Below are 72,089 nucleotides of genomic sequence, written 5' to 3' on the forward strand. Positions count from 1 at the left end.
AGGACAATACATTATGTATCTGCTTATGTGCAATTACTAGCATACACTACATCATGTATGTGACATGTGGACAAGTGCGTAAAACTTGAATCAATAGCGTATGGAAGATATTGATGATTTATAGAGAACCGTAAGGAAATAAAGCATTATAAACACAATTTCCATTGTATGATTGATATAGCACATTGTATTTGGAATGAAGGGTTGCTTAGTTAACCAGAGGTAGTACACTAATCATTAATGACATCAACAAGTGTGCAGGTATGAAAGTCACACGTGTGAAAATTTGTGTATAACTATGAGCTGACAACATTAATTAAATGCATATTTCATTTAATTAACTTATAATAAAGTATGGAGCTCACTCAAGGAATTAATTTTGAGTGTGGTATAAAGGAAAGATGCTTTTTGAGTTTTAGATATCATCATTAGAAATTAAGAAGTAGAGAAGACTTGCAAATTGTGAAGTAGAGGAGCAGAGTAATTTGCTAATGCATGACCTGAAGGGTTACTGTTGATGGGTTTAGAGTTCAAATTTGATTGCATAATCTGAAGGTGAAGAAGTCTGACGTACTGGATAGAGGAAGAAGCAAAAGATTATCTCACATCTATTATTTTGAAAGGAATAGTACTGAGATCAATTGGACAGTGGGTCTGTTGATTTGATCCTGAAGCTATTTGGACAGTGGGTTCAACTGCCTCCTACAACTCCTAATAGGGTTGGAATCTCCTAACAGGGATTCAAAGTCTCCTAACATGGACTCTTTGTACTAAGTGTTGTAACAGACTCCTAACAGGGTCCATCCTCTAACAAGGAATATTTATATTAGTACATTATTTTGTGAGCATCATTCCCACTGGGGTTTTCCCTAGTCAACATATATGGTGTAATTGTGTACGCACATTTCTTTATGATTGCTATTTACTTTGGCTGAATAATTAAGAATTGTTTAAGATAAATATATAACTGATTCACACCCCCCCCCCCTCTCAGTTATATTGATGGTCTACTATTTCTAACAATACTTGCAAACCCACAAATAATTTGATCTCTCCAAACATAAACATTTTAAATTCTTGCTTTATTTGATTTGCAAAAGCCTTACATAAAACATCTTGACCTCCAAATATGATATCATCAACAAAAATTTTAGATAACAAAATACCTTTGCCTTTCTCTATCTTCATGTACAAATTTTTGTTATCATCATTCCTTTCAAATCCAATCTTCACAAGATAATTATGAAGTCTCTCATACCATGCTCTTGGTGTTTGTTTCAAACCATATAGAGCTTTGTGTAATCTACATACCATGTTCTTATTATTAACATCAACAAATCCTTCTGTCTGTTCTATGTAAACTTCTTCCTCTAATATGCCATTTAGAAATGTAGATATAACATCCATTTTATAAAATTTGAAACCTTTGTATGTAAAATAAGCAAGTAGAGTTCTTACTCCTTCCTATCTAGCAACATGAGAAAATGTCTCTCCATAGTCAATTTCTTCCTCTTGTGCATATCCCTTGTAAACCAATCTTGCCTTGTTTCTTGTGACTTCACCATTTTTATCGAGCTTGTTTATGAATACCCACTTGGTGCCAATCACATTTTTGTCTTCTGGTCTAGGAACTGGAGTCCATGTTTTATTTTTCTCAATTTATTCAATCTCTTCTTCCATGGCTTTAATCCAGTCCACATCTTTTAAGGCATCTCTCACTGATTTGGGTTCCTTCATTCTCAACAAACATGTATCATTTCTCAATCTATTTCTTGTCATTGGTATATCATCTTTATCTCTAATAATTTGTGTAGCAGGATGATGTGTTTTGATATATTTGGACAATCTTTGTTCAACTCTAGTTTTCTCATTTTGTCTTTTAGATTTAGAGTCACTGTGTACATTTTTGTCAAGTAGTTTAGCATCTCTTTCATGTACACTAATCTCAAAATGAGAATGTGGTTCAACTTCATTCTGTAACTTGACATCTAAATATAGCTTGGTTCCTGAATGCAACTCGACATTCATAGTATGTGACTTGGTAGTTACTGAAACTTGCTATTGGTTTGTAGCTTGATTGGTAGCATCTTCTTCAACAGGCATACCTTCATAAAATAATACAAATAACTTGTATTCTTATAGTTCTTTCATAGATTCAGTCTCATGTACTTCCATATATGCATCAAAATTTACATTTGCACTTTCCACAACTTTGTTAGTGTTAGTATTTAAACACTTATAAGCTTTACTTCTTGTGGAGTATCCTAGGAATATACCTTCTTCACTTTTTGTATCTAGTTTTCCATTCCTAAAGTCTTTAAGAATGTAACACTTGCTTCCAAATACCTTAAAATATTTCACATTAGGTGAGTATCCATACCATAGTTCAAAAGGTGTTGAATGAGTACCTTTCTTAACTTGCACATGGTTCAAGGTATAGACAATTGTACTTACAACTTCTCTCTAGTATCTCAAAGCAACTTTTTTCTCTATCATGAGTGTTCTAGCACAATCCATTATAGACTTGTTTCTTCTTTTATCTATTCCATTTTGTGGAGGATTTCTAGGTACATATGTCTATCTTTTGATTCCTCCATCATTACAAAACATCTCAAACTCATTTGATGTGAATTCTCCTCTTCTGTCAGATCTCAAACACTTCAAACTTTTACTTGTTTCCTTCTCAACTCTTGCTAAGTACCACTTAAACATATGGAAAGCATCAAATTTCTTTTTCAAAAACATAACTGTCATCATTCTAGAATAGTCATCAACAAGCAACATAATGTACTTATCTCCTTTGTAGCTTTGCACATCAATTGGACCATAAAAGTCAGCAATAACAATCTCTAGTATTCCTTTAGGTATAGGCGTTACTCTTAGAACTTGACTTTGTCATTTTGCCTAACTGAAATTGTTTGCACATTATATTATCAGGCTTCTTCAACTTAGGCAAACCTCTAACTTTTCTCATATTACTAATACTGACCAGGTTATCAAAATTGACATGACATAACCTTTTGTGCCATAGCCACACATCATCAAATTTTACAACTAGACAAGTAGCATCCTCTATGTAAAGATAGAATAGATTACTCCTAGTTTGATCACCCTTTCCAATAAGTTTTGATTTGTGTCATATATCTTAGCAACCTTGTTTTCAAAAGTTCAACCTTACATCCCAAATTATTCAATTGTGACACACTCAATAAATTATAGTTAAGTCCTTCAACATAGTAAGTATTGTCACATAAAATCTTATCTGTGAGTTTGATAGATCCTTTTCCCTTTTTCAAACATGGTGCATCATTACCAAATCTTACACTATTTCCATCATAAAAATTCAAGGTAATGAACTTACTTTTTTCTCTAGTCATGTGATGTGAACATCCATTGTCAATGATCCATCTGTCATTCTTGTTCACACAAGTCACAAGTGTAGTTGCCTCATCTTCATTAGATTCATACTTCATTGCAACATACACCACTTCATCATCATGTTCATTAGATTCATCTCTTTTTTCATCTTCAAAAATGTAGCATGAATTCTTGCCTTTGTCTTTGTAGTCCTTGTTGTCTTCATCTCTTCTACTCTTGTATTTGTCACCACCTTTGTAGTTTTTCTTCTTTGGACATCTAGTAGCAATATGACCAACCTCATTGTAGTTCAAACAAATTATGGGTAATTTACCTTTGAAATTTCCTTTATCTTTGTGGAATCTTCTTTCTAGTAGTGCTTCAAGCTGTTCTACATCCTCCTCATCTGTATCACAGTCACTAGACACATCTTCTTTTTCTTCTCATCAGGTTCTTTCAATGATACCTTAGCTTTGAAAGTAGATTCAATATTCTTAGGTTTGTAATTATCAAAGTTAAATAGCTCAAAAGTAGTGAATCTACCTACCAAACCTTCAAGTGATAGTTTATTCCTTGATATGCATCTCAATTCTTGAATTATAGAAACTCTAATAACATATATAGGTAACAATGCCCTTAAAAGTTTTCTTAAACATTATCATCATCTATGTTACTAGTAGCTCCTCTTATTGCATTAAAAACTTCTTTTATCCTTTCAACATATTGAGCAATATTTTCACTTTCCATTCTCATATCATCAAACTTGCCTTTGAGACTTTTAGCTTTGGCTCTTAGAAAATTTGGATCTCCTCCATAGATAGTGGTTAGGGCATCCCACATTTTCTTTGCACTATCAAGACCTTTGATATCATCAAAATTGGCATAGCTTAGGGTAGAGGCAATCTCCAACATTGCCTGGTTATGTTCTTTCTTCCTTTTCATATCCTCAATAGTTGAAACTCTAGCAGGATCAACATGCTTAGTGGAAATGGTAGATTGTGCATGATCTCCAAGTCCTCCAAGGTGTAGCTTCATCAAAATTTTCCATGCAAGAAAGTTATCTCTGTTGAGCTTGGGTACTTCTCTTTTTGACATCTTAATCTTTGTGCTTCTAGTACCTTCAAACTAGTCCTCTTAAGCAAATGGCTCTGACACCAATTGTTGGAATACTTTATTATAACTGGAAGGGGAATCAATTATCCAAGGTCTAGATGTATAAATAAAAATTTTCATAGCTTAGTGAGCCCATAATACATTTAACTTCATCATGCATGTATCAATAAGACTATTCAATCACTTAAAACTTGTAAGTTACTGCTAAATCAACTTGCATAAATGTAAACATGAAACATAATAGATTCATTAAAACACTTGACATAATGATTTACATGGAAATCCAATTTGGGAAAAACCACCAATAACATGCTACTCTTTTTCACTCTTCTGAAGTGATGCCATATGAAAGGCCAACCCTATTAAAGGTTACAATACACACTATTAAATGTGACCCTGTTAAAGGATTTCAATCACCTTGTTAGGAGTGAGTCTTGTTAGAGGACTTTAGACCATTCACTTGGAATGTCACTTGGTTAAAGGATTTACAAATGACTATTAGGTTAACCTTAATCCAAAGGATTTACCCTAGACTAATACAATTAATAGAGAGTAACAGTAAGGCTTGATCTGATAACAACTTACAACTTCATTTGTAGATTACAGATCACTGTTTCGATCCTCCATTCTACTTGGTCTTCACTCATTTCATCTCTAATACCTTGTTCACCCTTCAAGCATTCATATACTGAAGCCTTCTTTCTTCACATGCCATTGCAAACTCTTTTCTTAGGTCAGTTGTTGAAACAAAACCCTTGACTCCTTGTCTTTCTTAGGTTCTCATACATGACAACCTTTTCTTCTTACCAATCCTTCTTATAAATAGGAAATTAAGATCTTTTGCCACTCATTCTCCATCATCCAATTTAGGGTTAGGATAGATTAGGTAGGATACAATGAATCTATCTCACATTCCATATCTTTTCTAGAAACTTCTCCTTGAATCCTCTTTGAATTCACCTAAAAATGGTTTACCTTGAATTTTGTGCCTTCAACTCATCAATCTTATCTTCTTTCTAGTTCACATAATCTAAGAAAACAAACTTGTGGGCTCAGATACATCAAATTCACTATCTTTTAAATAATGCAACAACTTGACATTATCTAGCTTTCGATGCTTGGCACATACTGCATTGCTCAACATCCTCTATAAAATCACTTGGCACAAACTAAAGTTTACTGGTGCTCAACATCAATTAAATTTTACTTGGCATCCATTGTTCTGCTTGGCATACACTAGAATAAGCATTTACTTAGCTCCAACTAATTTTCTGCTCAACTTGCACTGACTTTGCTCAACACCTACTATCCAATTGGTCAAGCTTGGTAGATAGACTTTGTGTAACTTGTTCTTCTAATTTTTTTTTTAGTGTAACCAACCTTTGTAACCTCAAGTAGATTATCAATGCATCATGTTATCACTTTCTTACCTGATTCTTGTACTCCTTTACATAATCATAACTCAACCTTTCCTTTAGGTGCTAATGTTACATCTTTTGATCGAATCCTCTTCATTAATCAAATAAGTGATAGTACTTAAATCATATAAGCAGTTGTCTTATCAGCAAATAGCAGGTTTGAAATCAATGACAAAATAATGATTGAAACATATTGATCATACTTGTATGTTCTCAACAATCTTCCTCAAAAAATCTCCCTCTTTTATTGTTTTCAATCTATTCTCAATAATGTATCACTGTAAAGGATGTAGATGCTGCAATAGATGTTACGTCAAGTATGCCACATGTCATCTTCCTAGGGAATATGTGAATACAAGTCGATTGTTGCTGAAATTGACCCAAAATTGATTTGGAGTCATTGATCTAAGTTGATCGAATGATGGTCAACTTGATTCCCTATCTCACATCTAAGTATGATAGCTACTGTCCATGTCAAAATGATTATCAAATAGTCACTGGTATTACATGTATGCCATGTGTCTTCTCTCTAGAGTGATTTCAGAAAATGAGTTGAGTGCTACCCAAATTGGCCCGAAATACATCTCAAGCCATTGATCCTTGCTCATCCAATTGTAGTGGTGGCATCCCCTTTATTATATTAACACTTGCATCATCATATTAAATTATAATTATAATATTAATTATTATTATATTATAATTAAAACAAGATTCTATTAACACTTGTGCATTTTTGCAATGTGCATTGAATTTCAAACTAAACCATTTACATTAAAAAATTATTTATCTTTATTTATGCTTTTGAAGATGCTTAAAATATAATTAACTTTAAGGACCTAATACGGTATAGTTGAATTATTCTAATTCATATAGCAACTTAAAGTTTTAATTAAAATTAAAGTTATAAATAGTTGAGCATTCTTATATAGCATACTTATTAGTTATTAGAGATGAGAGATGACATGTGTCTTTTTTTTTGGTTGCATTTTATAAAACTGATTGAGCATGCCCCATATTAGCCCGAAAAGAATCTCTAATCATTGATCTAACTTGATCAAACGATGCTACTATGTGCATAGTGATTTCACAATTGATCATGTTTTCCACATGTCTTTTTTCTATGGCTTTTGGAAAAGCTAGTTGGCTTTTGCCGAATTTGGCCTGAAAATCATTTGAAGTCATTGATCTTTGTTCATTCAATGGTCATTGGGGCATGACCCTTTTATATTTATAATATTACTAACATAGTTCTTAAATATATTAGAATATTTATAATTTAAAAAATGAAATAGTTTTTCAATGATACTTTAAATTTGATTGTAAAATAAGCCTATCCAATGGAGAGTTAAATTTGATTGTAAAAGTAACTATCAATTTAATTGATTGTTAAATGTGAAACCTTAATAAGTTAATTTTAATTCAATGTTAAAAGTTATATTTTGTTTCTTAAAAATTTAATAGAAATATTGGATAATGACAAAATATTGCATAAGTAAGCATAAAAATGAAATACAATTTTATATGGAACTCTAGATATTTCATTGATATTCATTGTCACTTGAAAATTACAATATGAGGTAGAGTCTAGAGACTCTAGAGGCATGTACAGTGATTGTAATTTGATTAAAAAAAATGGAAAGTGAAATTGGACTTAAGGGGAAAACCCTAGTACTACTGTACTAGTCATTGTACAAAGCACAAGATTGGACTAAGGTTGTGAATTTTTCTAGCCATGGGTTTTCCTATGCCACTTTGTCTAGGGTATACCATTTTCAGAGAAAATTCAAGCCAATTCATGCCCATTTCTTATGGTGCTTCAACTGCTCAGTAGTCAAGCCCAATAGAAATGGTTGCAGGGCCACATTCTAGCTAGGTTCCAAAAGCTTGTGGATTTCACCTGACCAAGAGATCTCAACTCCTAATTCTACATGAGCAACAATATTAATGTCATTGCCCAAGTATTCTACTTTAATTTTTTCCTCAAGAGCAACAAAATGTTGACCCTTGCTTCTCTGAGGTTAAGCAGAGATGCTAGAAAATGGGACGTAATGTAAATGCTGAAACAATACCTATTCTCATTCTCCAAAAAGTGATGCCCCAGAACCATTTTCATAGAATGAATAATAAAGTTCACAGTAGTAGCTATAGCAAGCACAACCTCATTGCAGATTGACAAAGAGATTTTCATCAGGGACTTCACCTAAAAAGGCCTTCTATTCCTCTTCTAATTTACATGTCAAGTAAATTGGAGTGGCCAACTTGACCACATAGCAAGGCCTACCACTCTACCAGACTACCACCAAGTAAACCAGACCATAATTGAACAAGCACTAAAAGTATATACCTATTACCAGATTATTGACTACCAAAAATGAGATGAGTAATGATTAAAGAAGCAACTCAATTGCCTATAAATAAGCTGAGTGGATGAGAAATGGTCCTGATGCCCTACATATTTGTCCATCTAGCTTCTAGTTCATTTATTTTAAATTATTAAATCTTCATAAATCTTCAACATAAATGTAAGTTGATGCCAAAAAAGTTGTTATGCATGTGAAGCCGATGGAAGAGGGAATGCCCCTAATAGTGACAAAAACATGTATGTACTATCCACTAAAAGTGGTATAGGCTGGAAGGAAATGTGTCACCATTCCAGAGACTTGAACAAGGTTGAGGCTTCATTCTAGATGTTTGGCCTGAAATAAATCTTCAACCATAGATATATTATCATCCAAAAGATGATAGTCTATAAATGGATGTTACTTGTTACACATGTATGTTGGAGATCTGAAATGATATTAGAAACATTTTCCAAAAATCTATTACTACATACATCAATTCTTGATCGCATGCGACATGTGTAGTATGTAGTATGTACTAATACTAACTAGTAAGTACTTACTAGAAAGTGAAATTATGATTCACACAAATTGAGAAAGTAAATTTACGATTACTATAAATTAACTAGAGCCCAAAAAAAAAAACACCATGCCCACTGAAATATCAAATGTCAACAAAAAGGGTTTTACTTTGCATTATATTCTTTACATCTACTTTATATTTCATCTTCAAACACACACACACACACACACACACACACACACACACACACACACACACACACACACACACACACACACACACACACAATAGTATACCAATAACAGTTGTGGTTTCCCTCAAAAAGGGAAGTGACAAAGCTTCTGTCATGTCCCGCCCCGACCATCATAGCACTATTGATGTTTTGTTTCTTTTGGACTTTGATAGTTAGACTCTAGATGACACATTATTACCCACTATGGACATTGATATTTTGATCCTTAGACTATTTGATTTCATGTTATGTTATTGGGACATTGATACCTATATCATTAGGCTATATGGTGATTCCTTATGATGTTACTAGGACACTAATATTCTAAGTAGTTTTTATGATGTTATTCAGATATGCTTACTTACCTTCTTGATGATCCATATGGTGTTAGATTATCATGTCTTAGCATATTTAGAGTAACATTAAGAATTCATGTATCATTTGAATAAACTAGAATTGTATACTTATATTATATTTGATGCATTGCTTAAGGTAGATTAATTCCATAATTTTCTGTAAGAATAAATGATCATAATGTTTTACTATCTAGATTAGAGAATTGCTACAAATGTGAAGTGTGTAATGTGATATGAATGGAAATACATATTTCATATTAGTTATGTTATTCATTGATGATATAATCTATGTGATTTATATTTACGTTATCATTTTATCACCTTATTCTTGGACTACTGATATTTGCAATAAGTGTGCAGGAAAGAAGCCCATGGATTTATGGAGAACCTTGCTAGGTGTTTGAAAAAACCAAGGTTAACCCTAAGGAGGGTATAAAATTTTTATCCTTGTATTTTATTTTTAAAACCAATTTGTGTGTATTATTGTGATTCTATAAAAGTAAATTTGTTTTTCTTGATGGCTTGCCAAGTGTGTTGTGTGTATTGTGGTGTCACTTGACACATGTTCTCCTTTTGTAGCATGCTTAGTGGGATGGTAGGTGGTTGAGTGAACCAAGGAGTGGTTTGGTAGGATTTCTTTTCCCTAGGTGTATTTATGGGTCCAAGAGGGATTCTTTCCATGCTAGGTCGAATGCACACCTTTTGTGAATTTCTAGGAGGTTTACACCATCCCTAGGGGTAGTTTGAGGCCTTATTTTAAAGCCCATATGATATACCTAGGGGGTAGGGGCACTTTTAAGTATTATAAGCTTCCCTAGGCATTGAAAAGAGCACCCAAAATTGTGGATTCCCAAGTTGGCCGAATTTGGAAACTTAAGCATCAAAAGAAAACATTCTTTAGGGAGAGTTGGTTGGAGAGTTCTTGGGGGAGAATTTTTGGATAGATCTGGAAAAAGAATCTAAGTGGGGTAAATTTTGGAAAAGGGAAAAACAAGGAGAAGAATATAGCTTAGGAGGAGGATTGCTGGTAAAAAGAGAGGGAGCTCAAATTTTCTTGGAAACAAGGTTGGTAACCTTATGTACCCTTGCTATGAAAGCTTGTTGTCAAGTAGATTATTTTTATTGTGTTATGCATGTGAGTTTTCTGTAATGTAGTTGTAATATGGTGTGTTGTAATGTTGTGTTGTGTAAGGTTGAGGGATCATGTTTCAGTTTTGGTGTATGTGTGTATTGTGATTTACCTTGTGTTGTGAATTCATGTGTTCTTGTTGCAATTTTCTGTTTTGGGTGTGACAAGGTGAGTCTCATCTCTTGGGAGAGAAAGAGAGCCTTGTGAGGGTAAGGGGTGCATAGGGAATGTGTTGGGTGAGAGTCTCTCCTAGTGTAGGAGAGGGATGCCATATGGGTGTTATGGGCCCCATATGCCACCTTGCTGGAGTTATAAGTATTGTAAAGATGCCATGTGAGGGCATGTATGTGGTATTGGGTTGCCTTGTGAAGGCATGTGTATAAAACGTATAGCCTAATGAAGGCATAGTTGCAGGTGGAGTCTCCCCAACATTCATTTTCCACCCTTACCCCTTGAGATGGATCTACATGTGATCCTAAGTGGTCTACCTTGGTTAGGAATTTTTGTGGTTTTATTTATCAATTGTAAAATGTGTGAACAGTTTTGTAATGTGAGCATTGTGTTGTAAATGGTTGTTAGTAATGTATGTCCACCTAGTCAAGGTTCTCCCTGCTTGGGGGTGGCCTTTAAAAGGCCTAAGGTTGGGAGGAGAGTACCATGGGCTTGTTGGTGTGTGTTGTACTGCAGGTTGTGATCTATGGATTGAAGACTTGAAGAGAAGAAGGATGTTGTCTTATTTTCATGTGCAACAAAAACATACTTCCAAGTGATTTATTATTGTATTAGGGAGAGTCACCCTTGGGTAACCCCCAATCTTGTGTTTTATGACAGCTTGTAAGTTGGAAATTGTATAAGTGGACTGTATAAGTGGACTGTACTTGTTGATATGTTGCTACATTCAGTGATTTAAGAAATTTATATATCATACACTATTCTATAGTATATAGAAATGAGTAAAGTTGTTATGTTTTTGTTTCTAAAATGATTCTAAGAGAAAATGTGTCTCCATTTGAAATTGCTACATTTGGTTATAAAGACATTCTGTTAGAATTTCAAATAATGTTCTAGTTGGAAGGAACTAAAGTGGTTAGTGAAGTTAGTTAGTTAAATTTATTGTAGAAGTGTACATCAATATTGTAGATAAAGGAAAATAAATAAATAAAAAATAAAAATGCTTTCATTGCAAAAGAAAAAATATATATTTATATTTGTTGGTTCCTTTGACTGTAATATTGGTGCACTACAGCTTCAAACCATTACATTTCAAAATCATACACTTTTGATAATATGTTTTAAAAAATAAACCCTAGCTAAATGAACAATTCTTCATGTAATACTTCTTTTATCCTTCAAAACATCCCAAAAATGTTGAAGTACTAGTTTTGTTGTTCCACTACATTTGTAATTTGATCTTCAAAATTAGCAGGGTCAAGAGCCATTTCAGTAAACATTTCTTGAAGATCTGCCTTTTCCATCTCCTTTTCAAGCTATTTGATGGCATCCCTAGGATTAGCAAAGAAAAGTTATGAAGTTGTGATAAGCCCAGTAGTAAGATCACTTTATCCCTCATCCTGCTCCATAGACAAATTTGGGTTCACAACAAGGCTTGTATTTTCATTTGACGATCCCTCTTCCACAAATAGTCCCATTTTTGGCAACCAACTACTTTTTTGATAATGGCAACCACTGAGTAGGATGTCTATAATTTAAAGAATGTTTTTTCAAATAGATTCCACCATGCCATAAATGCAATAGGATATTCCACATACGTGTCATCCAACCACATTCATCAATGCATTATATATATATATTTTCAATAGAAAGGAAAAATTACCTAACCAAATATATATATTTTCCAATAAATGAGAAAAATTGCCTAATGTAATATATATTTTCCAACAAATGGGAAAAATCACCTAATGCAATCTATCTATTTTTCCAATGAATGGAAAAATCACCATATACAATATATACCCTTTGTATCAAAAGGGACAAAATCACTTCGATTTTATGAAATTTTGTAATGGTCAAAGAAAATTCACATCTAACATTAAACGTTTTGTGACATTGACAAAATTTTTTCCAACAGAAATTAATTTCCCCCCTGAAAGTAATGTTGGATTCGCCAAGAATTTATATAATTTTTGGGGAGGGGGTTTCTTAAAGTTATTCATGGTATATGGGTCTTCCCATTTGAGTGAAACTTAATCTCCATATCTTTCAAATTGAGAGTGAACTCTCCATTATCATTTAGCCAAGTCATGCCAATAACTAAATATGTATCACCCATGTTAACAACATAAAAATCTCCTTTGAAATCAATTTTCTTGATCTTTAGGGGTAGACCTGTAATATTCCTCTCAAATTTGAGGATGTAGCCATCAACTACCCTCACTCTCAGACCCTCAAACTACTTTGTCTATATACCAAACCTTTCAATCAACTTGGAATAAATAAAATTATGAGTAGCACCTATATCAAGCAAAGTGATAACTTGTTGACCAGCCAATACCCCTCTCATCCTAAATGACCCCTCTTATTTTACACTAGTGAGATAGGCCTGCTTAACTCTACACTCAATCTTCTCATCACTTGTACCCATTTTGTTCAACTTTTCATCATCTGTGCCCCCCTTTTCTTCAATTGATTCCTCATTTTTAGATTGCTAGTCCAAGTTTTCAAAATTAAAATCCTCATAATCAGCCCACATAACCTTTTTTCTTTCCCCTTTGACCTCAAAGGACAATAATGGTTCATGTCATAGGGTCCTTTGCAATAGAAACAATGATTTTTCTTCCTTAATCATTCAATGTCTCTCTATCCAAAGAAGCAAATGATTTATCTTTATTTTCAGCTTTTGTTTCATGGTTTATTGTCTTTGCTAGATGATGCACCCTTTGACTAGAATTTATTTACTGGGGCTTCTTGTTCCATAATTTTAGCCTTCTTAATTGCTTCTTGTAAATTGAATGGATCAAAGGCTTTTGACCAACCCTTCAATGGTTCGAATAATCCTTTAATGAAAAAAACAACCAATCTCCAATCTGAGATATTTGGTACCATAACGGATAACCTTTGAAAGTCATTAATGAAATACTCCAATCTACATGTCTGTCTTAACTATGCCAACTCCCTAAAGTAAACTTATGGATCCTTCTTATCAAACCTCTCTACTAACCTATCCATAAAGTCTTGATATGAAGTCACCTAGTTATGCTAAATGGTGACCATCACATGGTACCACCAATGATGTGCAAATCCCTCTAAATTTAGCATGGCATATTTTATTGCCTCCACTTGTGTCATAGGTCTTAGTGCTAAGAAGGTATCAAGCTCATAAATCTAGGCTTGGGATGTGATTCTGTTACTACCATCAAATATAGTCAAGGAAAGCTTCCCTGTAGCACACTTTAATTCATTATCCTCACCACGAGGTATCCAATCCTATCTTGTTATCCTATAATTATCTCTCCTCATGTTAACAAACCACTAAAATGTCATCCTCCCTTGCACCTATGGAGCTAATAGATCCCATTCATCATTCACAACCATGAGGATATCTATGAATGTCTCCTCTCTTGCTTCTTTTGTAGGTGCTTTCTCAGGTTCATCTCTAATGAAGGTAGGATGGGTAGGTGTGTTGACTATCCTGGAGTGTGTCCTATGAGATCTCAATGATCCTAGTACACTTTTGTTATCCCCTTTCTCCTAATTCTATTTTTTCTGTGGGTTCATGCATTGAACCATGGTGGTGAGTTCTTGCAAAGCTTGAGCCATCTGTTCCTATCCTGTAACCATGCTCTGAAAAATTCCCCCATTTCTTGATCGTCATTCCTATTGCCTCTGGGTGGGATACCCTCTTTCCTATCACCCATGGTGCCTGAATTTCTATCAAATTCTTATTCCCTTTCAAAGCTTGCATGGGAGTGTAGAATCAGGGAGAACCAACCTCAGGTGACTGCATGTGATTGCTAAACCCTCAGGATGATAGGAGTTAGCTCTAATACTAATGTAATATCCCTTGAAATTCTGAGTTTTAATTTTTTGATTTCTTAATTTAAGAATTTCGTCAAACACTTTGCACAAAAGGGATATATTGCAAATCTAAATTCTAATTTCTTTCTAAATGTGAAACTTTAATAAATATGCTTGCAAAGAACTCCAAAATGTCTAACAATGAAGATGCAAATATTTTTGTATTTTTTTGAAACATATAACACTGGTTACAAATGAGAAAATACACATCTACAATAATAAGACATTAAGGTAACAACTTCTATGATGTTCAATGATATGCTAGTCTCTTATAACAAATTCTAATGCAAAAATCTAATAAATTAGATTACAACACCTCACAATTGATTTCTAAATTCTTACACATGCCCTAAGATATTCAAATCTATCCTCTATGTAATGCAAAATGAAATGGATAGGAACTTGGAAACCACTCAAGAAATCTAGATTTTACTACAACGAGTCACTATAGCAGCAACACCATTGTAGCAATATCCAACTGATTCCTTCAATCATACTCTACAATATGGCCCTAGGCCACAAATTTGGCATAATGAAAAGACTGATTTGTCTTCTCCAATAGTTTCAACCCTTCATAAGATCTTTCACCATATGCTTGAATAGAACACCTATATGATGTCCTCCCAATACCAGATTCACTGGGTATTTCACCAACTCAAATGGAGGCACACAAAAGAAGTCTATTCTCCAGTAAAAAATGATGAAACAATGAAGCTTTCACCTCTATTTATTCTTTTCCTTCGCCTTTCTAGAAATAAATATTATTTAATTGCACTCTCTAGAAGCTTCCCCCTTTCCAATAAAATAATTAGCTGTACTTCTAGAAAAACACTCTCTAGAAGCTTCCCTCTTTCCAATACAATAATTAGTTGTGCTTCTAGAAAATTAAATTAATTAAATATAAAGTCACCTTTAGATTTATTTATCAATTTATTGACTTTAATTTAATTTATTTCTCCTTATTTCTACACTTAGTGTTTGGAGAATGAAAGGCTAAGAACTGCACTGAGGGTCTAAAAGATAGGGGACATTACAAATGATCCCATTATTCTACAAAAAACTAGGATGGTAAAAATGCATAAATGGTGCATACATAAGAACATTTGCCATCTGTTCAACATGTTTTTAAGTCAAAGGCAATGGGATACACCCTACAAGTCTTTGATGAAATGTCTCAAATCTCTCATCAAATGACACCCACACATTGCAAAGAGTTTCTCAACTATGGCATTAAGAAGATTGATGACAACTATAAAAATAATCAATGATGTATGACTATCTTTAAGAGATAAATTAGTGTTTATAAGCTTTGAAGGTATTAAAAATATGTAAGACACCCACAAGTTTATTACCAAACCAACAAAGATGGGATGATCGATACAAAGGCCAACTTAAAGGTGATGATGTGTTCACTGTGAAGGAGAGACATCCCTTAGCGTGATAATAAATGACTAGTGTTATTTTCAAGTTGGGTTTAGCTATCCCCAAGTTTTCATAAATGGTACTCAAAGGTTTGTCACATATATCTTTTTCAAACAAGCATTCAAAGCCACAAATAATGATAAAAGAAATTACTTTTGCATTGGGTATAGCATGATTTGACAAAGATTTAGGCAAATGCATTCATGTCTTCTAACTAATTCTAAAATCCTCATTCATGTCGAACCTCATGGTGATGAGAAGCCTAAATGCAAAATATGCATAAATTATTTGACACAATACCTCATTTATTTGATAGAATGTGCATAAATTATTTGACAGAATTGGCATTGAAACTAGTCTATGTTTATCGACAGGATATGGGTACCAAACTTCATGAGACACAAACTAATGCTAGACCAATGATATCTTGATTCAAGGGACCAAGAGATCTAGCAAGTCAAAGTTTCAGTTAGCCACATAAATGGGTATGCTTGATAATTCCAATTCTTTGTATGATTCTTTTGCAGCAAATTTTTAATAGAAAGAAAGCATCATGGCAGAAGGGCATCGTGTTTGCAAAATAACCACACAAATATTAACACTGAGGTTAGCCATTGGTATATGGGTTTGACATATACAAATGAGCATGAAAACTTCGCATAAATTACCAATATTGAATCAACATATTGTCATCTTGATATTGTCATTTGAAATTGGTAAAAACAAATAAATAGGGCCAGATTCAAATATATGTCTCCTCTATGATGAAATACCAGAGTGAACTCCCTTATGTGGCAATTATAAATCAATAAGGTTCAAAGACCTCATACCTAAAAAGATTTATTTGAGTGGTCAAATAGACCATTCCCCCTCCTACTTGGTCTCCATATACATAGCGTGTCACAAGGACAATTTGGCATGGAAGAAACTAAGATGTAGACTATGTGAGATGTTGTCCCTCAAAGGCATCTCTTAGGATGATTAGATCACACATGTCTTTGGGAGAAATTGAAGTTGCTAAAGTATAAAAAGTAGGAGCATTCTTATAACATTTAATTAAACATTATAGTTTTTTTTGAAATAAGGTGTTAATTCCCAATAATAAGAGACACTATGACTATGGAGTTTGAGATCCAACTATCACATTATCTCATTCTATAATAATATTTTTAATTCGAGTAAACATTATTAACATTATAATGATATAAGTAAATAAAGAGGACATAAGTTAGAGAGCTAGTTATTGAAACTAATTGAGAGCTCGATAGAGTCTATTTAACATAAGGGACTTTTGAGGATATGGGTTCTATATTTCAACCTACTATGGGAGACTTTGTGCTATGGGTAATGGGTTTTTGTTTTTATTTGTGTTTGTAATGCAGGAGAGTTATTCATCTTTACAGTGGCCTATGTGCTATAGATTGAGGAGAAAATTTTTATAATTGTAATAGAGGGATGAATTTCATTTTTAGAATGCTCTATTGTATATAGAAAGGGGGTCTTTGTACTTCATTTGATTTGTCTTGAGAAATAGGGAGACATGCATCAAACTGTGTATTTATTCATGTTCTTTCAATTATAAATTCTTAATGTTTTTATTTTCTCATCAATACAATTGAACATGTTATAGGGAACAAAGAGACCATATTCTAAATATGTGTATTTAGATTTTTTATTCTTTACAAAAGTACCATCTTCCTCTTGTGGTTTTTCTATCTGCAAATATGGGAGAATAGTTTGTGTGTTATTCTCTTTTGTTTGTGTAACAAAGAGTCTTCACATTTATCTCATGTTGATTGTTAAGTGCTAGTGCCTTCTATTCCTTCTAGTTAAAGGCATGAATAGTTATTTATTCTTTGAAAATCAAAGGAAGGGAGTTGTAGCTTCTTGTTAAAATTCAAATAGTGTTCGTACATAACTATTGTAAATATCTCAAATTTTAGCGCATAACTTTGTCTTCTTGTTTGGGCATTCCAGAGTCATTTCAGGGATAATTTTGTGAAAAGAAAAAATCTATTAACTAATAGATTTTTGGAAGCTCTACTAGGTGTTAGGATTAAACCACAGATAGAAATAAAAATTACATGCAAATATAACCAATAACAGAAAATAATAGATCACACGGAAAAGAACACAAGGCACCAAGATTTAACATGGTTCACCCAATCCTTGGGCTACGTCCACCAAACATCAAGCTGAATATTTTTATGATCTAGTGATTACAACCTAATTACAATCTGTAATCCCTTACAACTCAATACTGCCACAAGAACCAATTTCGCATCACACCTTATGAAACAATCCCTAACCCTAAGCCCTTTTATACAAGTATTTTAACCGCTTTAGGGTTATAATTAATAATTACATGTCGGCCCAAAATCTCGATAAAATAGGGCCCAATTTTTTTTTTTTTGCAATTTATGAAGTATGTATAGTACTTTCTTGATCAGTCACCACAATCTAACACTGGGGATACATAATCAAAGGTTGGTACCTAACTCATCTCCTCAATTTGTATATTATATCTGTATATGAAGCATTAGCGACTCTACTAATTCATCATGTTGAAGAGAAAAAGTGCACCTAGGAAAAGGCCTAATCCCACCCCCATGGAAATTTATTAGACAAACAACAAGGTCTTGCATGATTTCTAGGATAGGTACAAAGAAAGTATCTCACAGACTATTAGAGTGAACATCAACTTGGAAGATGATCATGTGTCCACCCTCTTTTGGAGAAGACTTTGTGCACAATTCCACAAACCAAAGGATCTATAGGAGTATGAAAAAAGAGTAGCAAGGATGAAAGAAGAACTCAGAATTGATGATGAAGAACCTTCGGTAACATCATCTCACTTCATCTCTCACATTTATGTAGTCTTTAATGGTTATAGTAGCACTCAAGAGCTCTTGAGTAAAAATGTTAAAAGTGCATCTCAATCTTTCATTTCTCCTGATTTAAGAGGTTTTAAATTCAAAAGTGATGATAAAAATCTTATTTTGGAACACCTTATTTGTGAAAGATTTCATAACAATATTCCACTAGAGTTTGAATCTTTTACTTTTAATGAAGAGGCTAAAGGTAATTCTGTTGATCAATTGTATATTGTCTTTGATGTTACACAAAATGTCATATATTTACCAGTTAGTGTATGTTGAGATCAATTAGGCATTAAAGATAGTTTCCTATGTCTGCTAAGCATTCCTGTGTTTTCCAAGTTCAAAAGTCAGTGTCTACTAAGTTCACTCTAGGATTGAAGAGAAGTTCGCGGAAGTAGAGTGTTAACCTAGATCACTTAGGTAACAAAGGAAAGTTGGATGGAGCTAGTGCTAAATGAGCTCACTCAATTACCAAAAGAATTTTATGAAGATTCAATATTAACTGAGCTCACTTGGTTAACCCAGGAAAAACATTCTAGTGTTAGTGTCTACTAAGTAGGGTTGGCTAACAAACAATTTTCTTCGTTTGGCATATTGAGTTTAATAGATTTGTTTGTTGGTTCTAGCCGACTAAGGAGATAAATATTAATTATTCTATATTTTATTCAAGCTTATTTGAAAATGTTAATTATATAAGTACAAGATCAAGTTAATATTGAATGTATGAGAATGTGTAGAAGAGAAGAAGATGTCTATAAGAAGTGAATTGGAAGGATAAGCAAAATATCCTTGTTGGATAGAAAAGTATCTGATCAGGAAGGATCAAGTATTCAAGCTAGAATTGAGATCTAAAATTAGAAATATAGTTGCATCAGCAATCATGTCATATCATTGTTTCTCCCTAACTATTCTAGCAGTGTATCAAATCTCTTAACCAAGTTGGCTAAATAGCCATTTTTCAAATCCTCTAACAAGGTGGCATTTCTAGATTGAAGTGTCTAAAGAACTCTAACAAAACCACTCCTAATAGAGTGATTAAATTCTCTAATAGGGTCACACCTAATAGTGTGTTTTGTAAGCCTTTAATGGGGTTGGCTCCTAACAAGGCTCACTTCAAAAGAGTGAAAATAGTAACTAGTTGCAATTGGTGTTTTTTCCCAAATTGGGTTTTCACATTAAATCTTGGTAGTACTTGAGTTCATGCTATTTATTTTATGTGTATGCAACTAAGTTAATTAAGGTTAATAATAGTTAATATCTTAAGATCTACATGTTTAGTATTTGCTAAGTAATAGTTGATATTATAGTGCTTTCCAAGTTATAACAAATTGTTAGTGTTAACAGAGTGCTTGTGTGTTAATTGAGTAACAACAATCTCATAAGAGTTTATGTTTGTATTGACATCCAAGGGATTTGGGATTTATTTTAGTGGTAAATCATTTATCCCTCCCCTCTTAGTCACTCCTCTTATATTTCCAACAATTGGTATAAGAGCTTTTGGTGTTTGTAGAGAAGGCTTCAAGGACCTAAGCTAAAGATCAAGATGTCTTATAGGAGAGAGATTCCAAAGTTGAACAAGGATAACTTGGAGTCATGGAAAGAACTTATGAAGCTATATATGGAAACCATCAATGATTCATGTTCAAAATATTTGAATGCTAAGTACAAGGCTCCTACTAGAACAATGAGTGTGGAGGAGATTGCTGAAAAAGAAAAATCATAATATCATAATGATTGAAATTGCATCAACTCTTAACTATGCTATATTTGATGAGGTCAAAATATGTTCTACTTCTCATGAGATGTGGACAAGGCTAAAGGATATCTATGGAGGTGACGATGACATGAAAAGAGCCAAGGCATAAAGCTTGAGAGAATAGTTTAATCAGATGAAGATGAGAGAGGATGAAAACATTGCAAAATATGTTGACATAATCAAAGCTAGTGCCAGTGCAATCAAAACCTCTAGAGGGACAATTAAAGATGTAGCAATGGTAAGCAAGGTACTCATAACCCTACTTCCCATCTATGCAATCAATGTGTCATCTATTTAGGAGATGAGATGTGATCCAAATAATAAAATAACCTTGGATTCTTTAGTGGGAAGATTGAAAATATTTTGAGCTATATAATTATGATAATTATGATTCTAGTTCTAGCAATCTTGAGTCTGCATTTGAAGCTAAGTTATCACTCAAGAAGAAAGCTGCAAAGTCTAGAGTAAAAAAATCTAAAAGTGAAGAGGAAAATATTTCTAACAATGATCTTGGAGCCATTGAATTATTTCTTGCAAGGAGGTATCCCAAAGGCAAAGGCAAATACAAAGGTAAAATTCCTTTATTATATTTTTCTTGTGAAAAAGTTGGTCACATTGCTGCAAGGTATCTAAACAGAGAAGACAAAGATGAAAAGAAGAACAAAAAGTAAAATAGAAAGAATGATTTCAAAAGCTACAAGGAACAAAAGAAAAAAGGTAAGAAGCCTTAGTTAATGGCTAAAGATTTAGATGGTAGTGATGATGATGAGATGGTCTATATTGTTGTAAAAGATGAATTTGATAATGAAGAAGATAAAATGGCACTTAATCTCATGTTAGAAAAAATGATACATGGATTATTGATAGTGGTTATTCTCATCATATGAATGGTGACAAATTTTTTTTTGAAAATATGGAACACTATGATGGTGGAAGTGTAAGATTTGGAAATAATGAACCATGTTGTATAAAAGGAAAAGGTCATATTTCTCTAACCAATCAACTCAAGTGTAATAATGCTTATTGGGTTGAAGTATTGAAACATAATATAATGAGTGTGCCACAATTGAATAACATTGGATTTAAGGTAGAATTTATGAATGGGAAGGCCAAGTTTCTAGATGGAAAAGGAAATCTAGTTGGGTTTGGTAACCAAACAAAAGGTAAGTTATTCTACCTAGATCTTAGTGAAAGTTCATGTCTCATTGCTCAAGTAGAAGAAAGCTAGTTATGACATAAAAAGTTATGTCATGTGAACTTTGATAACCTGATCAAGATAAGAAAAAACAAAAGAGTAAGGGGTTTTCCTAAACCTGATATGGGTCTATGAAAAAATTATCAAATTCGTAAGATATGAAAGACAATTTTCAAGAGCAAGAACTATCATTCAGAAGAAGTCTTGGAGCTGGTTCACACAGACCTTTGTGGACCTATTGACATTGAGAGCTACATTGGAGATAAGTAATTTATTTATTTTTACTGATTATTAATCTAGAATAGTGATAGTAATGTATCTGAAAGACAAATTTGAAGTTTTTAAAATGTTTAAGTGTTATTTGACAAGGGTAGAGAAGGAAACAAGAAAGAAGCTAAAAAGTTTGAGATTAGATAGAGGAGATGAATTCATTTCTAATGAATTATGCACTAAAAGAGGAATCAAAAGATAAGTATCAGCCCTTGGTATACCTCAGTAGAATGGTATAGCAGAAAGAAGGAACAAATCAATCATGGATTGTGCAAGAACTTTGATGATAGAATAGAATGTTACAATCAAATACTGGAAGGAAGCAATTAGTACAACCGTTCATACCTTGAAAAAACTACAATTGAAGAAAGACTCAAATTTAACTCCTTATAAACTATGGTATGGCTACAAACCTAATGTAAGTCATTTGAATGTATTTGGTAGTAAATGTTATATTTTGAAGGAGACTAGGAAAGGTAAATTTGATGTCAAAAGTGATGAAGGCATATTCCCAAGATACTCTAGTAGAATTAAGGAATAAAAATGTTTGAATCTAACCACTCATAAGATCATAGAAAGTGCACATGTAAAGATTGATGAATTTGCAGAAAAAGAGTGAAGAAGAAAGCAACAAAGAACCTAAAGATTACAGAAAGTTTATTTACTTTAAACTTGATACATTGCCTAATCCAATTGGAAGTCAACAAACTTCACCTCCCAAGTCCCAAAAATCTCTAGAAGCACCTGAGTTGCAGCTAGTGCAACCTGAGTCATAGTCTGAAGGACTCGAGTCATAGTTAGAGGCTACTGAGTTGTAGCTAGTACAACCCAAGTCTAAATCTGAAGGACTCGAGTCACAGATAGTGGGACCTACGAATGATGGAGATGATCATGGTGAGACAAGTGGAACAAGTTCTAAATCCAAAGTACTAGTATTAGCAAGATATGTTAGAAGGCACCATGCACCTAAGCATATCATTGTAGACAATTCAGATGGTACAATGACAAGAAACAAATTGAAAACATGTTTTCTTACCAAGTTTGAACCTAGAATAGTTCAAGATGCTTTGGATAATGAAAGTTGGATTTAAGCAATGAATGAAGAGATAGAATAGATAGAAATAAATAAGACCTAAAATCTTGTTTCTAGACCCAAGGATAAGAATGTAATTGGCACAAAGTGGGTTTTTAGAAATAACCTGAATGAAGATGGAAAAGTTTCAAGAAATAAAGCAAGGTTAGTATGCAAAGGTTATTCTCAAGGAGAAGGTATTGACTATGGTAAAACATTTTCTCTAGTTGCAAGATTAGAAGGTGTTAGGACTTTACTTGCTTATGCTGCAGATAAAGGATTTAAAGTATATTAGATGGATGTGAAATCTGCATTCTTGAAGAAGAAGTTTACATAGAACAACTTGAAAGTTTTGTAGATCCTAGCAAAAGAGATATGGTTTGTAAACTACACAAATCATTGTATGGTCTCAAGCTCGATATGAAAGAATTCATAATTATTTGATGAAGATTGATTTTCAAAGAACAAATGATAACAACAACCTATACATAAAAGAAGGACTAGACAATAAGATTGTGTTGGTAGAAATATTGGTGGATGACACATTGTTTACTGGAAATGATGATTTGTGCAAATCCTTTTAAGAGGAAATGAGTAAGGAATTTGGGATGTCAATGATTGGAGAAATCAAATTTTTTTTTGGATTGGAGATTCAATAGAAGAAAGATGGTATCTACATTACTCAATCTAAGTATATCAAGGAGATATTAAAGGAGTTTGGAATTGATGATTCAAGACCAGTTGGAACACCTATGTCTATTGGAAATAGGCTTTCCAAAAATTATGATTCCAAGATGGTAGACCAAACCACATAGAGATCAATGCTTGGAAAATTTTAGTATGTTGTACATACTAGGGCTAATATTGCCCTTGTAGTTGGTATGGTGGCAAGATTTTCAGCTAACACTAAAGAAAATTATTTGATGCAAATAAAGATAATCATGAGGTATTTGAAGACTATGGATTATGGTACAATAAAGGAGGTAATTTGGATTTGAAAGCCTTCATTGATGCAAATTGGGTAGGAAGTATTGATGACAGGAAATGCACCAGTGGTGAAGTGTTCTTTCTTGGTAAGAGACTAGTGTCTTGAACATGTAAGAAGCAAAATTGTATTTCTCAATCTACAACAGAGGTAGAGTATGTTGCAGCAACAATTAATTGTTCCAATGTTGTTTGGTTCAAGTAATTGTTGGCAAGTATGAAGGTAGAAATCAAGAATCTGGTGGTTATCTTCTATGATAACACAAGTGCAATTAATATATCAAAGTATCCTGTGATCCATACCAAGATCAACCATATTGTAATAAAATATCATTTTCTGAGAGAATTGGTGCAAGACAAAGAGGTAAGATTGGAATATGTGAATACTAAAGAAAATATTGTAGACATATTCACAAAACCATTACCTAAGGATGCATTTTTGTATCTAAGAGGCAAGTTAGGGGTTACTCCCCTATCTGAAGCTCACTAAATGAAGTTTAGTGATGCATCAACCAAAGCATGTTGAAGATTAGTCAAGTTGATGTAGTAATGAAAGGACATAATGTACATGAATATGTACATCAGGTACATTAATATTCACTAAATATTTTCTTTGGCGTAAGATGTCAAAGAGGGAGAGTTGTGTACGTTATATCATAGAAATTTTCTAAAGAGGAAGAGTGTACATTTCACAATAATTTTTGTTTGAAGATGTCATAGTGGAAGAACTTGGTCTGAGATCAAAGAGGGAGAGTTTTTTGTCAGAAGAAGATGTTGAAGATAGAGTTTTGCTAACAGAGGGAGAAACTAAAGTTAGAGGGAGTTCACATTGATAGAGGGAGTTCTCATGGATGAGAATCAAAATGAAACTAAGGATATTTTCCTTACTTTATTTTTCTCTAAAATTTTATTGTATTATGACATGTTGTGTTTGCATCAATGCCAAAGAGGGAGATTGTTGATCAATTGTATATTATCTTTGATGATAAAAAATATGTCATATCTTTACCAGTTAGAGTATGCCAAGATCACTTGGGTGTTGAAGACAATTTCCCATGTCTGCCAAGCATTCTAGTATTTTTCAAGTTCAGAAGTTCATGTCTACCAAGTTCAATCAGACATCAAAGAGAAGTTTATGGAAGTTGAGTGCTAATTGATCTCACTCAGGTAATAAAGGAAAATTGGATGGAGCCAGTGCTAAGTGAGCTCACTTAGTTGTCAAAGGAAGTATACAAAGATGTAGTGTTAACCGAGTTCATTTGGTTAACACAGGAAAATTATTCTAGTGTTAGTGTCTACCGAGTAGGGTCAGCTAACAAAGGATTTTATTGTTTTGGCATATTGAGTTTAATGGATTTGTTTGTTGGTTCTAGCCAACTAAGGACATGAATATTAATTATTCTAAGTTGTATCCAAGTTGACTTGACAATGTTAATGATATAAATACAAGGTCAAGCTAAGGATTGAATGCTTGAGAATGTGTGGAAGAGAAGAAGATGCTTAGAGGAAGCAAATTGGAAGGATAAACATAATATCCTTGTTGGACGGCAAAGATTAATCTAATAAGGAAGGATCAAGTATTCGAGCCAGAATTGAGATCTAAAATCAGCAATAAAGTTGCATCAACAATCAGGTCATATCATTGTTACTCTCAAACCATTGTAGTAGTGTATCAAATCTCTTAACCAAATTGGCTTTACAACCATTTGACAAATCCCCTAACAAAGTGGCATTTCTAGATTGAAGTATCTAAAGACCTCTAGCAAGGCCACTCATAATAGGATGATTAAATCCTCTAATAGGTTCACACCTAACAATGTGTTTTGTAAACCATTAATAGGGTTGGCTCCTAACTGGGCTCACTTTAGAAGAGTGAAGAATTTTAACTAGTTACGATTGGTGGTTTTTCCCAAATTGGGTTTCCACGTTAAATCTTGGTGTCACTTGTGTTCATGCTATTTATTTTATGTGTATGCAACTAAGTTAATTAAGGTTAATTATAGTTAATATCTTAAGATCTACATGTTCAATATTTACTGAGTAACAATTGATATTATAGTATTTGCCGAGTTACAACATATTGTTAGTATTAACCGAGTGCCTATCTATTAACCAAGTAACAAAAAATTCAATAGAGCTTATGTTTTGTATTAGTATCTAAGGATTTAGGATTTATTTTAGTGGTAACTGATTCACCCCTTCCCTCTTAGTTACTCCTCTTGTATTTCCAATAAATTCTTCATATTTTGTAATCTATGGACAACCCATTGAAGTGTTTTGTCACTCTAAAAAGGGAATTTGTGAGATAGAGACACACATTGGCAATAACTCTTTTCAAGCTAAAATACCACTTGAAGAAAGAAATCATGAATATGTTTTTCAAATTGTAGATATCTCAGTGTGAATCCTGAATACTATCCTCCTCATTGAAGAAGAAGAAATCATGGGCATATTCAAGTCATCTCTTCAACTTGAGAAGTTTTCTCAAATTGGCTTGGATATTAATCTAGATCAAGTTGAAATGAGATGCTTTTGATTAATCCTCTTTTCATTCTCCTACACATAATTTTGATGGTATATATTGTAAAAACAAGGTTGAGTTAGATTATATAATGGTAAAATAGAAGAATGAAATGTTTGACATGTTAGACAGTGACTTGATTCTTGATAGAGATGAAGTAAATTAAAATGCAAGATTTGACCCCATGTTGGATGAATCATTTTCCTTATCTAAAATTAGTCATGATTCAAATGATTATGCAAATAAAAGTGCTCTTGTTAACAACAATCTTGATGCCTTCTTTGCGACTCATGGAGAGGTTCTTGATTTTTCTTCTTCCAGTTAGAGATGATATTTGACTTGAGGGATTTTATGGGTAAATCTTTGGTAAATAAGAAATGCTATGATGAGATTTGGTTGTCCAAGAAAGAATAGTGGTTTGCCAATTTTTTGCATGCTATTAGTTTGATATTCAATAGTAAAGAGGTCGCCAGAGAGCATTGTTTTTAAGCTAGTCCATTGAGGTACAATTTACTGCTTTGGAAAGGATCCTATTTTCCCTAGTCAATGAATGGTTTTGTGTAAGTACTTTTATCTTTGGTTCTTGTGGTAGGGGTTTTTCCTACCTATGTATATACTATAAATATATTTTTCTATGCATAGTGTTAGTTTGAGTAATTCTCAAGCTTTGGCTTGTTGCTAGTTTTGGTGGTTTGTTGGTTTAGTTTTCTTTGCTTTATGTTTTGGCTTATAGTTTCCCTACTCCCCTCCACCTACCTTGTAATAAACTCCTATATTCCATATCTTTCTAACTCATTTTTTCCAATTTAGGCACTCATAATTTCAATTAGAGATGTTGCAGTTCTTTATTTTTGTATAAAAAATAGCCCCCTTGTAGAGACAATGTTAGTACCCTTATAGACACCCATTTTAAAATCTCAAAATCAGGCAATCTACCTCTAATTTTCATGTTTATCTCTAATTCCCATGTTGGGTACTAGTAAGTTTAAGAATAGGCTTTGTACCACTTTGAACTAGTTCAAAGAGGTTTGACTGGTACAAAAAGGTTCTAGAGGTTTGTCGAGTTCAAATACAGTCAAGTTCAGTGCAAAGGTTCAGAGTTTAGTTTCAAAGTACAAGTTCACTAGTTTAAACAAGTTGAACTATATCAGTAAGGTTCAATTAATATGGAAATGTTGTGATATTGATTAGATATTGTATTGAAAATAAGAAAAAGGTTCCTCTCTTATATTGTCAAAATCATAAATATGGAATGCTTAGTACATGCTAGAATTTGCATCAAATGTGTCTTATTGGTGGCATAGTTCATTGTGATCTGCATTTCAATAACACTTTTCTGACATAAAATATCAAAACCATAGTTGAGAACTTTGGTATTGCATTGCTATGATATGAGAATTGGGTTGTGTCACTGGAGTGAACAAAAGGGAATGTCTAGTTGTCTTCAAAGCTACTCATTATTTTGTGGTCATCAGTCATGTCCAACACATGAAGATAGGTGGGATGCTCAAGCATGAAGGATATGATCTTAGTGCAAACCCAATGAATTCCTCATCTATTTTAAATGCATTGGTCATCACCCGAGACATCATACATAAACCATAAAAGATGGGAAGTGATCAAGGTGAGGCTTCTAGTTACATCAAATCAAAGCATTAATCAAAGTGGATTCAAACCTATATTGATCAAACCCAATGTGTATGGAACATAAGGATCCCACTAATCTAGTGATCATGGTCAATACTCTTTCTTGTAATTGCCCATATATTAGAGGTCTAAATTACAGAGGACCATCCCATAACATCTCTCAAAGATGATCAAATGCTGCCCCAACTTTACAAGATATAGATCTAGTTTATTATAAATGTCATTATTAATTGATCAATCATACCTCTTGAGGAATGATAGCACTAGTAAATATAAATTATGCTACCAAGCCATAATTTGGTTACAAATTACAATGCATATTATTGTTTAAAAACATAAGTTTGAGTGGAAAGATGATGTTTGTAAAATAGGGTGACTTTAAATCATGTACAATGTGTCAAGAAGATTGAATTTACAATGTGCATCAACTATTTGACATAACACCTCATTCCCAAGACGTGGCCTTATCCTTGCATATATGGTTTTTCATAAGTAAAATCATTTTGGGAGAATGAAAAGTAGAGAATTTGGCTCTCCTTTAGTACCAATCACTTGATATCATTCAATGCCACTAGAAAATTCCATGATAGAAGCTTAAATCAATAAGGTTAAAAGGAAAGGGTATTATGAAGATCACGAGAAGCATAAAAATTTGGAGTAAGTTTAATGACCTACACAACACCAATGATGTTCAAAGGCATTGGGTGGTGAGAATGGAATTTATCCTTATCTCATTTCTCTAATGCACCCAAGAATTGACATTGAAATCAATCTATTTTTACTGTCAAGATATGGATACCCAACTTCATGAGACACAAACACATGCTCAACTCAAAAAATGGGTCGAAGGGCTAGATCAATGATGTCTTGATTCAAGGGGCAGAGAGCTCCAGTAAGAAAAAGTTTCAATGAGTGACAAAATGGGTATGCTTGAGGGACATGCTAATATCCAAACAAAATGCACTAAAGAAAACACAAAGTCAAACTTTTTTTTTCCAGATTCATGAAAACATAATGATTTTTTTCCAATTTTGTTGTTGTTTTTGACTAAAAGCTATGGAAATCATGAAGATCAAATGCTATTCTTTTGGAAAATTCCATGATGTTTTTGATTTTTTGAGAATTGGTCAAGTATACAGTTTATAAGGAAGATAGCCACATCCTATTCTTAATAATCCCAATTTGTTGTATGATTCTTTTGCAATAAAATCACAATAGAAAGAAAGCATCATGAAAAAAGGGCATCATGTTTGCAAAACAACCACAAAAATGTCAACATTAAGGTTAGGATTATTGGTATATGGATTTAACATATACAAATGAGCATGACCACTTTGCATACATTACCAATATCAAATCAACATATTGTCAATTTGATATTTTCATTTGAAATTGCTAAAGACATATAAATAGGTCTAGGTTCAAATATATGTATCCTTGGTGATGTAAGACCACTGTGAAATCCCCTATGTGGCCATTAGAAATCAATAATGTTCAAAGACCCAATACCTATAGAGATTCAACTGCATGCTCAAATGGACCATTCTCCCTCCTACTTATTCTCCATATACATAGTGTATCACATGGACAATGTGGCATGACACGAACTAAGATGAAGACTATGACAAATGCCATCCCTTAAAGATGTTTCTTAGGATGATTATATCACAAATGTCATTGGGAAAAATTAAAGTTGTTGAAATATAAAAAGGAGCATTATTATAAGGTTTAATTAAACAATATAATTCTTTTTGAAATTGGTTGTTAATTCCTAATAATAAGAGACACAATGACTATGGAGTTTGAGGTCCAACTATCACATTATCTCATTCTATAATAATTTTTGTAATTTGAGTAAACATTATAATGATATAAGTAAATAAAGGGGACAAAAGTTAAAGATTTAGCAATTGAAATTGATTGAGAGCCTGATAAAGTCTATTTAACATAAGGGACTTTTGAGGAGAGGGGTTCCAGATTTCAGCTTGCTATAGGTAGTGGTTTTTTATTTTTGTTTTTGTTTGTAATGTAGGGGGTGTTCTTCTTCTTTACAGTGGCCTATATGCTACAAACATAGGAGAATTTTTTAATAATTATAACACATGGATGACTTTAATTTTAAGAATGTTCTATCATATATAGAAAGGGCATCTTTGTACTTCATTTGATTTTTCTTGAGAAATAGGGAGAATATTTATTCATGTTCTTTAGATTATAAATTCTTAATGTTCTTATAATCTCATCAATAAAAATTTGTAGAGAGATCATATTCTAAATATGTGTATTTAGAATATTGATTCTTTACAAATTTATCGTCCTCCCAATTGTGGTTTTTCTATTTGCAAATATCGGAGAATAGTCTAGGTTATTCTCTTGTGTTTTTGTAGTTTGTGGAACTAAGTCTCTTTGCATTTATCTCATGTTTATGGGTAATTGTTAGTGTCTTTTGTACCTTCTAGTTAAAGGCATGACTAGTTATTTATTCATTAAAAATCAAAGGAAGGGAGTTGTACTTTCTTATTAAAATTTAGAGGGTATTTGCACATAACTATTACAAATGTTTAAACTGTTAGTTACATAACTTTGTATTCTTGTTTAGGCATTCCAAAGTCATTTCAAAAATAGTTTTGCAAAAAGACAATTTTATTAACTAACAAATTTGTGGCAACTCTGCTGGCGATACATAATCAAAGATCAATACCTAACTCATCTCCTCAATTTATATATTATATATGTATATGTAGGCTTGAAAAATCTTCTAATTCATTATGCTAAAGAGAAAGATTGTGCTTGGGAAAAGGCCTAATCCCATGCCCATAGAAATTCATCAGACAAATGACAAGGTATTGCACAATTTCTAGGATAGGTGTAAATAATGTATTTCATGGACTGTCAGAGAGAAAATTAGATTGGAAGATGATCATGTGTCCACCCTCTTGTGGAGAAATCTTTGTGAGCAATTCCAAAAGCTCAAGGATCTATAGGAGTATGAAAGAAGAGTAGCAAGGATGAAAGAAGAACTCATAGTTGATGATGAAGAACCTCTGACAATATCATCTCACTTCATCTTTTAAATTTATGCAATCTATTATGGTCATGGTAGAACTCAAGAGCTCTTGAGTAAAAATGATAAAGGTGCATCTAAATCTTCCTTTCTCCTAATTTAAAATGTTTTAGATTCAAAATTCATGTTAGCAATCTTATTTTGGAACACCCTATTTGAGAAATATTTCAAAACAACATGCCATCAAATTTTGACTTTTTAAATTTCAATGAAGAGAATGGAGGTAATTCTTCATTATTTGTAATCTATGGACAACCCAGTGAAGTTTCTTGTCACTCTAAAAAGGGAATTTGTGAGACAAAGACATGCATTGATAAGGAAGAAATCCTGAAGATGTTTTGCAACCTATAGATAACTCAGTGTGAATGCTGAATAACATCCTCCTCATTGAAGAAGAAGAAATCATGGGCTGATTCCAGTCATCTCTTCAACCAGAGAAGTTTTCTTGGATTGGCTTAGATATTAATCTAGATCAAGCTGAAAATGAGATAGTTTTGATTTATCCTCTTTTCATTCTTCTAAACATAATTTTGATGGTATAGATTGTGAAAAAAAGGTTGAGTTATATGATATAATGATAAAATAGAAGAATCAAATGTTTGACATGTTAGACAGTGACCTGATTTTGGATATCAATGAAGTAAATTTAAATGTGAGATTTTATCCATGCTAGATGAATCAATTTCCTTCTCTAAAATTAGTGATGATGCAAAGAAAAGTGCTATTTTCAAAAATAATCATGTGGCAACTTTTTCTACGACTCATGGAGAGGTTCCCAATTTTTTTCTTTCTAGTTAGAGATGAAATTTAACTTGAGGGATTTTATAGGTAATCTTTGGTAAATAAAGAATTTTATGATGAGATTTGGTTGTTCAGGAATGAATATTGGGTTGTCAAAAAATTTCATGCTATTAGTTTGATATTCAACATTAAAGAGGTCACCAGAGAGCATTATTTTCAAGCTACTCTATTGAGGTACAATTCATTGCTTTAGAAAGACTCCTATTTTTCCCAACCAGTGAATGGCTTTGTGTAAGTACTCTTGTCTCTGGTCCTTATGGTAGGGTTTTTTCCTACCTATATACATATTATAAATATATTTTTGTTATGCGTAGTGTTAGTTTGAGTAATTCTGAAGCTTTGGCTTGCTACTAATTTTGGTGGTTTGCTAGTTTAGTTTTCTTTGCTTTTAGTTTCAGCTTGTAGTTGCCCTCTCCACCTACTTTGCAACAAAATACTTATATTAAATTTCTCTTTGACTCAATTTGTCCAATTTAGGCACTTATCTTTTCAATTCGAGATGCATGAGTTCTCTGTTTTGTATAAAAAATAGTCCCCTTATGGAGCTAATGTTAATACCCTTATAGACCCCCATTTTAAAATCTCAATATTAGGTTATTTACCTCTGATTTTCATGTTTAGCTCTAATTCCCATGTTTGGGTATTGGAAAGTTCAAGAATGGGATTTATACCACTTTGAACCAGTTCAAACAGGTTCGATTAGTACAAACAGGTTTTGGAGGTTCATCAAGTTCAAATATGGTTGAGTTTAGTGTAGAGGTTCAAAGTTTAGTTTCAAAGTACAAGTTCACTAGTTCAAATAGGTTGAACCATTTTAGAAAGGTTCGATTAATATGTAAATATTATGATGTTGATTATATATAATATTGAAAATAAGCAAAGGCTCCTCTCTTATATAGTCAAAATTAGAAAATTCTAGAATGCTTAGTAAATGCTAGAATCCACATCACGAGTGTTGTATTGATGGTATAGTTCATTTTGATTTGTGTTCCAATAACACTTTTCTATCATAAAATTTTAAGTCCATAGTTGGGAACTTTGTTCTTGTATTGCTATGAGATGAGAATTGGGTTGTTTGTCAACAATGTCACTGGAGTGAACTAAAGGGAATGTCTGGTAGTCTTGATTTAGCTACTCACTATTTTGTGGTCGTCAGTCATGTCAATTAAAAGAAGATAGGTGGGATGATAAAGCATGAAGGACCCAATCTTGGTGCATACCCAATGAATTCCTCATCCATTTTAAATGCATTGGTCATGATTCGAGACACCAGACTTTAACCATAGAAGATGGGAAGTATTCAAGGTGAGGCTTTTAGTTACATCATATTAAAGCACTACTCAAAGTGAATTCAAACATATATTGATCAAAACTAATGTGTATGGAACATAAGGATCCCACCAATCTAGCGATCATGGTTGATACTCTTTCCTATAATTGCCCACACATTAGAGGTTCAAAATATAGAGGACCATCCCATAGCATCTCTCTCAGATGATCGAATGCTGCCCCAACTTTATAAGATAAAGATCTAATTCATATAAAAATTTCATTAGTAATTTCCCAATCACACCTCTTAAGTAATGATAACATTAGTAAATATACATGATGCTATCAAGCCATAATTTGGTTATAAATTATAATGCAAATTATTTCTCAAGAACATAAGCCCAAATACAAGATGATGTTTGTAGAATTGGGTGGCTTCAAATCATGGAAAAAATAATTAAATGTATACCATCTCAAATGTCAACTCTTCAAAGCATAAATTGATGGTCCCATTATTCCACAATTAAGCAGGATGGTAAAAAATACGTAAATGGTGCATACATAAGAAGATTTTCTAGCTATTTGACATGTGTTTAAGTCAAAAGCAATGTGATAAGCACTACAAATATTTGATGAAATGTCTCAAAGTTCCATCAACTAACGCCCACACATTGCAAAGACTTTCTTAATTGTGGCATTAAGAAGGTTGATGACAAATATAACAACAATCAATGAGGATGGGGCTATTTTTGAGAGATAGATTAGTGTATATAAGATTTGAAGGTATTGAAATCCATATGACACCAACATGTTCATTACCAAACCAATGAAGATGAGATACTCAATATAAAGGCCCACTATAGGTGATGATGTATTCATTGTGAAGGAGAGACACCCCTTAGCTCAATAAGAAATGACTATTGTTATTTTCAAGTAGGGTTTAACTAACCATGAGTTCTCATAAATGGTACTTGAAGCTTTGTCAGACATATATTTTTTCGCTGAGCATTCTAGTCCACAACACTAGTACATTTCCATGTGTTTTTCTACCAAAATTTTTGACCAAAGGCCATATTGGCCTATGATTTCATCTTTTTTTTTTTCATCCTCGTGTTGGTCAAAATCTTGACCAAATGAGGGTTTTATGCCCAAGTTGATCAAATTTTGACCAACTTATGTTTTCCCAAGTTGGCTGAAATTTCAACCAACTTGGGTCATAACAAAAAAGAAAAAAAATATGAATTATATTATGTTATGTGTTATATTTTGAGAGGTGGCAACAAGACCATGGTTTCATTTGGCTAACATTGAGGTCTTCACCTGTGAGTAATATTGGGGCTTTTCCCATCTTTTTTCTTTGCACAGATCATAGGTCATTGCTTCATGCAGGCATATCTAAGTATGCTAAGTGGAACTCCCCGAACCTTGACTTGGAGCTAGAGGAAGGCACTCGTTCAACTATGAATTCCATTGATTCATTTTCTTCTTCTCTTCCATTGAAAACCATTATGTGTATATCTACCTTGGAAAGGAATATGAAAATAAAATGGTGCAAATTATTCTAGAATTTGTTTTCTTTATTTCTCTTATGTATCTTGGATAGAGTAATTGTGTACTTTGTCCTCTGCCCTAGCTGTTTAAACAGAATGGTGGTAATGGATAAGTGGTAGATGGAATAGAGGAACAACTAGTTGGAGAATGCATAATCAACCACACTAGCTCCACCACTATGAGGCCTATAAGTGAAGTAGAGGGAACCTAGCTAGGAAGCAAATCTTTAATGACATTGCAAAGATTTTTTTCCTTACCAATTCTCACCATCTCTACATGCAATAAAATAATGTCTCTTAGAAGTCATTTATGTGAAACTTCTTGATCAATAAACATTTGACAACTCCTCATCTTCAATCCCTCTTGTCTAGAAATGCAAAGGATTCAACATTCCTTCTAAATATCTTCTAGAATTGGTCAAACATCATTATCCCTCTTTGTTGTTGGTCCAAGAATAAAATCATGTTGTTGGTATATTCATAGCAATGCCATTCCATATATATTTTTATCTTGATTACTTCCTCATAGCATTCCAAAACCATTATTTTCATTGCTCTTTCTCTACTTGAGTGTGCCTTATTCCTCTTATTAATTTGATTCAATCTTGAGGAAACCATCATCTTCTCAAGTTTGCTTCACCTTCCTTCATTAATGCTTGTAGAGATTCTCTTTTTCCCTTAGAATTTTCTCTTCTTGTCATGTTGCTCACTTCATTTATTCATCTTTTTACAATTCCATTCCTTTTCAGTAATGCTTTTTACACACTGCTCAACCCTTTTTCTGCATTTGACAATTGGTATCTTCCTACCCCTCTTATTTCTTGTTAGACACATTGTTCCAATCTTGATTTTGGAACTCAATTTAATGGGTCTAATTTATTTTAAATTAGGTTTATTGTTCACATTACCAAACTCAACCAAGCCAAAGGCATATTCACATAACATCTCACAACTTGATTTCCATGTATTCATCGGAGGGCATACATATTATCTACTTGACTATATACAATACTGATACAAGTAATGGTGGAGATGATACTTGTTTGATAATAGAAAAACTCTCAAACTAGGATAGGCTTCTTCCAAGCCTACATAAGCATAACATATGCTATCCTCTTCAATTATCTAAGGTTAGAGACAAGGTGAATGGCATATTCCTTGTGCCACTTTCATCTATTCTAGTTCTCTCTACCTATACCTTCAAAAAAAATCACACAACAACCTCTCACACCTCACCACACAACACCTCCATCACCTCACACCTCTAGGATCTTTATCAACACCATATCCCTATAAGTTTCCAAAGGAATTAACTCATTGCCAATACAATACCTTCACTATTCATAAGGTTCTAGACACCTTAGAGGCTTCACAACACCAATATAAATTTCTCTATCGTATAGCCTCCCTTGGAAGGTAGATTAAGAACTCAAATTCTCCAAAACACCTCTCAAACTAAAGGCAAATTGAGATATCTCTTATTGATATTGACACAATTCCAAGACTATGGATTCCCACTATTCAGTCAAATAAATAATCTACGAGCTGAGTGTAAACAGAGAAGCCTAACAACAAATCTATTCTTTCTAACCTCACTTACTCTCCAAAAAAAACAACACAAAAACTTCCAAATAACATTACCTTGTCAAATTCAATGTCAAGCTTTTGACTTTTGGGCTTCCACTCATTGGTAGATGACATAATTCATAAACCCATGTAATTATGAAGATTTCCTTATTGAATAAGGTAAATGCCCCCATGAATCTATTTATTTTCTAATCTAATCTCCTCAAGGTTCCTCTATACACTAAGAATTTATAATAGTTGTTATATGGGCAACTCCAACCAAGACACTATCACGATTTTTTTTTGCAAAATGCTGATTCACAATTTTTTTATTGCCTATGACAACAATTAATATGTTGATTCATGGCTTAAGGAATCAATATAAGGTGTCTAATTAATAGGAGGGAAATCTAAAACATCCACATGCCTTTTAAGTTCTCCCAAAATTTATATAATAAAAGTATACAACTGCAGTGATTAACAATTCTGAAAACTACAAATAATATGCTGCTCAACCCGTAAATACAAATAACCATATTACTAACTCATGACATGTTGCATTCATATTGATCCATGCTTTCAATAACCATCATATGAATTTTAATAATCACTAATACTATGAGAAAGTAAGAAAGAACATAAGGCTGTAAACAAATATTAGAATATGCAGATTTCCAAAAAAAAAGAATTGTATTATACAAAGTAATCCATCATAATTTGCATGTTTCTATTACACATCTCTTCTCATTCTCTATAACCTTTTTCCAAATGAAATTACATTTATTTATATCAAAAAACAAGACCTTTCACCTCCCTAAGAAGTTCAAACAAGATGAATGATTGTTCACCTTCTAGACTAAGTTAATTTTGCAAAGAAAATGCTAACAACATTTCTTGGCAATTTTAACATTTTTTCACATTTTTCATTTTATGTTCTAATATACTTTCCTAGGTACCTTAAAAGGTTATCATAATATTATGATGTCTTGACACTATCATATATTTCATTTATGCCTTTTCATGGCATTTTCCCACTTTTTACTCACTATGACTCATAATACTAAAACATGAAATTGGTCAACATGACCTTAATTTGAACACCTAATAAAATGATATGAAACAACTAATTACTAATCTATCAAGACTTCAAATATACTAAATAAGACTCAAGATTCCATGGGAGATGGTCAGAGTTCCCTGCACCAAATATGCTAGACATTGCAAGGCTTGATTTGTTCTTTGGTGCATGAATGGTAACATATACTTCTGCAATATGATAAGCCCCTTGGTTCTAGTATGATTTAACTTGTCATTTTCTCACTCAAATACACTTCAAATACAACCACTAAAACTTATATAGCTGAAGCAACATGAAAATACAACTTATCATCATGTAGATGGTGTAGACACATTAAACACAATTTCACAGTTACTTACATTGCATTCCATATATGTAATCCATTAATAATACCAACTTTACTACCAATCCATCCAAGAATTACATAATATATTAATCCTTCAAAATAAGGAACGTAAAGTGCACATGTTTCAATCAACAGGCTAAGTATATCCTCCTAATTAAATACTAATGCTATAAAAAAGGTTGCAAATGGGTGAGTGTTACATTTGGCTAATTTGAGACTCGATCCTAGGTAGAAAGGACTACCTTTAACAAAAGAACCTAAATGGGAATGTAACATGATCCCTACACTATCTAGGCTTGAGTTACCAATTAATCTTCAAATGATTATACTTATTTCTAATTATCCCCTTAATAGGTTTCTTGATTGAATTAGTGATGACATTAATCAGTTATGTTAACATGAATTACTTTTGTTGGACCAAGGAAACCATCAAGGTCTACAAATCCCAATTAAAAAATGTCTAGTTAGAATAGTCCACTCTTGATAAATACGAATCTAGTTCTTCCATATTTAAAATGAATCTAATTCTTCCATGTTAGGATAGCTAAAGCTAAAGCTATTTTAGGATAGCAAATTCTAACATTACATTTTGGATTTTGGATTTTCTATAGGGTATATGCACCACACACATTATATTTTGGATATTCTATAGGGTATATGTAGTGCAAATAGGTAATATGTTTCCTAATCTAAATATTCTCATGCTGATATCTTATAATTTGGTTTTATAATGTGGCTAAGTAAAAATTTTCAACAACACTTTATCCTTTGCTCTATTCTAGGTTATACGAGATAAAAAACCCTTAATTCAATTTTTGCTCTCACTGCTTATGATTTCTTTCTATTGTCACAGAATCCCTCTTTGGTCTTTAGTGCCTATTTGTCCTGGTTCGTATTGCATTGGATCTCTGTTGGGTAAGTATAATTTTTAAAATAATCCTTTATCCTTTACTCTATTTTATTATTTAGGTTATGCAAGATAACAAACCCCTTTATTACTTTTGAATCATATTTTCCAAGCTATCCTATACATTTTCTTTTAAGCATTGCATTATTTTGGAAGGGCTCTTACTTAGTGATTCCTTTTTTTTTCTTGAAGCTAATAAATAATTGATCATTGAGAGGGATCGATTAGTGAACTAATGTGTGACAAGGAATGATCACATCAAGCATGAGTGCCATTTTAGGTAAGAAGAAACCATTTTCCATCGAGTTGCCTTTCATGCCTTTACTATTTATTGTATTTTGAGTTACCTTAGGTGGCTTTGCTATTTATGTTTTCATTTCTTGTATGGTTTGCAAGTTGATCAAGTTACCATTGTAGATGTTTGACAAGTTTTAGTTTCCATTGTAGGCATTTGATAGGTTTTGAGTTTCCATTACAAATAATTGAAAGGTTTCAAGTTGCCATCACTAAGTGGTAGAAATCTACAACTTTTTTTATCACATAATGTATTTGGAAAGGGTTTCATCAAATCAATAAGTAATTTTTTTTCAAAGCATATATTTGGTAAGGGTTTCATTAAAATGATATTATGGCATTTATAATTGGTTATATTGTTAATAATTGCACAAAATTCAACTAAGTGTAACATATGAAGCCTCTGTCATATCACTATCCACTCACTTCAAAGATAATCAAGTTACACATTGTTGGATGTTCTTTCATCGGGGCTCCTAAAGTTGGTCTACACTATTCTTTCCATCTCTCAGTGTTCCTCCTATCTTGCTCCATAAGTTCATCCAAAATCCTCATGTTTGCCTCAAGTGCTTGTCTTATGCTTCTCAATTCCTCTTGCCTCATTTTCTCATCTCTTTTCTCTTATTGTTTCCTACTCTCTTCTTTATCTCTTTTCTTCTTCCCATTACTCAAGAAGTCTAGCATTTCCCTCTCTGACCTTTTCAAACCCATCTTCACCTTGCAAGGATCTAATCCCTTACTTTGATACCTCTATGATGTAGAAGATAATGGGACCAATCAAAATTCATATTAATTTAGCAAAAATTCTTCAAAGTCTTAGTGTGATACAACTTTTCACATCATTAGTCTTCATGAAAGACACTATCCTGATTCTTGGATCAATACAAGGATTCTCTCATCAGATCACACACTCTCAAGAACTATTAATGGCCAAAACATAATCATTAGCTATCTCTCCCTTCCACTGTACTCCACATACTAATCACACTCAATCTTTGATCACACTCATTTTATGATCACATCTCATTCACTACTTGTATCCTCAACACTTGCTGACTCCATTCATTGTCTTCATGACCTTTGATTGCATAGTACTTACCTTGTACCCTATGACCACATCCCATCCTGTTCAACACAACCTAGGATCATATTGCATTACCACTAATCCCTAAATCATATCCCACTCTTATAAAGACTCTTTTCATACCTAAAATTTACTAATATAACATTGCCACTGTCCTATTCCATCAACCACTACATATAAGACTTAACCTTGAACCAAATCCCTTAATCCCTTGGGACTCTAGCCCTTACAACACATTGGAATTTTGCCACTTTGTCCTTAATGCCTACTAACATAGTCAATCTCAAATCCTAATCAATAACATTGTTTACATCTTTTATTGTCATTATGAGAACCCATTCCATTAAACTGTCATTAAACATATCATTCCTTGGGTACACAACCACTCTCAACCACTCAAAGATAAATTAGACTCCCAAATATTCTTTTCCTAACTCTCATAGCACTTTCCAACTCTTTGAATGGATAAAGCCCTTAATCCAATACCTTGTCACCATTTTGGTAACATAGAGCTAGTTACACAGTCACTTTCCTTTGACTCAAAGCATGTGCAAACTATTGCATGCCAACTTGCACTTATGGAGGAATAAAATACAACCCCTCTTCTCTCTTCCTCCAAGGTTTGGGGGTTCCATGATAAATTACATGCAAGATATCCCATTTTTTCCCTCTCAAGTTACCCTAGAAGAAAATTACAACAATTTTTATTTAGACCCAAATATCCCCCTTAATAAATCTAGGTGCCATGAAAGCCAATATACTACTGATTCAACACTCTAAGACACCATATAAGTGTTCTTCAAAAAGAAAGCATCTAGACCTAAAATAACATTGCAAATGACTGTAAAAACTATTAAAAAGACATAGAAATTGTAGGAATCCTTCATGTTATTGATGTCAACACTTCGTACACTGAATCCTCTCCTCTCTCCATGGTCAGTCTTTTAAAACATTTATAGACTTGTATCATCCATTGTTACCAATAACCAACCTCTCTAACTACACTACAACCACATTTGGTCAATCTTGCCTATTAATTTAGTATTTTCAACTTGACAACTCCAGTTGCCAAAACTTGACAACTATTCCTTGACACAATCGAATCCAGAAACATACCAGTACAACTATTCCTTGACCAACTTTAGGAGCTCAGATGGATATAGTTTTCTCGGTGGGTATAACCAACAACATTATTATCTTTCTTGAAAGATGATAGGTGTGGGTTCTGGTCTTTTCTCTAATTGTATTCTCTATCATGATCATTATGAGGTTTCTTTAGTTCTCCAATAAATTCATTGGTGTTTACAATCTATTCTTGATCAGAATTCAATGCTTATTTATTGACAGTCCTATTTAATACATACACAAAAATGTTGTAGTTGCTTCCAATGTTATAAGAAGTAGCTTGAACAGGTTTGAATAACAAGATTAGAAATTGAGTCTACATTGACAATGTTGTTTTTTTTTAATGATCATATATGCATTTTTCTTTTTATTTTGGTAATTTTAATTTGTTGCCTTTTGTTTGTACTTAAAGAAATGACTATGTTGGTTTTGTTTAGAGTCTAGATAAGATAATGCTGCTTGATAAGCATTGATAAAACTGTCATAATTTGAGCAGTCTTTGAAATATATGCTTAAAGAATTGGGGCTCCTATTTTATGGGTAGAAACAATTCCCCTCCAAACCACACACAACACCTAGATTCTAGTGATTGATTGGCATGACTTGGGCTCTCCACATCTTCAACAAGAGACCATTGCAACAATCTCTATAGCTACACAAAATTGGGGTTTCTTTCAGATAATCAATCATGGAATCCCACACTTTGAATTCTCAAATGCAAGAAGTGGTCAAAGCTTTTTTCAATCTTTCCATGGAGGAAAAAAATTGTATATAAATAATCAATCTAGGAGCCATATTGACTATGGAAGAAAATTAGGGTAAACCTAAGATGCTAAATTGGACTGGGGAGATTATTATTAGAAAGGATTGAAATTGGGTTGATGTTCAAAGTATTCCATGTGCCCTCATTGTTAACAAGGCTTATATTAATTATTAAAATTTGTTAGTTTTGAATAGATTTGAACTTAAGTCTTCTTAAATAAGAAGCTCACAACTTTGAACACAACTTATCATTGTTGAAAGTGCAGTTTATAAGCAATTCATAAGATATTGGCTTATGTTGAAGATATTGAATCATACCAATATACAATAGTTATTTTGGTTGAAAGAATAGGTAATAAGCAATGGGATATGTATCAAACCTTATACAACTCTATAACCTTCAATGACTATTGTTTTGAATTCATAACATTCTCAACAAGATAAGTTTATCAATATTGATCTATTATGACTTTAATACTACTGAGATATAATTAGTTGAATGGCTGTATACTTTTTTTTCTCTAATGATTCGTGTGATTTTATAAGTATTGGAATGACTTCAATAAATAAGGTAACACAGAGCCACATCTCACATAAAGACATGTCTCTACATGAGACATGTCATTTATGAAATTATCATTTGTTACCATTAACAACTATTTGATTACCCTCACTCAATGATATCATTATCACAATCATGATTGATTATATATGTTGCAATACACCATAATATATCAATATTAATTATTGATGCACTTGAGCAATAATATGATTATTATTTATTTCAATATAATCATTCATGTATATGTATTTAATAATATGACTATTATTAAATATATATACACAATTGGTGATTATTAATTCATTTATTATTAATCATATATATAATAGAGATAAATTATGATAAGGTAAAGGATAGAGATCAAGTATTCAAGGAAAACATGCACACTTATACATTTTATTACATCGCTTAGAGTAATCCAACTAAAGCTGCAAATCTCTAACAAATTTAATAACCCACCTCCTTCTTTAATACAATAACTACTGTGTAATTGAGTCACCTCTCTTCACCTACATCCTCTAGGATTTTAAGTCACCATACACATTAACATTTCATTCTCTAACATTCTACAAGGTTTATTAGCCAATTGATAGGTCTAGCCCTTCCCAATATTCCAAATTCAAAAGTTGCATTAGGAGGCCTAAAAGGGGCTCATTCCTAGTAGCCCTGTTTTTGCCAAATTTACTCTAAGGTTCACAAAATTCCTCACAACCACAAAAAATATTTACATAACCTCTTAGTAGGTGTAAAACCATATCTAAATCTCTAATATTGGTTTTTGATCACAAGTTTTTAGCTCTTAGTCCAAGAATAAACTTCAGTCGAAAAGACTTATGTCATAAACTAAATCATGTAGAGGGAAAGGGTTGAATTTTAATGTGAGCACCAATCCATCAAAACATATGAATAAAAAGTTTACAATTTTTGGACAAGTATGTATAAACTAGTACTTTCATGTAACAATTCAACTCTTGATGACACCAAATTTTTCTTTCAAAACCACATGTGTAGATATAAACATTAAATACAACATGTCCAATTTGTTTTATAGATATACAAATTAGTTACACCAAATTTTTCTTTCAAAACCATATGTATAGATATAAACATTAAGTACAACATTTTCAATTTTTTTGCAGATATACACATTATTTACACCAAATTTTCTTTCAAAACCATATGTGTAGATATAAACATTAAGTGCAACATGTCCATTTTTTTGCAGATAATATACACATTAGTTAGATCAAATTTTTCTTTCAAAACCATATATGTAGATATAAAAATTAAGTACAACATGTCCAATTTTTTTGCAAAAATATTTTCTCGTAAAGAAAGACTATGCCTGACAATATGAACCCAAAACAAAATAACGAGACAATGACTACATTATGGTCTCAGTTCCAAAGAAAAGCTCATAAATATAATTATCCTTACAAAAAGTGTAAGGGCTTAAAGAATCAAAGAATTCTAATCACAACAACCTAGAGTAATTGTAGGCAACATGGTCACGTTGAAGGGGGCCACAATTTTTGTCCATTGCTGAATGTGGATTTCCTACTAGAGGAACATGGGGGTGCGAATATCCAAGTTGAGGATAACACTCCCATGTAAGAATATGAGAATTTGCCAGAGGACATGATTGAAGAAGATGGTATTAGAGTAGGTGATGAAGAGGCTCACGATGATGGTACTAGCACATCTGATAATGATGATGAAGATAGTCTTGATATGCCTTTACTTGAGAAGGAACATGGGCCCCTATACTAAGGCTCCCAAACAATTCTTCTCTCAACTATAGTGTTGTTGGTGCACTTGAAGGTTATGAATGGTATATCCAATGTGGCAATGTCACGTATGCTAAGGTATGCCATTTTTGTCATCTTCAATGTTAGCATACAATTAATATTTATTATATTAACAATACATATTTGTTGTTGTAGGTTGATAGGTGAGTTCTTGTTACCACCATCAAATAGTGTGCCTCATTCATACCAAGAATTATCTACCATTATGAATCAAATTGGAATGAAGTATCAAACAATACATGCATGTCCCAATGATCACATTCTATATCATTAACAACATGAATTTGCAAAAATATGCCTTAATTGTCATATTAGTAGATATTGGTTAGATCAAATAACAAAAAAGGTGCCTCACAAGGTTCTTGGGTACATTCCCATTATTCCACATCTTCAACAATTATTTAGGTGCACTAGCTTGGCACAATTTATGGATTATCATGCATATAATAGAAGTCAAGATGACATTAAGTGAATGCCTATGGATAGTTTTGCATTTAAAGAGATAGAAGAAACATGGCCACAATTTAAAGAAGAACCTCATAATCTAAAGCTTTCATTGGTAGTGGATGATGGCAATCCATTTGGAGATATGAGATCTGTTTACTCAGTGTGGCCTATTTTTATTATTAACAATAACATTCCTCCTTGGATGTCCATAAAGAGGGAGCACATAATGTTGTCAAGGATTGTGCTAGGTATTTTTTTATTTAATAGTTATCTAAATTAATTTATAAACAATGCATGAAAATGGTCATAATAATTATGTAATGTTTATGTTCATTCAATTACTAGGTAAGTACCAAGTTAAAGATATGAACGTGTATATTGAGCCCATAATTGATGAGTTGTTGAAGTTATAGAATTTCATCACTATGTATGACATCTCTAGATCGATAGGACATTGACAATTTTAATTCCATGCAATGCTTGTATGGACAATACATGATGCCCTTGGGCTAACTCATTTTTGCAATATGTTTTAGATTACGGTAAAAACAAGTTTTGAAGGGACCTCAAAACCCTTTAACAACTAGATAAAAGATAAAGCAATAAAACCACCAGGACAGAAGTCCTAAAACCAACCACAAAATCAGGTTTTACAAGGACCTGAAACCACAAACATAGTCCAAAAAAAGAGAACCCAAATTTTACAGGGACCTGGAACCACCAAAATAATTTAGACCAAAAACAAGTAAATAGGACAAAAAACCAGTACCAAGTACCACATCTAGAAAATAGGACTAGAACATGAAAAAACCGAAGAACAAAAACCCAAGGCAACTATTGCAACTCTATAATGATCTTGATAGCCTCTTTACCAATCACAATAATATCCTGGATGGAATCAGTAGCTGAAACAACAACATCTTTTAGGGCTTTCTTCCTCCAGCTTTGCATTGCTCTTTTGCTAGGACCCTCAGGAGATATAATTTCTTCATCGACTCTTTTTCCAAGGCTCATAGTAGCAACACAGATACTAGATGTGACCTATTCCATCCTTGTTCCACTTTCCTTGATAAGCATTTTGAGATTTTGCTCATAGTTTTTGAGTTTATTAGGGATATCTCCCATTTGCTCTTCCAAATGGCTGATTTTCTCACAGTCGATATCTTGGATGTGTTGTAGAGTTTCCACTTTCTTCTTCAATCCCATCAATTCATTATAAATCCAAGAATCAACATGAAGAATGGAGTCAACTTTGAGCTTGGCAGAATGTAGGAAGGAGAGCTTGGTTTCCCTCTCCAGAGAATTAGTGGTACCATTTGCAAACTCATGAGGAGGGGAGCCAACCATATCTACACGTTCCTCCCTATCCCTCTGATCCTCCTCCCTGGTCTCAATAGGATTCTCATTCTAAACAAGGTCCTCCTTGTCATGACCTCCAATATTTGTAACAGGTAAGGTAGGTTTAACCATTTGATCCTCCTCTCTCACCTCAATATGATTCACAATAAGAATATCTTTGTCTTTAACCCCTCCACTAGAAATAGCCTAAATGTCCTACTTCTCAGGGTTGCTCTATTATGAATTTCCTTCACTTATGTCTTTCTCATTCCCTTTCTCAAATTTTCCTTTGGTCTCCGTATATCCTTCCAAATTTGAGCTAAAATCCCCAACATCCATACCATCCTCTTCCTCATAGATATCATTCTCTAAGCTAACAATATTCTTAGACTTAGAGACCTCTTCCACAACTTGTTTTTGAGTATTAAAGGGTTTACGTTTGGGGTCCTTTTCTTTTCCTTTTACACTGCTCTCCTTCTTAATGTTTTTTGAGTAAGAGCCCTAATGTTTTATAGAAGGGGTAGAGGATATATATTTATTTTTACAATAACCCTCTATGAGAAGAATCAGACCTTCATGCAAAATAGGACGAGACTCCTTCTTACTATGAGCATGCAAACTTTGAAGAAAAGAAAACCACAAATAGAAAGGTAAAGAAAGTCTATCCTTATGCCCAAAATGATTGAGAAAAACAAAATGAAATTTATGAACCCTTTTATTTCTACCGTCGAGGATGAAATACTCATAAATATAGCATAACACATCCTGCCAAATTTCTTTTATCTGCTCCACATCAAAGAAATTTCCATTCTTTTCCAGTTGTTTCTCCTTAGCATCCAACTTTGGAAATTTTTTTTAGGCAGCATTGGAGATACTGGTCTGTTTGGTGAACTTAATTCCAGCCATGGGGAGCCTCGTGATCTCAACAATAAAGTCCTCTGTTAAATTCACACTAACTCCATGTAGAAGGACCTTGTCACTAGACCAGTTATTAAAAAAGGTAGTCGTGATATGGGGTTTAAAACCATGTAGTCTCTCTAGGTAACTGGTCACCTTCCCTTTCTGTAAGATGTTCCAAACTTCCTTCTGAGCCTTCCATTCATCACACTTTCTAGGTTCTTGCTTTTGTGGTTCACCCCCCATATTCTGAAAATAGATAGAGCCAAGAACCAGAAACAAACAAACACAGAGAGCCAAGTTAAAATAAAACCAGATTTTTGTCACTTGAAATGAGCTCACTTTTTCAATGATAAATGCAAAGGCCACATTACATTCATATGAGTGTACTTCCTCAGGGAGGGTGATCTAATAGCCATTAGGTCACTCCATAAAATTATTAAATTCCTAATATGGGAAAATCTTTCCCACTTTGGAATGAATGGCATCATAATTAATGATAGATTTTAAATCAACATGCTTGTTTAACTCATCAAGCCACCTCACCTTATATCCTGACTGTACCACATGATTGGCTATCTAGTTAGCAACCCCATTGGGCTCTTGATAAGTATGGGAAATGACAACTTTTTCAAATTTATGTATTAGGGATTTGATCTTCATGACTGTTGCTTCTATCATCCATGAAGTTAAATTTTTGTTATTAAAAATGTTAACAATATTCAAAGAGTCACCTTCCAACCATAGATTAGGGTATCCCAGATCAAATGCAATCTTTATAGTGTATAGGGCAATAGTAGCTTCAACAATATGACTGTTAGAGTGACCTATAGGAATTGCGATCACATCTATTAAATTTTCCACATGATCTCTCAAAACTCCTCCACATCCCGCTCTTCCCAAATTGCCCTTAGCAGATCCATCAAAGTTCCCTTTAATCCAAGCTTTAGGAGGAGTATTCCATCTTATGGTCAGTCTTGGATTATCAATTTTCAAATTAAGATCTTCAGATCACAAAGGAGTATCAAATTGAAATGTTGGACCAATTTTCCTCTGAGAAATAAAATTCTCCTTGAAGGCTTTAATGATATTTTGTCCAAGCACCTATCCTGGTAATTATTTATTTGTAAATATTCTATTATTTCTCTCTTTCCAAATGCCCCACCAGAGATGAGGAAGACTTAATTTCCAGAGAAATTGAACATTAGGGTTCTTTGAAGGACAATTCCAACTTTTAAAAGAAAGTTCAACATTGTTTTGGTGAACCTAGGTCAAGCTCCAGTAGTTAAGAATCTTATCCCAAACTTGTTGAGTATAAGCACAATTCATAAACAAATGATCTCTATCTTCAAAACCTTTTTTACATAAAGAACACCTATTAACCACATTAATGCCTCTTTTTTGTAGATTTTCCAATGTTAGAATTTTATTTTGAAGCATTAACCAATAGAAGATATTAATTTTGGGTATGAGACCCTTAATCCAAGCATAAGACCACAGAGGATGATTTCCCTTTTCCCTAGAAGTAAACATAATAGAAACTTTAAATAGGCCACTTGGATTAGCATTCCATATTATCTTATCTTCAAGAGACAGATAAAGAGAGACAACATTTAGAGATAGTTTAATGTTATTGAAACCTTGATCAATATCGGATAAATTCACCCAAGAATTATTCTGCCAATAGTGAGAAACTAAAATGCCATATCTTTGTTTGCATATATCAACCTAAGCCTTATCTTGAAAATCTTCAATCAGAGGATGATCCTTTAACCAAACATCTTCCCAAAATCTCACCTTGTGCCCATTTCCAATTTTCTAGGAGCACCCTTTTACAAGAGTCTTCTTTGTCCCCTGAACAGCTCCCCATATGATAGAAGGATCAATAACATCAGGAGAGGAGAAGAAATCAGCTAGAGAATTAATATTAAAAAGGTACTTATGTTTCCAAATGGTACTCCATTCCTTGTTATCATGATAAGTTCTCCATCCTTGTTTAGCCAAGAGAGCTTTATTCATAGTTCTAATTTTCCTAATTCCCAATCCTCCTTCACTGAAGGGCTTACAAACTTGATCCCAAGCAATTAAATGCATTATATTTTTTTCCTTAGTGCCAGACCATAAAAAATTTCTTTGAATTTTTTCAATAGCCTCTGCAAATTTTAAAGGAATTCTGAAAAGGCTCAAGGCATAAGTAGGTATGCTTTGGAGACAAGCTTTGAGAAGAATTAATTTACCTACCTAACTTAGAAGATTACCTTTCCAACCTACCAATTTCTTGTTAAATTTATTAATGAGATCAACCCAAAAGGAATCAAAGACTTTCAAGCCTAGAGGAAGACCCAAATAGGTTGAAGGGAGAGATCATATTGAACAACCAAGGATCTTAGCAATTTTATTTTGCCTAGGAATAGCGGTATTGAAAAAGAAAACAACACTTTTATTCCAATTAATCAATTGACCTAAGGCTGAAGAATATAAATGAATGGCTTGCTTAAGACTTCTGGCTTCCTTAACTTTAGATTTACCCATAAAAATAGTATCATCAACAAATTGACCATGTGAACAAATAAGAGGGTGGGAAGAGGGTTGCAAACCCTTAATGACTCCTCTTTGGACCAAATCCCCAATATATCTCCCCAAATAGTCAGCCATAATAACAAAAAGAATGGGGGATAAAGGATCTCCTTGTCTCAAATCCTCGGAGGGATTAAAAAAATGAGAAGAGCTACCATTAACCAAAATTGCAATAAAGGAAGTTGAAATCAGCTGAAGAATGACACTAACAATCTTTTGGTCAAAGCCAAAAGCATATAATTTTTTTGAGAGGAAAGCCCAATCAACTCTATCATAGGCCTTGGCTATGTCAACTTTCATAATAAAGCCCTAATTATTAGAACATGACAAGGAATGGATATTCTCATGAGCACAGATAATAGAATTAAGAATTTTGTTACTTGGGATGAAGCTATTTTACTGATCAACAAAGATCGAAGGAATCACCAGGAGCAATCTAGAAGTGAGCACTTTAGAGATAATTTTATAGAAAGAATTACAAAGGCTAATCGGTTTGAACTGATTAGGGGAGTCAGCTCCATTTTTCTTAGGAATCAGGCAAAGGAAGGTGGAATTTATTTCCTTCACCATCTTTTTTGCTCCATAGAATTCCTTCACAACATCACAAACATCTTTTCCAACAAGTTTCCAAAGTTTTTGGAAGAAAAAAATAGGAAAACCATCTGGACCAGGTGTTTTGTCTCCTCCAAGAGAGCAAATAGCTTTAAAGATTTCTTCATCCTTTGGAATTGAGCTTAACAATTTATTTTGTTCCTTTGTAACCATTGGAGGAGTCGCTCTTAGGAAATTAGCCTAATTATCCAAATTAATATTAGGGTCAACAGTCATTAGAGAAGAGAAGAAACTCACCATTTCAATCATAATGTCCTTATCCTCACTAATTTTTAAGTTTCCCTTTTTAAGATGTGAAATGTGAGTTTTGGCTCTGTGTTTAAGGGTGGAAAGATGAAAAAATTTGGTATTTTTATCCCCTTCGCTCAACCATATCTATCTAGACCTCTGTCTCCAATAGATTTCTTCTTTAGTAATGATGTCATGATATTGGGCCAACTTTTCATTTTCTTCTAAAAGAAGTTCAAGAGTATATCCTTCTTTTTGAATTTTGTCTTGAATTTTTTGGATTTCCTCCTTCATAGCAGTTTTATTCTCAAAAATATTCCCAAAACAATTTTTATTCCAAATTTTAAATTCCTTTTTGATATTTTTAAGCTTAGAGGCAACTCTAAAGAGAGTTGTACCTTCAATATCAATACTCCACCATTCTTCCATCTTAATTTCAAATAGTGGGTGCTGCATCCACATCTTTTCAAATCTAAAAGGAAAATTCTTCTTAAAATTAATCTTTGCAGCAATGAAAATGAGAGGAAAATGATTTGAACCAATTCTCTGATAGGCTTCTAGCTTGCAAACAAAGTCTTTAGTCCAGTCTGAAGAAATAAGAGCATGGTCTAACCTCGCCTGGATACAATCATTACACACTCTCTTATTACTCCAAGTAAACTGGATTCCTTGAAGATCCATATCCATCAAACCCTCTTTGTTTATAAACTCCATAAGGCCCAAACTCCCCTCCAACTAGGTAGCATTACCTCCCATTTTTTCATGATCATAGAGAGGAACATTAAAATCTCCCATAATTATCCATCGTCTAGAATAATCATTACTTTTAATATTGGAGATAGCATCCCAAACCTTTTTCCTTAGGTTCTTAATGTTAGTAGCATATATATTAGCAATATACCAACCCTCCTTTTGGTCAACACTAGTAATATTGGCTATCATAAGATATTTATTGGCAAACAAAATTGTTCTAGAGTAACAATTCTTCTTCCATAACATCAAAGTTCCCCCTGAAGCACCCTCTGAACTAATAGCATTTATTGAATAATTTTTAAAGGCTTTAATCTACACAACTTTCTCTTTATCCATCTTTGTTTCTTGCAAAAGAAGGAAATATGGCTTGTGTTTTCTAACAAAATTCCTAACTACATCTAGTTTATGGACACTATTCAACCCCCTAATATTCCAGGAAATAATTTTCATTTCTATCTTTTAGGGGTAAAATCCAGAATAGTTGCTTGCCTACCATCAGCAATTTTTTGCATACTCTCTAACTCTCTAGTTTTCTTAGAGGTTCTTCTTCCAAGATGGCCTGGGGTACCAACATCTAGTTTCACCTTGAGTTTTTGATCCTCTTTTTTTCCAAACTTTTTCGAGGTAGATGTTTGTGGTTTCGCTTTGGTTTGCTGGTCTATTTTACTACTTCTAGTCTCTACCCCCTTCACAACTATATTGCTCTTTTTTTCAGCCCTTTTCCTTTGAAATTTCTAGGATTAGAGGATCATCTCTAGAAGTATCAAAATCATCCTAATAACTTAATGAGTCAAACACCTAAATCTCCCTGGACAGGGAGCAATGTAAATCTCCCTCCTCAGGTTGGATTCCAGATTCAACCCAGATTTTTCCTTCCTCAAGCAAGATCTTCTCATCTACATCTTCCCACCAATCTTCCATCTTTTGGTAAATAACAATTTGTTTTGTTAAATTAGCCAGATCATCTAAACTTTGTTCAGGCACCATGGATTTAAGTTGAGATCCATTACCTTCTTTTTCAATATTAACTCCCTCAGTATTCAGCTCAGAAACGTTCCCTTGCTCATGAATGTTCTCAATAACTTTTTCTGCCTCAGCATTTTGAGCTATTAAGTCCACATTTTTCTTTTGCTCTTTTGGATGAGAAACTTTAGGTTTCCAAACTTTCTTTTGCTGGATTTTAGCCTTTTTCACCTCCTTTTCAATGCTTGGGAAATTTTTACTTTTGGTAGAACAATTTTTAACCAAAAGTCCCTATTTTTTACAAACATAGCAAGAGTTAGGGGGATCTTCAAAAATAATTTCTTGGGGTTTTTTACCAAGCTTAGAAATCAATTCCACCTTATCTGGAAGATGGTTCAAATCAGCCACTTTAACATAAAGTCTAGCACTTTGAAGTTTAGTTCTAGCAATTGTAGCATGATATAGAGCCACCAATTCACCAAAAGAACTAGCAATACCTTTAAAGATGTCCTCATGCAAAAATTGCAAAGGGAGGCTAGGGAGATGAGCCCAGATCGGGGTTGTTAAGAAAAAAAATCTAAAAGATCCATATTAGGCTCCCATCTTTTAATAGTGAGTGAACATTTTCCAAAAGACCATGGTCCTCCACAAAGAACCAGATTCAAATCTTCCTTATAGTTGAAGATAAACAAGAAGAAACCATTTGACATGGGTGCTATATCTACCTCTCCTTGAATAACCCATTTCCATTTGACCAATTTCCTTAGCGACTCTAAATCTGGTCTTGCCACTAAAAATTTCCCCACCAGGGTAAAATCCATGGAAGAGATAGAAAAATCAACTAAAGGATCTAGGATAAAGATTTGAAACTCACTTTCTCCCACCAAGATTTAGCAGTCACCAACGAGAAAGATGATTTACCATTGAGTTTTTTGCCAAATAGGGAGGACCAAGACCTTTGGCCTGATACTTTCTGCCCTTCTGAGATCTTTTCTATAATAGATTCACCATCCAAAGGGATTTTCTCCTTCTCAAGAGCTTGCCTTGACAAAGCAGTAGAAGTATCCAAAGGAAGGTCATAGACCCCACACTTACCAATATCCACATCAGCTAGAGAACAACAATCTATCCTGTCATTCTTTCTAGATCCCCCTGTAGTTCCCCCTGGATCTATACCTCTTGCTAGATTCTCCCCGACCAGTTTCCCACCTTCCATCATTCCAGTTAATTCAAAAATAGAGAGAGCACCCATCAATGTGATTTTCGAGTATGAGGCCTTGTTATTAGGGTTGTAAGAGGCGAAACTCACCATTTTTGTGGTATGTTATATTGTTAAGATCACATATTTTTGGTCTGTTATAATGCTTACACATTATTGTTGTATACTTAATTTGTGCATGATAATTTTACATGATCCAATTGTATATGATCTTTTAGGTCTTCAGAGAAAGGGAAAATTCACATATCCAGTTTGTGGTCCAAAGATGAAATCTCGTCATTTAAGAAGTTTAGGAAAGTATGTGTTCGATGAGTTTAGGCACTTTCTCTACAATAATCATAAGTATCAAATTAAGAAAAAACATCTTTTTAATGGGAAAAAAGAGACATCATCAAGGTCATAAAGAATTATACCTCATCTATGGAAGTTGGAATACGATCGACTAAGTCATTGAGGTAATGTCCAGTTTGTCATCTGAAGTTTGAAATTTATATTTTGATATTATCTTATATTTAGTAATGATGTAATTGATGCTCATGAAAGTTGTCAAGGCATCAATGACCAACTTCCTAGAGGAATGAAAAGTTATCCTACTCAATTTAGTAGGTTACCATACTACAAGTATCTCCCAATTGTACATTTGTTTGATGCTATGCATATTGGAAAGAATGTAATAGAGACACTATGAAAAATATTGGATGGAAGGTGTGATAGAGAAAATATTGCCAAAATTTGTACTGACATTGATGAATCCAATCATGCACTGAAAGATTTCATTGAATCAAATACCAATGGAGATTGCATAAATACGAGTGCCCTTCCTTAGTTATTAATGGAGCAACAAAATGATGAATTAAAAGAAGTCATAAAAAAACAAAATTTCCGACAGGATTTGCTGCAAATATAAGCACTTTTCTATCAAAGAAAGGTGATTTTGGGCCAGGGTTGAAAACACATGATTGGCATACCTTCGTCAAGGTAAGTCATGTTCTCTATTTACAATATATTTGTAAAATTGAATGTACTTCCTATTGTATTATTTAATAATACATTGAAATGTTCATTTTTTAATGATTGCAGTATGTCCTACCTCTATCCCTCCCACACTATTTTGACAATAGTATTAAACAAGTTATATATGATCTTAGAAAATACATGAGGTTAGAAGTATTTTTCCTTAGATTTATATAATTTTATCTAAAATCTATTGTATAATTTTATCTGGAATCTCATTTATAGGTTCTTGCATGTTGAATCTCTTTTAGGTGGTTATCATCTAAAGAAATTGATAAAAAAGATATAAAATATTGGAAGAGAAAAATTCCACAGCTTATGTGTGAAATGTAAAAGTGTCTACCTTCAACCGTTTTCAATGCTCAAGAACACTACCTCATACATCAAGTTGAGGAGATTGAGTTGTGTGAACCTATACAAATTAGGTCAATGTGGATGGTTGAGAGGCACTTGAAATTTATGAAGGACTTGGTTTGAAAAAGAGCATGTCCTAAGGGTTCTATGGTAGAGGGATATATGGTATACCAGACCATGGTGTACATTAGTGAATATCTTCCAAAGTTTGCAACAAATATCTATGTAGATCGCATTTGGGATCCCAAATCTATTGACAAATTTGAAGGGTAGTACTTGATGGGGAAAGGTAGATTGAGGAGAGTGAGAGGTAATTATAAGCTATTTTTTTGTAGTTAATTAATTCTAATCCATCATCAATATAAGTTGTTTCTAACTAGTCTGATTATTTTCTTTGTAGTTGGTTGTGAGTGGGATGCACTACATTTGTATATTGAAAACAATCTTTGATTGGATGATGGTATGGATTGAATAGTCTCAAGAAAATGGTCACTCATTAACATGGGACAGTGTTGTATCATTGGTTAAAGAAGCTCATCGTAATGGAGATTCCAATGTTACACCAATGGTACTTGATATAGTATATGGCTTAAGAGATACAAAGGTATGTAGAAGATTACTAATCATGAGCCATAAGTTTAATATCAACTCACAGATCAATGAAAATAATCTTGACATGTTTGAATAATTATAGATCAAACACCACAAATATATGTACTATCATGGCCAAAAATTTTGTGTAAAAAATATCATGGCCAAATTTTCAGGGAAAATCACAACTTTTTTTTTTTGAGAGAGGAAACTAAGGTCAAAGTTTATAGAACTATACTTGTTATGAACACTCTATCAAACTGTGGAGAGTCAGGACAACAACTCAAGTTAGAAAGTACCAATTCGATCATTATGTTGTGAGGTGGCAAGGTTAATTGGTTGAATGATATTTGTCTTCATTCAAATTCATGTACATTCAAGTTCTCATAGGAGGTCGATCATTAACTGAATACATGGGTACAACATACTAGCTAGGAAATGTTATTATATCAGAATTCACCTCCTATCCTCGAAGTGAGACCTATACAAGTATGAAACACAATTTTCTTTGTCAATGTTGTGTATAATGGTTCCATAGTCACTCGAGGGTGAAGATATTGTTAATTGCCCTAGGAAAAAGGCCTCCACTCATTACATTCCATGTCCCTCTATGACCCTAAATTTCATGGTAGGACTATTTCAATGAAAGTTTTGCACTATGTCTTTAAACCCATCCAATCAGCTAGATGTCCTTCCACTAAGTAGTTTAAATCACTTATCATTTATGCATCTTTTAATTCTATGATGTGTTAGGATTATCAAACTCGTTTCATTTTATTCTATTATTATTATTGTTTTTTAATTTTAAAAATCATCTATTTTTATTGAGGTATACTAAATTTAATGTTCATCTTGTACAAGGTCATTTCATTAACTCCTGATTTAATCACCTAACCCTATACTATTACTTGACCATGAAATCATTTATATGTACTATTCAATTTGAACTTTAAAAAAAAAGTATTATTATTTAACATTTTAAAGCGTTGATCAACCTTTAAATTAGATTATGAAAATAAGATTCTTAAGAAAATATAACGGATCCAAGCATTCATTACACATCTCCTTTCTAATCAAATTCTTCACCTTACTTTATTATTCTACTATGATAGAGTGATGGTTGATTTTTAATTATTATTATTATTATTTTTAAATAAATAAATAACTAAATAAATACTTCAACCTACATTTAAATCAAATTCCTCTTTCCATTCACTAATTCTTAATATATGATTAACACAAAAATGTTTCCAATAATTCAAATATAGTTAAATAATTTAACATGATTTAATAATTTAAATGTGACCTAATTTTAATTCTTTATTATATGAACTAATAAATTTAACCAAATTCTACTCAATATCCACAATGGATATCATTAACTAACACCTAAATTCTAACTCCCTAAACACTACTAATTGCCACTGGTTTCTATTAAGTTAGCACCATCCTTGTACCATACCCTTAACTTTGTTAAATAGCCTATTTAATAATTGACATTACCTACTAATGCATGATTACCTATATGATTACCTAACCTAAGCTTAAACCAATCCACCCCTTAATATAACCTAGCAATGCCCATCCTATAATATTAAATACAATTCTCCCTCAACATGGGTTCCATAACCTCCTTAACCCTTACCCTTAACACCTACACTGCTCCCTCTATGCTAGGTGACATAATCCAACACTAGGTTCCTTGACCAATGTGGGGCACCTCTCCATGCTTCAATGGCACCATAGGAGGAAAAGGACTGACATGTGTCAGTTCAAACCAAGGCTAAACCTCCCTCCCAATACAAAGCTTCACTTCCCAAACTCCAAAACTGCCTTAGGCATACCCCATTCCATGTGGAACTCGTGGCAAGGAGATGGGATGCCTGCAAACCAAGGAGGGCCTTTTTGAGAATACATTTCCATGTAAATGTTTGGTTGGCTTGTCTAATCCCTAGGTTGCCTTTTTTTAACAATTATTACTTACCTTAGTTTTAAATTGTTTCCTGCCCAATTCCATGCACTAGGTAGGGGTTATGCTAGTTGGGACTCCCTTCCACATGGGAGATGATGGTGTTGGGGGCTGATACCAAAGTGGAATTGGCCTTGGGATATGTTCCCAAGAAATTTTAGGCTCATTTATAGGTTAGAACAAGTGGCTACTTTCCCACCTTGGTTAGGATATATATATATATAAAATTTATTAATCTTAGTTATCCAAATTAGTCATACCATATATTGGTGTATTTGTTATATGCATCTCTCATAGGCATTAATTTTAACATTTTTACTATTATTATTTTTTATTATAGATGGTGACATGTATAGACATTGTCATAACTTTCTATCAAAACTCATATTTTAACCCTTATTTGATGTGTCCATTTAGTTGATAGGACATGGTGCTTGAGTTAGTATTTTTAATATTTTATTGTCTGTATTTGGAGAAGGAATTATTTTCCTTCCCCATACAATTTCTAGAGGGCATAAAATGCACCTACATGATTGTATTCCTTAGACATTGCACTAAGTATTCTTTTCAAGTCAATTTTCCTTTATTTGTACCTTTAGAGTTTTAGTGTACATGTTTGATGTTGTGATGGAATTATCTAGCTTATGAATTTATTAGAACTTAGAAAGGACAAATGGACTAATTTTGATACATATGATATGAACTAACCTATATGATTATCTTTCTCCCATTATATTGAATGCCTGCATACATATTTACAATAAAACCCTCTAAATATTGATTTTAATCAACTACATCAAGAAGATGTAACTAGTATGAAATCCTTACACTAATGGAAATTATAGGAGAGTATTTCATCTACATGATTTTCCACATTGCATCAATCACCAAATATGAAAATTTACAATGCATATTTCCTTACAAGTAACTATATACAATCTCTCTACTTTTCCTTGCACATTTTCAACAATATACAATGTTAAACACATATCTTATACATAACAATGGAAATAATCATGGATACTTGACATTTGAATGTGCATTGTATTGGCAGGGAAGAATTGTATCTCCACACACACTTGGTTTCCAACATTGCCAAGAAATAACACTAATATCTCCATGGAATCCATCAGCACCACCTACAACACAACACAAACTTGGAACCATGGAGGCTCACCTCCCAACCTACGCCTCAAGGAGGCCACCTCCATGCTAGGGAAAACAAGGCTCAATCGGGATACATTCAAACAACATCACAATAACAAGAATCAACATGAATACCAGAGTTTAACAACACATTTGCAAACCCCAACCAAGGCTTGCACAATGATTCATAGTTGGAATCATAAACATTGGGTGAAGGTGGGCTCTTCAAGGAGGACAATGCCATATCCTTGTGAAACAACAAATCTTGCAATTGTAATATTTCAATAATGCTTCCAAGAAACATGCCACAACAAGGCTATCAATAACACATGCCTCAACAAGGCTATCAATATCACATTCCTCAACAAGGCTATCAACACTTACTCTGCTTCACATATCCTCACTTATACCTCCCATAGAACAATAGAAAGGCATATGGCTTCAATGGATCCCATACTCCATGAAAACTATCCCCTCTCCAAGAGAAGGATTTATCAACTCCAACGAAAAGCCCAACTAACCCCTTCTTCCTAAGGCTTCTCTTCCCTCCCAAGAGTGAGTGAAGCCTTCACACCCAACACAATATACAATCCACCACAACAAAATCAAGAGACAAAATCAAATGCAAGTGAATCCAACATGCTCATTTACATACACAATAACTACTACATACCAAATGCAAACACATACATCTTACAAGAACATTCTTCCAATTTCCTTCTTTCAACTTTCATGAGATGAGAGAGAACATGGCATGAAGAACTAACCTCTTTCCAAGCTAAGGTTATGAAAAATGGTGATGGAGAGCTTCCCTTCTTTTCTTCCAAGTTTTCTACCTTCAAACCCTAAATGTCTCTACAATTAGAGAGTAGGTGAACAACCAGTAAGTTTGGCACAAGCTCCCTAAAAAGACTTCCACTTCCATTCCCACCTACCCCTCTTACCCTTGTACCTTTCTACCAATAAGACCTTAACCAAGTGGTGGGATGAGGGAAGAAGTCATGTGACACTTAGATTTTCGAATTGGCTTGAAAATGACCAGTTTAGAGGGTCTCCTAAGTCCCCTAGACTAATTTATGGGTATATCTAGACCCCCAACCTATACTACTACCATGTGGGAGACTTATTTTCACCAAAATAACACTTAGGAACCACTTTTAGACTCTCTAAAGTTCCTACCAAATTTAAATTTGAATTCCATCATGAAGGTGACTCATCCTAACACTCTCCAAGGTGGGTTAACTTAATTTCATAATGGGATTAAGTTTAGGTTAAGTGACTTCATGCCCAAAATCCTATAGGACATGTCATTTACACATAGACAACACAAGTGTAAAATGACACACACACACACACACACATTAAATACTTTACACATCATGATGACATGTCACTAATTAATCATGATCTTTAAACTTATAACACCCATGTACAATCACATTACGAAATAAACACATTACAACAAGGCTTTGAATCTTCCAAAGATTCACCTTGGCTTTACTGTGTTCACATAGGATTGAACCTTGTTTCCTCGAATAATTTACATGGTTCCACTTTCTTGCACACTCAAATCAACGTCAGTAGCCCAATGAAATAATATAGAAATACATGCAGATAAGTGCAAAATAATCCAATATCACTTAATTCGCATTAACATATTCAATTAACTTCCATCTAATTATTTCCATAAAATATTCAAAACATTGCACTATCAAATATGTGTATCAATCATTTATCTTTCTTATCATAAAAAAATTACCATTCTAAATACTATCACAATGCTTGTCTATCATAACCATGAAACACTAAGGTCATATCTAATATATTATTAAAACAAACAAAGGGATCCTAGCATATATCTTAAGTGGAGATCACTAATATGGGAACAAGTACTAGTATCTTTTCAGTCAAGTTGAACATCACAACATTCCTAGCAATATCCCTTTATCACATTATGAGGGGTTTGCGTGTGAGTTTCTAGGGTTAATTCCTCAGATTGTTAAAATGTTTCCATAATGATGTCATCATAATTTAAAACCAAATTTTGAATGTAATCATTTTTCTTGTTGTCATTATAACCTACATTCATTGTTGTCCTCACTAGAGTAAATGTTAATTTATATTTCCTTTCTACCTTGTAGATCATACCTTGAATTTTGTGACCAGGTTCTCAACTTGAACACATTGAGTCTCATTTCCATGTGGTCTTATCTTATCAACCTAGTGTTATTGGTTAGGGTATCAACCTTATAATAATCAAAATCTACCTCAGTCTCTAATAGGATCTCATAAATCATTGTTAGTAACAAAAATGCCAATCATAACTTAATTAACTCCTAATCATATTTATTTCATCAAGATCTATAGTAGGATGCTAGTGTGGGCCTTACAAAAAAGTTGGATGAAATGAAGAAAACATGTGATTTAGGATAAGTGTAGTCTTCACGGTCACCAATAATTCATCTAGAACTGACATACATCCTCAAGAATCTAAAAATTGATACTATGGCATTTTGGATGATATACTTGAGTTGACTTTAATTCATTCAAATTAGTTCTATTTGTGATCAAAAGTTATAGGCTATGGCTAAATTGAAATGATCTTGATAGGTCTGTTATTGAATATGATAGTGGATTTACAATGATTAATACAAGGTCATTTGAGCCAGTTGGAGATGAGCCCTATGTTCTTCCAAGGCAATGTGAGCAAGTGTTTTACATTGGCATTCCACACAAACCAAGTTGGTCATTTGTTGTTAGATATGATCCAAGAGGAAGGATGGTAAATTATAATGTGATGGAAGAAGAAGATACTAGAGAATCACAAGATGAAGTAAATGATGATCACAAACAATTGTTACCCAATGATGATGATGAAGAAGAAGATGATGATTTTGGTCATGCTGATGATAATGGTGATGATGATGGGGATCATGATCATGCTAATGAATATGGTGATGATCATGACAATGATGGTCATGATGATGATGGTCATGATAATGGTGATGAAGATGATGATGCTGGTGATGAAGATGGTGGTGGTGATGATGATGATCAAAGTGACAAGTGCAATGATGGTGATGATGAAGACGTGGATGAAGATGATGATCAATGAAAAGTTTGTCGAGGTATGATCAATGTCAAGTATGATGGGGTGATAATTTTTATTTATAGAAATTTTCTTGATTTTGATGAATGCATCATGTAATTTTTGTCTTCTACATAATTTGTAGTTTATAGAGCATTGTAAGAAGACAACTTTTCATTCATAACAATATGGATGAATTGATAAGTGAGGTGACCAACTTTTTCTTTCAAAACCATGTGTGCAGATATAAACATTAAGTACAACATGTCAAATATTTTTTTAGATATACACATTAGTTACACCAAATTTTTGGCTAACTTAAGATATATGATTTACATATGCAAGCTATTCAATACCTTTGACCAGGATCTTGCATAGTCACATGGATCGACAAGTATATGTCAATAGACCCTATAGATACAATTTTTTATTTGCATATCTTCTCTTTACCATCAACATCAACTTTTTTCCTGGCGTGTCTCTCATTTTATGGATTACAAGTATAACCAAATAGGTATTTGTCTGATTTGTCTTCCTTGAGTGAGGAAAATGCAGTAATAGAAGAAAAAAGTGAGATATTTAGTAGGTCTAAAATAGGGAGATCATCTAGAGGTCAAAAGACTAGGAGAAAATTCAACAAATGAATGCATTTTTTTTTCTTGCTAAGGGGGGTCATGCTCTTATGATAATGAGAGTGAAGGTGATAGGGAGGTTCCCTTAAGGTACACACATCTTTAGAAAGAATGGGTACCCAAGGAACTACCTCTAGTTAACACTAATTTTTCTATTAATGAAAGGATATATTGCATGGCTCCATCTTCATTACATGATTTGGGCCTATTTTCCATGGATGGCATAAAGGTCTGCTACAATAAAGTTGTTAAATTGATCAAAGATTGTGCAATAAAAAAAAAGTATGCATAGGGATGTATTTTCACCAAATTATATACAATGCAAAGAAAATGATCAAAGTAAAATGTTCACTATGTATATTGATGGAAGCCCAAAAGCAACAGGGAATATTGCAGGATTTATAAATAGTTCTTGACCTGTGTCAACTAATAAGTTGGCAAATTATATATTTGAGGCACGTGAGGGAAATCATGTTTTTGTATGTGAGATAAAATCAATAAGTGTAGGGGAAGAGCTTTTGATAGATTACAATTTGAATTGTGTAGATACACAAAAAGTTCCCTAACATGAGACTGGTAAGTATAATATTTAAACCAATTGCCCCCAATTAATATTGACTCCATTATACAATATACTTTATTATTAATATTTCTTTTTGGTAAGTCTATTACTTTCATTTTATTGCTAATTGCTAAGAATTACTAATCTTTTTCATAGGGCAACATGGATAGACTACAAGGTATAGACGGTGATGTACCACCTCACACACCTTCAACGGAGGTAAACTTTAATTATTATAATTGTTCAAATTATATAGAAACAAATATCATATTATTATGTTCTTTTCTTTATGGCTTTGGAGTTATTTTGATAAAATTTTGCTGATATTGATGTCACAAATGATAGAAGAAAACTAGAATTATAGCAGATCAAATGCGATCTAAAATATAGGTGCCATTTCTACATGACATCGCCCTTAGTGCTGAACCTCTTTTCATGGCACGATAACTCAAAGAAAGATACAGTGATGAAATTGTTAACATTATCATCAAGTGTGACACAAGTGAGGAGAAAGAGGCACTAAAAAAAGAATTGGGCTGTAGGGTCAAATCTTTGAAGGTAAACAATAATTAATCTAAAGCAATAATAGAATTTCAATAGATGTTTATATTTTATAGTATCTTATGGATCATGATATAAAATATTATGTGTTCTTCTACAGAAATATGTGACAGTAGTGACACCACGTGGTGAACATGGTGATGGTTGTAGTGCACAACCTCCATGCAAGTAAAACTTTCTTTGTTTGTTTTCATCAACATTATAACACTTAACTTTTATTTTTGGATGCTTCTAGCTAGTATCCCATTTGATCTTTATCCATTTCAAATGTCTTCATTAACAATATTGTATTCTTCAGCTCATGATGAAGTGTAGATGGCTCCTTCAGTCGTCAGTCTGATATTGCCTTATGCATTTTTGACAACAAGGAGCATGCAAACATCCTTGTCTATGCCCACTACAACTGGTAAAACCTTGTTTTTCTATATTTTGTAATGTGATAATCATGTATTGTTTTTTTTGTTGGGTGGATTTTTTACTCATGTACCTATTTTGTGCACTAGTAGATAGACCTTTAGTTGATAGAGCAATAGAGACCAGTACTACTGAAGATGATCCATTTCTTGGCATAGTCCATGTGACTAGTACTAGTTCATTTGTAGGGACATTATTGTTGAACAAGAAAACTATGTTTCCATTAAAATTGCAAAAGCTTCCAGGTGCCTTAAAATTGTTATTATTTAAGGTGTAATTTTAGTTTACTTATACATAACTCATCTTAGGTTGATAATCCTTTTATGTTTTTGTAGGTAATAATGTTTTCTTTGATCATCTTTTTAATATGATATTGAGGCTATTTCGACCCACCATACATAAAAGGTACGTAGTTTCATATCATTGCTACAAAATTTTTCTTTTCTTCCATTTATTGTACTATATTAAAGTTATTGATCTAATAATTTAATTTTTTAAAAAAGGTGGAATGAACAGGGCTCTGAATTAAAAAATCAGCTAATTACATCTTTTGAGGACCTATTTGGAAAAAACATTTTTGACATTGCCCTACTTCTGAAAAGAACATCAAGGCATATAAAGACTGTGAGGGATCAATATAGAAGGGGTCTGAAGGACAACCCAAAGTACAATTGTCCTCCTATGGTTCCATCAATGGAGTGGAATCAAATAATAGAAGATGCAAAAGAGAAAAGGCTATGTGAAAATAGAGGAAATGAACTAACATAGGGCAAAAGAAAGTATGTCATGGTAGTATTAAGTACAATGTAATCATGTACTAATTAGTGATATTTGTAAATATGTAATCTAACATGTTTGAAACTATTCATAGACTATAGGACATATTCGTGGCTACAAAAGCGAGACTAGAAAATGTTGGTCAACACAAACTTGGCTTTGGTGGCTATATTAATCTTTAGTCTTGACTTGTAAGTAGCAGCAATGAAATTTCATATAATTTTTTTTATATAATGTTGCAAATAATTTTGTTTAATGAAACCATACATGAAAAACTGATGATATTAAGAAAAAAATATTGGGCACAAAATTCAATGTGGAGCTCATAGATGAAGATAAAAAAATTGCCTTGAAGGAAGGCTATAAAGTCGTGGCTACGCACCTACGCCAAGAATCTGAAAGCCTTGCCCAAGAATCTGGTGCACCAAATAAGACACAAGTAAACTGCTCAAATGAAAAGTAAATCAAATTGAATAGTTGAGAAATTTCTTTTTTGGTGTTAGTTTTGAATATAAATTGACTGCATAACAATGCACATAACATTTCACTGCAGCCTTCATATCCTATCATAGAACTTGCTCATGATGAAGGCCATGATGTGAATTATAGTGGTGGAGGTATTCATTTTCTATTGGAAATTAATTATGCAATTACGAATACAATTTAACATCTTCAATTACAATTTGACATGCATCCTTTTTTTGAATATTTAAGAGCATGTTGAACATCATGGTGAAGGAGTGGAGCATGTTTCAAGTGTTTAGCATGTTGACATGGCAGTAGATCAAAATGTTAATGTACATGATGTGGAATTGTTAGGTAAGAAAAATGCATGTTATGTTGTAATACTTAATTAAATACTTGTAACAGTTAAAAAAAGAAAAAAGAGTATGCCAATTTAACCCTTTTCAACATAGCCCCCTTTAGTGCAACATAGCCCCCTTTAGTGTAACAACCTCCTGCTCGTCCAAATAGGAGGAGGCATCACAATTTGACATTACATGTGCCACAAGAGGAGGACAATGAGGAAGATATTGATGCTCCTATCAGCCTTTTTCTTAACAAAGCTAAAAAAACAAAAAGAAGAAATGATGTTTTAAAAATGCTCTTTGATAAACCTTGTTGGATAATGAAATAACTTTGTTTTAAGTAGTTATCTATTAATTTTTCCTATTAATATTGATTTTTATTTCATTTTAATGAAGTTTCAATTAGTATTATGTATTAATGAATTTTATATATATTATATTAATGAATGTTATGTGATTGTATTGATTGAATGTTATAGTTTATAAATGGATGGATGAATGAATGAAGTATGTAATTAGATGATAATGAGTAATTTAGATTGATGTTAGGGGGAGTGGATATAGCTAGATGAGCTTCCACTTTCACATGATTGGCATTGTTAAGTAGATAATATTAAAGTATTCTCAAAGCTAAGTGAAGCTCAAAGTAACATACCAAGGAATCTTAAACCCAATCCATCTACCTCTCACCTTCTCATCCTAGTAAGTCATCTTTTCTACCACTTTTTTCATATTCAATATTCTATTTTTCACAATCATGATAATGGCAGCCTCCATATTGTCGGTAAGTTGTTCCTATCCTATCCTTTTTATTTTTAAAAATGCATCTATTTCTCTCCTACCATAACTCCCATATGACAATAGATGGTGTTGTATTCTACAAGCCACCATACAAATAGTCCTTATTTTGAATAGATATTTGTCTTTGGTCTTAGTTGTTTTCTAATTAGTTAATTATAGTCCTTCTTAGTGTTCTAGTTTCTAGTAGTCATTTGACAGTTGCTCTGAAAAACCTCGACCCCATAAGAAATCTGCAAATCATTGTCGATGAGGACTATTGGAGCAACCTTCATTACTGCATCCAAGCCAAGGTAACCCATTAACTTTGTATTTGTATACCATGGAAAGACTTGTAAACTTATATTCATATTCCAACTTTATTAAACTAATTTCTCCTCTTTCTCTTTTGGTGCTCATAATTGGTGTTGCTATTCAAAGACAGTAGTAGAGAAAGTAGCATGTGAGTATGCGATGTTTAAAGGTAGCGTTCATTTAATAACATTTTAAGTTGCTTTTAATTTGGATAATGAACATATTAACCCATAATTGGGTGACAAAATGTTTGCTAATGTTCTTCACTGCATTTTCCATTCAATGTGTTTGTAAAATGAATGAAAATGAAGATCACATCACATTTTTAGGGGTTTATTCACCTTTTACATGTTTGGAAGAGTAGAAAAAGGTCATAATATGTGTGGATGGTCTAAATTTAGATCCTTGTCAAAACTTAAGATGAATCAATATGCATTCATGTTTCATTGTGTCTAACATGGAAATGAATTACTGTAGTGGAAAAATATATTCTAATCACACAAGAAAGATCTAACATAGAAGTTCAATGAGTTTAATAGTATTTGGTAAAAATGTTCATAAATTTCTATTCTCTACAAAATCTCAATATATTATGAAAAAATAGAGATTTCTGGCATCTAGGTCTTTTCTATTCTCACTCTACATGTGTAAAGTAGGGTAGCCCAGATGAATTAGAAGCATGTTGTCGACAATTCAAATAGTAACAATACAATTTCAAACAATAGAAGTCATCCTCCTATTTCTCTTCACACCATCCTCCACCAGTAAGCTATAGTTTGTTTCAAATCCACCATTAAAAATAAAATATAGGGTGGATGACTTTTGAATACCATCACATAACAATATATTGCATGAAATATGAACTAGATCACTCATAGTGACTAGAAGATTGCATGAAATATGAACTAGGCCACTCATAAGTTTAAGTTGAGGTTCTAAAATTGAGATCATTCTTATGTCTCCCCATAATTGAGTGAGATCAATCTAAAGTCACATAGAAGTGTTTTGGAAGAGTAAGTAAACAACATAACACAAAGTAGAAACCATACCATATAATACAAATGAATTGAAATAAATGAATGATCATTTGTATATGACATCAAACATATTCTAGAACCACGTGTCATAGGAAAATGCATTGCATCAATCCAACATGACCAACATATGAGCATAACTAATGTTATATAATTCCATTTTAAAGTTTAGAACATCCAAAATTCAGGATTTTAGAGTCAACCATTCCTTGAATTGTACAATTATCCAAAATTGAAATATGCTAGAGGATTTTGGAGTTAAACTCAAACTCTGAAGGATTGCTTGCAAATGGGATATGGAGAGAATTTCAAATGTAGCTAAATGTAACAATAGTCATTGCAGGACACGACTTGCCCAATCTATCAAAATTAGATTTTCTACATTACTCTTGCCCAATCCATCAAAATGACTTGCTTGGCAACCTTCAAGAAATATTTCTTCTATTCTTCCCTTATCTCTTAGCTTTAGACTTGGTACCAACCATTACAAGTACAAGCTTGCTTGGGAAAATGCCCCACAATAATCTTCTCATTTTCCCCTATAGTGATAGAAACACCCTCCAACTCCCCTAGGCATTTCTCTATGTGGTTCAACATATTAATTGGATTCATATGTCATTTATGCTTTCAATTTGGACCAAAATTGATTTAGCAATGGCAAACGAAAGCCTTCAAATAGTGAATAATGGTGAGTTCCAAGGTATCAATTATCCCAAGTTTGGATCCAAGTACCCAATACTTATCAAAAGTAGGGTAAAGACTAAGGGAAATGGTTATCACAACCCAAAAACCCAAGGCAACCTAATCACTAGGCTATGCCAAGTCCAAGATACCAAATAATTGAGAAGTTACTAAGAGATCTCTCTAGCCCAATAGGAAATCAAATCCCATGAAATAGGTTATAGGAATAGGAGTGACCTAAAATCACTATTATGGCCTATTTTTTTCCTATTATTTTAGTTCCAATGGTTCTTTCATCCAAAAGCAACCCATAGTACTAACTTGCTTCACAGACTAAGAATTTGGCTTGTAGCCTTTCCAAACTAGTATTTTGAATCTAGATCAAAATCACTCCAAAAAAAAGTATGAATTAGATTGAGGATATTGAAACCCTTTTGGGACTTATGGAATATATCTAACCACTAGGACTTAAAACCAAATGGAGGTCACTGATTTATCCAATTTTAGGACAGGGCTAATAGGCCTAATTATGTCTGAATTGCACTACAACTGCTTCTTCCTCCAAGCCAATTCCAAGATAAATGATGGGGTACTTTGAGGGAATTTATAATGGTTCCAAATATAGAATCTAGACTCCTAATGAATCCCCAATAGAGTTTTATCATGACTGTACTAAGTCACTAGTAGGTACACATATGGGCCTGTACACCTAAGGCTTTGCAAAAAACACACCTCCCTATAGAACTCCACCTTCAACCTAAATTTTATAAAAGCACATAAAAAAAGGTTGAATTACACCAAGGGGAATCATATTCCCATCATGGAATTGGGTCAAAAGATCAAGCCCTATTAGTAACCTGTTGGAAACCCTCAATCTGGGCAAGTAAACAAGAAACTCTGACAACTTCTAATCTAGGATGAGTGAGATAATGAAACCTATTGCATTTGAAAGAATATTGGATACACAAAATTTTGATCTCAAAGATTCATGTACACATATTTGTACCTATATGTACCAGGGCACTGTTCTCAAGAATTCTAGAGAAATGGTTGTTATTTTATTGATAAAATTGTTAAATTACATCTCCTTAGCCCATGACCTACTTGTAAGGGCTTATGTAGGAACTCTTGATGGTTAAATTTTTTTTTTGAACCAAATAATTGTTGGGAATTGTTTTTACAATGTTTGACAACTTTTAAGAAAGTTGCTCGAAAGTTGCATGACAACTTTTAGAGCAACTTTTGCCTAATTTGCAAAATTGCAAAACTAATGACCAAACTTGGTCCTAGCATTAAGCTAATGATCCAACATGGATCTAAAACCTTAAAAACATGAAAAATCCTAAGGTCCTATAATTTTTAGGCCTATAGACCATTTTGACCATAGTTAGCTAGGGGCTTATAATTGTGCCAACCTTAGAACTAGGCCTTACAACTTGATCTAGGTGCCTGACTAAGAATTCTAAGCTAATTAGAGAGTTTAGGAATCCTAGTTGTGTTGTTTGTTGATTTTGGAGTAGGTTTTCTTGCACCAAAAATCTATGTCTTTTTGCATTCTTTTTGTGGTCCGCATGTTACCAATAAAAAGGAAAATGAAAAACTTCCAATTGAGGGACTCAACTAGAGGTCACCTCTTCAAACCTTTCCTACCTCTCTTAGGTAGACCATAAAATTTTAATGGAAGTAATTTGGATAGCTTCTTAATATCCTTCTAAGGCTTGAAGTATATATGTTCTAGCTTACAACTAAAAACCAAACAACAAAAAATGTTTAGTTTACAAGAACTTTTTTCTTTGCTTGAATTGGGGATCTCTCAACACATAGAAATTTGGAAATCCTCCCCAAGCGGGATTTGATTTCATGAATTTTTTCTTTCCCATGGTTTTACTTGTAAGATTAATATTATGCTAATATCGAAGATGTTTTCTTTTGTGATATCACACATGTAGGCTTCAATATTTGTCTCCTTTCACTAGCGTGTCTTGGTAAAACATATATATTCATTAGATGCAAGTCAATGAACAAGACACGAACCCATACTAGGAATTTATAGATCATTGCGATTTTTGGAATAGCTCCTTCTACTCCTCCAAACATGATATCCAACGTAGTGTGTGAGAGAATAATATACTCTGTTCAAAAAGATATCTATTTTATCCTCTTCATCCTTTGATATGGATGATCTTTTTGCTAAGTGACTTCATAATAGTAAATACTGATGCCTTTAATGATGTGTTCTTTATATTGAACATCTAGAAATGCCACCACAGGTGTTGCTACTACATAAAACTTATTACTTTGATCTACTTCTATTATTCTTGCTTCTCCATTCTTAGTTACTGGCTAGACATCTGGGACAAAGGTTGAACATTCTTACCACTATGCACATGCTTCACATAAAACCAATCCTAATGAAAACATCCCACACTTGCTGTTCATAATTTACTCATCAGATCTATACAGTGCCCCTTCACTTAGCAACTGTAGTTGACTATATATACTTTGATTGATTGGAATATCTTCTCTTCAAATAATAATTTTTTCCATTATAATCATGTTCATATTTCTCTAAAACATGTGACAATTTTTGGACTTCATCAATTATAGTATTAGAACCAAAATTGGTTTCTTCTTGGCTATCACTGTTGTTTGAAATATCACCATGCCATCTAGAGTTTGCATACTCACACATATCCTTAGAGAGATAATTGGCTATGTACTGGTAAGGAATTAATTCTATAGAAGGCATCTTCATACAAAAGTTCAATGATTTGGTTTGGTGAGGATTAGGTAGTATGTCAACTATATTTGCATCTGGATACTTTGAACATACCTGATTCTTATTAGATTTTAGTTGGTATATTTTTGAAACTACATACATACTTCATCTTTTTTTATGCTCCATGAGACTGATCCTTATTGATACCTGCTAACAAAACTATCACTATTGTTTAATTGTGTGTTTTGCTGCTGAAGGCTCTTCTTATATGGATGGGTCTCTAAATACACTTGTCTCTGAATTCATGCCTTCTTGAGACCATCATGTCTTTTATAATTGATATTAGTCTTTGAGATATCCTTTGTGATAGATCATACCTATTAGATTAAGAGGCACATAATATCTCATAAATTTTACCATGAGAATGTATACTCTCATCTCTATATGGCTATTTATGTCCTTTCAAAATATTAATTCTCAGTATATGTCAATGCTACATGCAAATTTCACATTTGCATAGTGTTCAAATAGGAATCCATAAACAAGCTCTTATTTGAGTAGTGATATGAAAATGAGACATTGATCTCCAACATTTCTTCACAAATGGAGACTCTAAATTTGATGAAAACCTAGGCTACATCAAGTTGAATTTGTTAATTCTAGTTTTCAATCCTGAAGTAATTAAACACATTACTTTTCTACCTCTTGTAATTATTTATTGTGAATATAATTATTAAATGTTTCTAGCACATACTCACCTTGAATTTCATATAATATGTGTTTGAAGGCAACATTAGATCCTAATGTCAAGAAAAAATTGTCACAACTTCTCCAGCACTACGTGTGTGCATTGTACATCCAATTTTTGTGGTAAGACACTGAATTTTGAGCTGGATTTGTTTTTAAGAGCATCTGCCCTATATTACATTGTTCAAAGATGATTTAAGAAGTATGGAATCATAACTGAGTACTATGATGTTAGAGGCATCTATCAATATAGGCTGAGGGATCAATACATTAATCTTGGCACTTATACATAAATCAATTTCTTTAAAAAATAATTAAGAAGTTGCTTACATTAAAAAATAAAAATAGAAGGTTCAAACTAGCTTTAAGATGGAGTAAATTTGAACAAGATTTTTGTATTT

This window comes from Cupressus sempervirens, chromosome 10 (genome assembly GCF_028749045.1).
Source record: "Cupressus sempervirens isolate cs-2001-9-10 chromosome 10, ASM2874904v1, whole genome shotgun sequence".
Classification (NCBI taxonomy): Eukaryota; Viridiplantae; Streptophyta; class Pinopsida; order Cupressales; family Cupressaceae; genus Cupressus; species Cupressus sempervirens.